We start from the raw sequence: 63,184 nt of genomic DNA on the forward strand, positions 1-63,184 counted from the left end.
TTTCAAAGGTCACATGAATGAATTTTTTCAGGACCTTTTAGACAAGTATATAGTTGTCTTCATTGATGATATCTTTGTATATAGTAAAATCTTTAAAGAGCATGAGCAACACCTATAAGAAAAGCTGTGAGAGCTACAAGATAATTACTTCTATTACAAGCAATCTAAATATGAACTTTGGAAGTCAAAAGTTACTTTTTTGGAGCATGTGGTGTCCTTTGAAGATGTGTATATAGAACAAAATAAGATGAAAGCATAGGAGGATTGGCCAACCTCCAAGGATGTTTCTAAAGTCCACTCATTTTTATGCCTTGCTAAATATTATTGCCATTTTGTTTAGCAATTTATACACATTTCTATCTCATTATCAAACCTATTGAAGAAGGATGCAACATTTGAATAGAAACTAGAGCAGTAAAGCACCTTTATTAGGTTGAAGAAGGAACTTATTATTGCTTCAATATTACAGCCATATGATTTCAACCTTCTTTGAATAATTGGTATTGATGCTTCTGACTTTGTTATTAGAAAGATCCTTTAACAAGACTTTGATAGGGACCTTCAACTTATGGTATATGAATTACGCAAGCTCAAAAAGGTAGAGCACAATTACTCTACACATAATTAAGAGCAATTAGCGATTATATATGCCATAAAGGTGTAGTGATACTATTTGTTTGAGAAAAAAGTGGTTGTTTGGACTAACCATTGACTCTTGCAATATGATTTTCATCTGGAAAATATAAAATCACAACATCATTGTTGAAAAAAATAGTTGTAATTTTTTGATATTCAACTTGAGTACAAGCAAGGGCAATAGCATACTATGTCAGATAACTTATTGCAAAGACTTGAATTAAAGGACAAATCGAGAGGCAAGACAGAAGTTGATAACATTAGTAGTATCATTTTAAATCTAATCAAAGTAGCAAAATAGATGGAAGCTACTCATGAAGATGCTTATTTTAAGATAGTTAGTGATCGATTGAAGGTGGACAATATATAGTATCAAGATTACAGTCTTAGTGATGACTTACTTTATTTGAAGAAGCAAATTTATATACATGATAATATTATACTTCAGATGTATATACTTCAAGATGGACATGACATCCCAATATTTGGACATCTAAGGCAAGAGAGGATTCTAAAATAGATTTCAAAGATATGATTTTGGATAAGTTTGGATTTTGATGTTTGATCTTTTGTGTGCTCCTATGAATCATATCAATATAATAAAGCATGCAACATAAGGTCTTCTAGACTATTGTAGCCAATTTTGAAACTTACGACACATTGGGAGTAAGTGACCATAAATCTCATTGTATGCTTATTGCAAACACCTCAAAATCATATCGTGATTGCTATCTTTGTGGATTGATTCTTGAAGCAACTTCACTTGGCTGTGATGCACTGAAATATTGATGCCTCAATGCTTGGACAAGTCTTCTTTAATGTTGTCTTTTGTCAAGATGGATTACCTCATGTCATTGCTTCAAATCTAGATCTACGCTTCATAAGAAGTTTTTGGCAAGCCTTATTTAAGCTATTAGGTATATGACTTACTATATCTACAACCTTCTATCTCCAAACAGATGGATAAATAGAGTGTGTAAATTGAACCTTTGAAGATATGATGTAGGTATTTATAGTGATTCATCATAATCATTGGAATGAATACTTGATGTCTTTGGAGTTTGCTTACAATGATAATATTCAAGCAAGTATTGATTTTTCACCATTTTTCTTTAATACTAATCAGCATCCAATTATCATAGCAACTCTCCATCATTCCATCAATATCAACAACTTGACAATAGAAGAATTTATACAATTGCTTACAATGGCCTTACAAGATGTACTACATTATTTTCTTACTATACAAAATTGATAGAAGTAGTATGCAAATAACCACTAGCAACACAAGACCTTGTGGGAGGATGATCAAGTATTACTTTTCAATGCCAACTTACCATTTGCTATATAAACTCAAATCTATAAACTATAATCTCAATGGTTTGGACCTTTTTACATTTCTATAGTGATTTCTAATGTTGTATATTGCCTCGAGCTTCTGCCACATATTTAGGTCTATCTAAACTTCTATGTTTCATAACTAAAGGAATTTCAAAATCAAACCAAAGTACTTTTTGGATTGATACCAACCACCACCACTACTAGTTGTAGTTGATGACTAAGAAGAATATGAAGTGGAAAACATTTTGGAGCATTGCTACCTTTTTCGTGGCAGTGTATGTCTACAACTTCAGTACAAAGTTCTTTAGAAAGATTATCCCATTCAGGATGCAATGTGAGAACTTGCACAAAACCTCATCTATTGCCAAGAGACAATTTGGACATACTATCGAGAGCAAAACAAGGATGTTTTACATTAGTGAAAGAGGATTAACTGTAATACGGTATAAATAAGATATTTTTATTATTGGCACAGAGATAGATAGTTAGAATCATTTTGAAAAGTTATAGAAGTTTTTAGAATTGGAATTAGAATAGTGTACCAAGTAGGATCTACCATGGAACATTCTAGAAAGAATTTAAGGTAGTTGTTTAGATAGGACCTACTATAGAATCTTCTAGAAGAAATTTAAGGTGGTTATCTAGATAGGGCCTACTATAGAACCTTTTAGAAGGAATTGAAGGTAGTTATCTAAGTAGGTCCATAATCTAGGAATATTTTAGAAAATTCAAGGTGGTAGAATAAAATATAAATAAGATTGACTAGGACCTTTTAGGGCATTTGGTTAGGTATGGCTTCAAACTCTTTTTCTTAATATAATTGGATTTTGCATCTTTATATTTTATTTTTTTTTGTTTTAATTCCGATTACTCAATTTTGTCATTGTATTCTATTGTATTTAATTTTGTTCAGTTTTGTTTTGGTCCAATTTGTTCTATCTCATGATGAGATTTTATATTGTTATAGATTAGAAGGATCTTTGACACTTGAGATAGACTAATCCTATTTTAGTAGCAATGACTAAGCTTATATCTATATGATAAGGATCACATTTAGCTACCACATATGTTGCTGAATTTTAAAATCTTGCTTGTAATGTGAATTGGAATGATAAAGTTCTTATCAATTAATTTTGATATGAGTTGCAAGATAATTCCAAATACTTATTGTTAACAATATCGAGAGTAAATTCATTAAAGCAATTTATTGCTTAAGCCAATGCATGTAAAAATTGACTCTTTAAAAGATGACAAGATCAAAGATTTGGTTGAAAAGGTATAAGTTAAGCTATGGCAGTACCTTCTAAGTTTTTGAATGCTTATTTTTCCAAGCCAAAGTTTATGCAAATTGACACAATATGTTCTAAATTTCTTATTAAGCAAAAAAAAGACTTGTCATCATTTAAAAGGTTTCTACATATATTGTAGAGAATCCAATTATATTACTTAACATTATTCAAAGAAGCAATGCAATTACAAAATTAAAAGTATGGTTGCCAAAGAAGGGAAGGTATCAAAAAATAAGTTTTTCTAATTATAATTAAGATTGTACGGCTAAAATCTTATATAATACTTGATAAAGGTCTCATTCTTTCTTCAAATCCCTCACCTTATTTTACAATAAAAGTTTTTTTAGGACCAAAAAATCACAAAGTCTTAGCCTTGTTAGATTCAAGAGCCTTAACTTATTTTATAAAGAAATATTTTGTCAAAAAACAAGAAATATCTTCAAATAAGAAAATCAATTAGGATTATTGCGGCTAAAAAAATGTAACCTTCAAATAGAATAAATTTCTTGTAACCTTAGTTTTTCATGTAGTTTAGCCTAAGATTTTGCTAAGCAAGTAAAAATCCATAAGCCTAATTCATCTAAACCATTATTGGTAGGTAGAAGAATTTTTATGCATGTTGTTAAAGAAGGATCAACTTTTGGTATATATTCCATACCTATTGTTGATAGAAAAAAGATTTTAAATAGAATTCTAAGCCAATATCAAGAATATTAAGATATTTTTGAAAAAAAAATTTAAATATTCTTCCAAAGTATTTTCTCTATAAATGTTCCATTGATTATTAAGAAGGAGCTCAACTACCATTCAAACTAATTTATAGCTTATGACAAAATGAGCTCGCTACACTCAAAGAATACATTGATGAAAATTTGGCTATAAATTTTATATGCCATCCTAAATTTCTGGTTAGGACTCTTATCTTATTTTTGAAAAAAAAGATGGAGCTTTGCAGATGTATATGAACTGTTTAGAACTCAACAAGATCACCATCAAAAATACATATCCTCTATCCTTGATTTTAACACTTTTTAATCAACTAAATCAAGCAAAGATCTATATAAAAATAGATCTATAAGAAAAATATAATGTGATATGCATTAAAAAAGAAAATAAATAAAAAAACTACTTTTTGAATTAGATATAGATATTTTAAATATAATTTCATGCCTTTTGGACTCACAAATATTTCAATTATTTTTTAATATATTATCAATGGTATCTTTTTTGATTTTCTTGATAATTTTTTTTTTCTATTATTTAGATGACAACTTAATTTATTCTAAGAATACAAAAGAGTATGAAGTTCATATTTATCATATGTTACAAAAATTAAGAGATGCAAGAATATACAGTTTTGTAATATAACATAGCTAATAAATGAAAGAGAAAAGAAAGAATTATAATATAAAAGATCTTAATTTAAAATATTATCATAAATTATCTTAAAAATATAGATAATAATAAATAAGATAGTAAAACAAAATAATATTAATGCTTCTTTTTTTACAAAATAGATTTCTATTTATTTTGTAGAACCATAAATAAGATAAAATAAAATAGATCGAAAAATTAAATAATATAGGCATATATAAAATGAAGTTAAGAATAGAATTTAACAAAATTTATCTCAAGAACTAAGAATTGATACTTGGAAAGGATCAGTTGTCAACTAGAATCAAAATTAGATCTTTAGGCACAAAATCATGCATCTACAATGACAATAGAATTTTTTTAGAGATTAAAGAGCGGAATTTGAGAAAAAAATTAAGAAGATATTTTTAAGCATTATTTTCATGTCATTTGAATTAATATTAAGATTTTGAAGAATTTTTAAGTTTGTAATATTTTTGGTAGGATTAGGATTTGAGAAATAAAAATATGTTTATAAATTTGAGGATTTTTTGAGTTTTTTGGTGTATGTATGGATGAAATTTGGGAAATGTATTGATATATTAGTTTTAATTATGTATGCAAGTTTTGAGGTCAATAGAATGGCTAATTTGAAGTATATAATTTTTTTTGTGGATTGAAGTCTTACAAATTAGAATTTGAAGATTAGTAAGTGTTTCTAAGATCTTTAGAAATCTATTAATTGGATTGAAGTGAAATTCTTTTTTAAAGATATTAGATTCAATTTCCAATGTTTGGATAAAATTTGAAAGCAATTCAATGGTTTAAGAAAGAGATATTAACACTAAAAATTTAACATTCAGGTTGGAGTAGGAGGTTGTCCAATACTTGATTGGATTATCTTACATTTTTCTAAATTGATAAGTACAATTTATTTTATCTTTCTTATTCTTATTTTTAATTAAAATAATAAAAAGCTTATAAATTTTGAGTTGATATTAATAGTTTGATCATTATTTATTTAGCTTCTATTTTGCTATAGGATTTGTTAAGAATTTGATTAAGATCTAAGATTTGATTAGGATTTGGTTTGAGATTTATCTATGGTTTGGTTAGGGCTTAGGATTTGGTCTAATATTTATCTAGAATTTAGGATTTTATTAGGATTTCATTCGGATTTGACCTAGGATTTGATTAAGATTTAATTAGGATTTAAATTAGGATTTGATTTAGAATTTGATTAAGATTTAATTAATATTATATTAAAATTTCTATTTTTAGTATTTATTTAGGATTCTTTATTATTTCTTTAAATTTTCTATTTTAAGTATTTTAAAAGATTATTTTTATTTCTTTAAAGGTTTATTTTTATACTTCTTTAAGATTTCTTATTATTTTATTTTAAGATTAAATCATGACTTCTTTGTGTTTCTTTTGTAACTTCATTTAAATTTATTTTGATGGATTAAAGTTTGATTGGATTTATTAAGAATTATTTTAAGTTTATTTAAGATTCTATTAGACTTAGTAGAATTATTGTTGCATTTTTATTTACCTTCCACAACTAAAAGCCTAGTGTATTTCTAAGCAAGAATACATGTAATACAAGATATTTGGTGAATTCAACGTAAAAAATTGGATATAGAAGGTTTTTGGAATTTTTTTTGGTTTATTTGAATTATAGAGAAAAAAGACAAGAGAATGGAAGGCTTTTAATAGTAATTGAAGTGGAGTTGGAAGTAAAGCTATAAATGGAGGATAAGATATATACTTTGATTCTAATTTCACAAACATGTTTCAAGCTTTTGTCCTATTCATGCAACAACATGTTTAAGATTACAAAGAGGATATGGCAAACAAAGCATTACAAGTGGTTGAGGATATGATTGATTAATTTTAAAAAAAGAAAATTACAAAATATTTAAGGTATTATGTATAAGAGATAGAATTGAAGCATGTTTCAGAGAAGGAGATGGTTCAATTATTTGAATTGGCTACTATACCAGAGATAAGAAATCAAGTAAAGTTTATTATATGACATTTTGGAGGTTCATAGGAAATTTTTTCACAAGCATTGAAGGATGATTTTTTTTAAAAGATAGTAATTGGATTACAAAGAAGATATTTTTTGAATGAATTGAAAGGCCTAAGAAGGATCTTCTAGCAATAAAATTATTAAGAAAGTTTGAAAAGAAATATTCTTGTTTATTAAAGAAAGAAAGGCAATTATTGGATCCTAGTAAAGTGGATCTTTTTCTTCAAGTGGCTGATAGAGAGTTGCAAGAAAAGGTAGAAATCTTACTTGAAAATAAAAAAGATGAAGAATTGAAAAAAAATTAGAAAGTAGTGGAAGAAGCAATAGGATTGCTTGTAAAAATATATATATATATATATATAAATAAAAAAGATGGATATTCAAAGACCATTGCAAGTATCTAAGGTAAAAATGACTATTATCTATCTTATATCTATAATTCAACCTTCAATAGTTACAGCAAAAAAAGAAGAAATGAACATTGATGAAATCATATAAGAAATGAAAGGTTTACAAATAAAATTTACAAAACTTGAGGAAAAGAATCAATCATCAAAAATATTAAGAAAATAAAAATCAAGACCAATAGAAGGTGTAGTGCATAGGTGCATGTAGTGTGGTAGCACAAATTATTCAAGAAGAGAGTATGAAGTTTTAAAGAGGGACTATTCAAAGGAGTTATTTTTTTAAAGATGGTATGATGTATTTTAAAGAAAGTAGAGAAAAATTGGAGACAAACTTTGATAAAGGGAGAATGAAGGTACTTACAAAGGAAGCATTTAAAATCTCAAGAAATAAAGCATCAATATATTAAATAGAAGAAAATCTAAGCAAATATTTAGGTATAAATCTAGAATTTTTTTAAAAATTTAGTTTTTTGTGATCAAGTACAATCATTTATATTGAAAAGAAGAATTTTATTAGAGATGATTTAAAATATATTGGCAATAGTATTTGACAAATTATTAGGTGGGATGATCCAATAAATAATTTATTGGTGCATATTCATATTACAAGGAATCAATATGAAGCATTAGTAGAAGAAAAACAAAGAAATGAAAATAATGAAAGGCCATTATAAAGAAAAGATTAAATTTACAATTAATAAGAATTATAAAGCAAGAATTTTATGAAGTTATTATTGATACAATAAAAAAAAATGACACTCTATAAGAGATTCTATAACATCAAATGCACAAAGGATAAGAACAATGGAAAGCGATGAAGATGAAGAAGATGAAATACAATTTTTTAGAAATTTTTTACAATTAAAATTTAGAAAAAAAGAAGATGTGATTCAATCTTTTTATTATTCTTGAAGTCATAGAACAAAGACTAGTATGGAAATTTTGATAAAATTAGGAGATTTTGAAGAACCAATTGTAACATTGATTGATCATGGTTATAAAATCAATTTGATATCAAAAGAATTATATAAAAGGAAGAAATGCCATATTGATATTGAACATGGATGGATAATAGGAGCAATAAATAATTCAAAGGAAGAATTCTTTGGAGCTTGAGTAAATATCAAGGTGACAATAGAAGATAGTATTCATGAATAAAATTGCTTTGTACAAGATATGTCTATATATCACATTGTATTAGGACAACCATATATTATTGCTACACATATGGAAACAAAGATAATAGATGATGGTTTAGTCTATGTAAGGATAAGAAGTTAAGATGGAAAGAAGGTGGTATAATTTTTAAGGGTTTGTGCAAATCATGAAAAAAATTAAAATAGTTTGGGGGAACATCTTTTATTAAGGATATACAAAGAATTTAAAGATTTTAATGACTCAAAAGATTTTTACTAGAAGCCATTATAAAGCGAGGTTGTAATAATAAAAAGAATGATGGCTTTTTGCCTAATAAAATAAATGAAGCTATTATAGAATTATCACAAGATAGATATATTTTATTTAAAAATATAAATAATTTAGAAAGGATAGAGAAAAAATGTTAAAAATATAGAATATGAATTGAAAAAATGTAGAGTGATTTATGAAGAGGAATGCATATCAAGGATGTTTCAAGAATCTTACTTTAGAAATACTATGAATAATTTGCAAATATTACTAGATTTAAACTTTGAAGGTGGTGATAAGATAATCAATGTGCATTCTAAAAAAAATTTATAATAGTGTGAAAGAATAGGTGTATAAGTATAAAATAAAGGTGAATACAAAATATAAGATTGTGGCAAAAAAGATTAAACTAATGGCATTGCTACTACCATTGGATTTTGAAGAAAGGATTGAGAAGGCTTTTATATAACCTAATTTAAAAGATCCAAGAAAAATAGGTCATAAATTCAAGAATGAATTGAAATTAGATGATTTAAAAGTTAGGTGTGTAAGTACAAAGTTTTATACTAATGCATTATTAAAGAGATAAGGTATATGTTTGAATACATCTTTAGGAATATTTTTAAGAAGTTTGTATAATGGAAAACAAAAAGATATTGGAAAGTATTTAAGGACATTAAAATGACAAGATGATTAGAAAAATTAGGAATTTAAGAAAATTTATAAGAAAGCATATAGATGTTTTTTATAAAATGGATATTTATAAAAGCATTCAAAAAAAATACTAAAATAAATTATATGTAGTTTCAAAGCTTAATAAAAGATTGTTAAGGAATTTCATGAAATTTTATAGATAAGGCATCAAGGTATTTGTATAATATTTATTAATTTGAAAGAAAAATATTAATAGATAGGTATGTAAAAAGATGTAGCAAATTTTGTAAGATCTTGTGAAACTTATCAACTGTATTAAAGCATTTAGTATCAAGATAGGTTACATCCAACATATCCTTTAGCTTTATATTATAAGTTGGTAGTGGATATAGTAGCAATGCTTATGAAACTTGAAAAAATGAAGTATTTGGTACTTATACAAGAAGATTTATTAAATATGATTGAAGGACGAATATTAAGAATAAAAAATACTAAAGATGTATGCCAATTTTTATAAGAAGATGTTATTAGTTGCTATAGTTGAATTAAAAAATTTACATTGGATAGAAGTGAATTGAATGTAAAAAAATATGAAAATTCTTTAATAGATTAGAAATTAAACATTTTTTTAACAACAACGTATAATCAAGAAGGTAATGATAAGAGTGAATATGAACATTTATCTATTGTTAAGGCATTAATAAAGGCATACAATGGCAAAGTACATAAATAGCCTAGACTACTACTATTTGCAGTATAGGCAAATCATACAATTTATAGTTTAATAATAAGTTATATGCATTTTAAATTAATATTTGGGCAAAAATCAATAATGCCAATAAAAATAGTGCTTGAATGGAGTATATTATCTTATAAGAATGATCTCAATAGAGAAGAACTTTTAGTATTATGGATTCAACGATTAGAAAGAAGATCTAATGATATTGAAGTAACAATATAGAGGTTTAAAGAAGTAAAGAAAAAAAAAATAAAGGTTTGATTAAAAAAACAACTACAACCTAAGGCAATTGAAGATGGCAATTGGATGTTATTTTTTAATAGTAGCTTGAACAATCAACAATAAAGAAGTCAGAGATGGTTTAGGCCTTATGTTGTCAAGCAAGTATAGAACAAAAGAACATATTTTTTACAAGAACTTGATGGTATAAAATTAAAGATACTTATAGCAAGCAAGAAAATCAAGGTATTTAAATAAAGAGGTGAAGATATTTGTTTTAATGAAGAATAAAAACTATTACAAGAAATTGAGATGAAAAGAGAAGAACAAATTGAAAATCAAGAATTTGACAAAGATGAAGAACATTCTACATTAATATGATGAAAAAACTTGGTGCATGTCAAAGGATACACAAGTTTAGAGAGGATGGATGTTGTAATATAATATAGCTAATAGATGAAAGAGTGAAGAAAATATTATATTTTAAAAGATCTTATTTCAAAATATTATAAAAAATTATTTTAAAAATATAGATAATATTTAAAAGATAATAAAATTATAAGTTTAAATACTAATTTTTTACAAAATGGACTTCTACTTATTTTATAAGGCCATAAATAAAGAAAAATAAAATAAAATAGAAAAATAAAGAATATGGACATATGTACAAAGAAATTAGGAGTTAATTTTAGAAAAATATACCTCATGAAAATAAAAATTGATACTTGAAAAGGATTGGAATTGAACTAGGATCAAAACCAAATCTTGAAACACAAAACTACATACCTATAATGACTTCAAGGCTCTTTTAGAAGTTAAAGAGTGGAATTTGAGAGAAGACTTCATATGGTTTTTTTGAGCATTATTTTTGGATAATTTTAGTTTGTAATGACTTTGTAAGAGCTTTAAAAAATTAGGATTGGTATTTATAAATTTGATTTTATAAAATTAATAAAGGATTTATATTTGAAAAAAAATTATAAGTTTTATAATAGATCTACAAATGAAACTTTATAAGTTTGTGCTTATAGATATTTTTATTGCATTCTTTAAATTTTAGCATGATCAAATAAGTAGATTGAAGATTATTGAAGTTAAAGTAGGTTGAAGTCTCAAAAATGGGGTTTTGAGTGTCAGTGAAGGTTTTTTAGATGTTTAGTAATCTACAAATTAGATTGAGGTGAAATTTATGTGTGTACTTAATAGAATTAATTTCCAACATATATGTAAATTTTTAGAGATATTTAATAGTAGAATTAAGAAATTTTGGCCCGAGGAGATCAGTATCAAGATTGGAAAAGGATGTCAACAACATTTGAATAGATTTTAAAGTTTATCTTCTATTTGATAAGTTCGACCTTCTTAAGAAAAATTATGCTTATTGCTAGCTTAATTATCGACGGAAATACAAAATTTAAGTTGAAATTAATGATTCAATTATTAGCAATAGAAGTTTTAATCTGCCTAGGATTTTATTAAGATTTTATTAAGATTTATCTAGGTTTTGATTGAAATTCGTCTAAGATTTGTTTTAGTATTAATTAAGATTTATATAACATTTTATTAGGATTTAATTAGAATTTTTTTAGATTTTATTAATATCTATTTAATTTTTAATTAAAATTTATTTAAGATTTGTCTAAAATTTGATTATGATTTATTTAAGATTTTTTTAGAATTTGATTAGGATTTTTTCAAGATTTGTTTAGGATTTTTCTAGAATTTTATAAGAATTTGTTTAGAGTTTGAGTAAGATTTATCTAGGATTTGTTTAGGATTTTTCTGAATTTTTTTTAAGATTTGATTAAGATTTGTCTCAAATATGATTAAGATTCAATTAAGATTTACTTAGAATTTCTTTGTATTTTTTTTTATAATTTATTAAAAAAATTAATTAAACTTGATCAATGTTTGATTATGTTTGTTAAGCTTTAATTTAAATTTAAATATGATTCTATTAGAGTTGTTAGAACTTTTTGTTGTAATTTTCTTTTACCTTTGATAGCTAAATGTCTATTATATTTTCAAATAAGACTTACATAATATAACAATGCTACGTATGAAAATTCAAGAAATCAGTCTGTGGTCTATGTCAAAGTCTAAACATGTGATATGAGAGATTAGATACTCATTTAAAGATTCAAAATATGACCAAAAGTACCAGTAATCAAAAATTCTTTTATATTAATATTGAGAATAAAAAAAATATATATTTGTAGCCTATGTTGATAACCACTTTTTAACCGAAGGAGATAACAAAAAAATACATTGATTAAAGCAACAACTAAACAAAGAATTTGATATGAGCAATTTAAGTCTCATCAATAAATACTTAAATATTAAATTAATAATCCTTTTAATTGAACTATTTTTATTTCCATCTCAATATACTAAAAAAATAATATAAGAATTTAGAATTCAAGATTTAAAAACAATTACTTACTTACATTTCTTAGTTTATTATTTTTTACAGACATAAAAATTCTTTTTGTCAATCTTCATGAGTATTGTTACATGGTTGAAAAGCTCGTCTTTTTCATAATTATATAACTAGATATCTCATTTGTAATTAGCAACATTTCAAGATATATATCAAAGCTACAAATTATATATTTATAAGCTATCAAACATATTTTTAGATATGCCAAAGTAATCTAAGACTTTGATCTTTTTTATAAATCAAATCTCAACAAAGAAGTCCAAGACTATAGAGATGTTGATTGGGCATCATGTCTTGAAATACATAAATCTATAAAATATTATTGTTTTATCTTTATTGGAGTAATGTTCATATGACAAAGTAAGCAATAATAAACTATAGCCAAGTTATTTATTGAATCTAAATATATGAGCTTATTAAGAGGAACTGCTTGAAATATTTGATTGAAGCATTTATTTATCAAAATTGGAGCCATACATTCATCATCCTCTATATTCTCTTTTAATAAAAATAAAAAAAATCTTATGTCAAAACTTCAATTCAATCTTAATTTATTCTATAACAACCAATTAATAATCAAATTGGCCAAGAATCATGTTTTTTATATATAAATAAAATATGTCAAAGTACATTATTACTTTATGAGAAAAATAATCAATTCAAGAAACATATCTTTATATTACATACACACAAGTAAATAACCTATAAATGTTTTTACAAAATTATTATTTTAAAATAAATTCGACCAACATCAAACAATTCTAATATTACTCAAGTTTCTTGATATCTCTCAAATCGTCTCTTCTATGAATTCTAATACATTCCTATAATTCTAAAAAATCCTTAATCTTTACTTTAAAATATCTTTTCACCACCTTCTCACAATTAAACTAATTATTATAAATTCCAAAGACAAATCCTCTTCTTTCTATATAATACTTCTTAATTAAATTTTTTGAAGCTATGTATTGATGACATAAACCAATACAAGACTTATAAGATTTTTTGCCTACAAGGCAAACTTTCTTCTCTTAAACAATATCATCCCCCAAACACAATCTTCTTATTGTTCACATTCAAATTATCTAACAAGAACAATAGTCATTATAACTTCTTCACACATTAGAATTTATAAAAAAAATTAAAGATTTATAAGATCTATTAGGATTTTAGCCTATTTTTAGGATTTTTTATATTTAGAATTTTTTTTACCTAGGATTTCAAAACTAGAATTTCAAACTAATTGAGATTCTTTTAATCTTTTGGTTTCTACATGGTTTTCTAAGCTTAGGATTCTTTCATGCTTAGAATTGACATATTTAGGTTTTGACAAAAAGAAAGGATTCAAAAATCTAATTCAAGCTTAGAATTCTCAAATTTATAATAGGATTTTAATTTTTCTTTAACTTATTGAAAATGGCTTAGCAACTCTATATATTGATGGATAAGTATTACCTTGATGGTACTTGTGAGGATTGCACAAATTTCATGCAAGAACTATTCTTGTCTTGTGGTTTGACTATCATGTGAAAATATTATGTTTATATGTTTAATATACAATATACCAAGTAATATGGTAAGAGCCATGTTAGTGGATTTTAATTAATTTTAGAATATAGTTAGATTACTATTTTAAAAGGAGGTTTTTTAAAAAAACTACTATAAAAATTTATATAACTCTATTTTTTTTTTTATTGTAGCTTTTAAGATTAATTTTGGTTGATTGTAACTTTTACATATTTAAAGTCATCTTTGTTAGATATTGGTGACCTTTGAAGTCTTATTTTGTTTCTTTTATTTGATGTTTAGGGCATATATTATGTAAATCTTATTAGAAAAAGGATTGAAGAGGGGTCTTGGTAGCAAAAAGAGAAGTTAGAGCATCTGTATGGATGAATGGAGTTGGATGATGAAAATCTTTATTCCTATTGGGCAAAAAATCATGCCCTATGGACTTCAAGAAGGCTGCCTAAAGCTTTATTAGGGATTAGGATTACTCTTTTGAGGGAATTCAAACTTTGGAGACTATGATCAGTAAGTTTAGGTTTTTGGCTATAGTTTTGGTGAAAATTTTGTGTGATTTGGAGTTTATATGAAAGAGATATGCATGTTCAAAGTTAAGGTATTAATTTTGCACCCATTGTCAAACTTTTGGACATAATGCACATGTGCAAAAAGCAATAAAAGATCGGAAACTGGGATTGGAGAGAGCTTTCTCTCAACTACATTTTTGGCATATTTTTTGATGGATTCTAAGTTGGAATGAAGGAGATATTGGAGGTTGAAGTCAGCACTTACAATCTAAGAGTAGTAAGTGACCTGATTTACTTGAAGTTGTGCTTTGAGCTATATCTTGAGCAATTTGATAAGATTTTGGCTCAAAATTTTTTAGAATATGTATAATCATGTTAGTAAACTTTATGCACAAATTTTGTGACATTTAAATTTTTTATTTTTGAGATATTAAGAAAATAGTACTCAGGTGCTTGGAAGTTAGGATTTAAAGCACTTGCTAGGGTTCTTAGATGCTAGAAGATTGGTAGCAATTTTACAATTTATTTTTTTTGTAGTAAAACTTAAAGATAATAGATATGTTATATAAAAATTTGAAAAAAAATGAATGGTTGAATTAAGAGATATGAATTTCTAAAATTTGAGAAGAAAAAAAAATTGTGGGAAAAATAAGTTTTGAAGGTTTTTACTACAGTTTGGGCATTTTATATAAAGTGAAGAGGTTTTGGAAACCAAGACTTTGTATATAAGTTAAAAGAGGAATAAATCACTTATTAGATCTTAGCCAATAAGTTAAAGCTAAACTCTCTATAGCTAGATATCCTATATATTCTCAGATTGCAAATCACACCATATGACACCATGTTCTACAACACCAATAATAGATTATCAATATACACAAAAAATCACAAAATAAAAAATAAGAAGAAAAATATAAAAACACTGGAATAACAATGTGCAAATTTGAAGCAACACCAACTAAAAGACATACTCACTAGAGAAGATTGTGCATACATAGTTCAACAAAGGCATTTTTCAAAACAACAAAATGAAAACAAAATAATGAAAACCTAAATTCCAACTTTTTAAGGATTTCCACCCCAAGTATTTTTCAAAGAGAGGTAATGAAATTCATCTCCTATCCTATTCCTTTCATCTTTCATCAATAATATATTAAAAATACTTGATTGACTTACTCAATTACATATCTATACTTGGACTACATACTATGTAAAAGTAGATTGGGCTCTTGATGTACTGCACTTCTCTTGATTCAATAAAGCTCATCCTCTTTGAAGCATGAAGCAAACATCTGATTGCAACAATTACATACTTGTATCTCATGTAAGAAATATGCTGTGTATTGGCAACCATCAGTCTTACACCTAAATGTTAGTTTTACTACATTCAAACAGCTTTAGATGTACAATCAAAAATGTCCATCCACTAAGTTTTTAACCAACATTTAATACCACGTGAATAATCAGTTTCTTGCACAGTGAATTCCTTTAAACACACGGTTTGTACAAGATTGCAATATTGTATCTGTATCGGAGAACATGGGAGCACGTCATAAAAAAACATTGAAGGAACGGGATCACTACCAACAATGAAGATTAGAACCTGGGAGCAGGTCCTCTAGATCTTGAGTACAAACTAAATCCAAATACCTTGTATAGCTTCTGGCGTGCTCTACCAAGGAATCAAAATCTAGGAAGGATCGCTGCGGTGCATCCACAACTAGGCAAAACAAAAGCTACTTTACAAAAGAATAGCAAAGAATTGTTCATGGTGATGACTTTGAATGTGCTCAATGAAGTAGAAGACTCATCCTTTGTGATAACATCAACGCCGCTCACTCGATTTTTATGAGTCACTCCATACGCTCTATCTGCAATCTTCACTAGCTCTAGCCGAAATGTGGTCGTGATGAATTGAGTGGTTCCTGCATCGGCCTGCCGCTTGATGATGTCTACATTGTATGTGAAGGAGAGCTATTGGAAGTAGACAAAAATGCAAAAAAAACAACACATACATAATTGCTGAAGACTACCCTCTCATGTGGAAGGGTTTTTGAGTTCATGCAACAAGAATCACAATATGCCAATTGAGAGTACTGAATAACTGGCACCAATGGTTTGAGTCCAAAAATGAACCCATTACCCCATCAATTGATTACTGATGAATTCAAAAAAAAAAAAAAAAAAAAAAAAATCCAACACTACTCACCTGCTCTTTGACACCTGCCATGACCCGCTCGATACCATCAACCTCTCTCTGAAGCCATTCATCTCTATCTTTTTTGCTCCAAATTGAGTTGTGTTTCCTTGCTTTTGATAAAGGATATTGAGTTGTATTTTACGATCTTCTATCCTGGATATGACAACTTGTACATTCATTGTAACAAGTATAAGTTAAAATTTTCTAATATTTACAAGTAAATAATCAATCAAAAAGTCTTTAAATACCCTTTTGAGATGGCCTCCTCTTGTGCCATGAGTTGATCATAAACAGGGCCAACTCCCTCAAAACCTTTCTGAGAATGTTTAACGTCTTTCTCTGTTGCTTTGAGCTCTTTTGGAATTCTACTTGATGACATTCCAGAAAAGCCCTTGCGACATATGATAAAATAAGGAATCCAAAAGTCGCAATTGTGCACAAGAATAAGAATCACATAAACCGTTCATACACTATCTTGAATTGTTCCAATGGTCTTTGGTTCCTTCAATACATCCATGCATAGCAGATGAAGTACATAAGGTGTTCTTGCTTGATGGTCAAGCGTGAAAAAATCGAGGTGCACTAATAAATCAACCTTTGTTTGTACATCTACTCTCATTTCTATTCAACATCCTTTACATCTAATTCCTTCTTTGCATATAGCTTCAAAGCATCATTTTTTTGGCGCTCTGTGGTATCTTTTTTCTTTCAACAAAGACTGCAGCTCTTTGTTCAAAGAGTTTAGCTCCTCCAGATTCTTGGACTTTTCATGAGCCTCAACTACTGTGTTGTACATTTAACTTGAATTTTCAAAAACTCGTGCTTGAGATTCTTCAATCTGCATGTAAGGAACTTAAAGTTATAATTTGGACACAAAGATTCAAAGATTTAATGCTTGATGTCTAATCATGAAATTTTTACTCGTCGGACAAAGATACAGATGATTGGCTCGTCAAGTTCTTTCAATCTCTCCTCAATGTACTGTCATTCCTCTATGATTTGCTTTCTTCTATCCTTGATGGATTTACAAAAAGAATATATCAGATTGTTAAACATAATCAAGCAACTTCAGCAATCTGTTTCAAGACAAAATAAACAAGATAAAAGTTCTACCTAGGCACACTAAAGTGCTCACATCAAGAACAAATATTGACAATTTAAGTTGCCGAGTTCACATGTCTTTGCTAAAGACCACTACTTTAGAAATATCCAACATTTTTCTATCTCCACCATGAACTTCGAGCTCTTTTTTCTACGATCTTCACACACATGAGTGCCTCCAATCTCCTTTAACAGATCAAGACATTCATGGTCCTTCATCAATGTCAAAGCAGCAATCTACAAACCCTAAATAGGATTTTAGTCAAACCACAGTAATAAAATTGGACTGAATAGCTCTAAACTTATCAATGGGTTATCCAACAGCTAATAACGTAATGCCTAATTTGCATCCTTGTGGCTTAAATACCAGAGATAATGGCTTAAGTGCTCTCGCTTTTATCCTACTCATCCAATACATTGTCGTTCATCCAGATCCACGCGTAATGACACTAAAGGATCTTTCTTTGTATATATTCCGGTACCTCTTTGCGTACTTTACTGAATACAATCGTGTTCTAGTCAGTCACGTAGTTCAACATGGTACCAAAGCAATGTTCATGTCGAAGACGTTGATCTTGAAGTTCTGGAATCCACAGCCAGGTCTGGCGATTGATCCCTTAGCGGACCCACCGCTCAAGTACGTCTTCCTCTTGAGCTTCTGAGCAACCTTAAGATTGGACTTCACAAGAGCGTCGACCCTTTGATTCAACAAGGCAGCCACCCTGTCAGAGTTGCTAGTTGGCTTGTGAGACAGTGCTTCGATAACAGGGACAACAGCTGGTGACTCAGTGAGAGTGGAGCTCTTCTAACACCCCCGACACAAAGTCCAGACGTTGCAACCACCCAAGCACGTGCTCATCTACACAATTCCAGAGCGGTAGAACACACTTGTGTGACTACTTGTGAGAAGCTACAATTTGTAGAGTGAAAGAGGTCATAGACAATAGGTGAGTAAGAGTAACATTGTTCGTCTTGTGGTGCAGTTACCACCTAGTATACTCATGTCAAGTGAGCACTGCTCCTTGAACAAAAGTCCTGTAGAACAGGCAAAGTTAAGACATCAGTCACCATGGCAGATCACGGAAACTATAGTAGCATGACAGTAGGAGAAGCGAGTAAGTTGGTAGGCAGCAAGAACTATTACATATGGCAACTTAAAATGAAAGCCATTCTCAGAAGGGAGAACGTCTGGGATATAACTGAACATCATGTTCAGCCGGCTACATTCCGTGCAATAGTACATGGGAATCACTACATTGAGCAACCAATGAGAAAATCAAAAAAATCTAGCATTATCAGGAATACAGTTGTCCGTAGGAGACAACTTACTTTGCTTTGTCTCCACATTTACAGATCCCGCATTAGCATGGAAAGCACTTAGACTCAAATTAGCTTCAAAGATATTCATCTCAAAATAGAGCACCATCAACTAGACTCAGAGATTATTTCTCGACACGTACGTTTGAAATAATAGAACCAACTAGTTTTAGTGAGGCAACAACTAATGAAAAATGGATGGATGATATGGCTCAGGAGATAGATTCAATTATACGGAACAACACATGGGAAATTGTGGATAGCCCTCAGGACAATGTATCCATCATGGCAAAGTGGATCTATAAAATAAAGAAAGAACCAGCATGAGTAATAAAAAAAACTCTAAGCCCAAATGGAAGCCAAAGGATTTTAGCAAATCATCATTTTCCATGTAGTCTATGCCTTTGGATGTTGAGCTTGAGCACTGCCTCTCTGGAATCTGGTTACATCAGAGAGGATATATTAGAAAACTCCTTAATTAGTATGGTTTGAACAATAGTATACCTACAAAACTACCCATGGTTCCTAGATTGCAAATCAAAAAGAAATGGGCACTCAAAAGGTTGACCCTAAATTCTACAGGCCACTTGTAGGGAGCTTAATCTACGTCATTAACACTCGACCAGACATATGCTGTGCTGTTAGCTGTGTGAGTCGTTATATGAGTGATCTAAAACCAGCTCATGCTTGAGCCGCTAAATAACTTCTATAATATCTACTGGGTATTATAGACTTTGGTTTGCACTTTTCAGAAAAAGCAGATGAAACATACTTCACCATTGCTGACGCAGCCTGGGGTAGAGACCTTAACACTCGCAGATCATCTCGTGTAGTTCACAAAATTGGTGACTCTACAGTCCATTGGTCCAGTAAATTACAGGAAGTAGTATCCCTATCTACTACTTAGGAGTATAGAGTCCTATCTGATGTAGCCGCTGGCATCCTACATCTGCAACGACTTCTTACAAAACTCAATATTCCATAGATCAAACCAACAATGTTATACATTGATAATCAAGCATTCATCAGACTCGTAGACAACTCCATCCTGCACAAAAAGACAAAACATATTGATGTACGAGCATATTTTATTAGAGAAAAGGTACAATCCAGGGATGTGAAGGTAGATTATGTATCAACAACTTCACAACAAGCAAAATTCCTAACCAAACCAGTAACTCATATACGCTTCACCTTCAATAGAGAAGAAATAGGTATAAAACCTCTACCCAACTCATGTACATCTACTTGATCCTGAATCTGCTCCTCTGCATAGAAACAACTCAGCCTCTTCACAAGATCTAAAACCCTTGTGTTCAGTCCCTTTGAATCCATTTACTTGGCGCTTACACTCTTCCCACGAAGTGTAAATACCAGGTCTAAATCCCTTTTGAACTGCATACTACCTACTTCTAAAATCTGGAAACTCAATGGATTGCCCTACCTCGTCATCTAAACTCTTACTCAGCAGCCTTGTTGCATCCTTCCCTTCTCCGATCCACGTCTGATATATCCTGTCGAACCCTAATTCATGTGATCCAGCAGCTTGGGTCCTCCGGTTGAAGATCCTACAACCTAATTAGAAGATTCATTATCAGCTCGAACAAGCCGCAAATACACCGTATCAAGCATACCTTTGCAAAAACGCCGACTAGCAGCCACCAACGATCATAACGCCAGCAATACGATATCCAGCTGTGGCCAATTTCAAAACCATTACGGCACTGAAGATAACTGCGAAAATACAATAGCATCCAATAAATTACAAATAGAAAACATAGATATTGTAATACACTCACGGTTGATAGAGACTCCACCTCTGAACGCAAAAGCTCTACAAGCTCAACTGAAAGAATTCCTACTTGCACCATCTCTGGTTGAAAATGAAAACAAGAGAGGGTATTGGCTTAAGTGCTCTCACTTTTATCCTACACTCATCCAATACATTGTTGTTCATCCAGATCCACGCCCAGTGACACTTGTGGATCTTTCTCTGTATATACTCCGGTACCTCTTTGCTTACTTTACTGAATACAATTGTGTTCTAGTCAGTCACGTAGTTCAACAAAAGACACAAGACAATCTCCAAGAGACCCAAAATAAATGACCAGTTCAGTACTATGCACGTCTATCAAGACTAAACAAAGAGTGACCCTGCAATTGAAGCAAATCCTTTCCTTGCTGCACAAAACCTCAAGAATCACCGAGACGCTCATATGCCACATTCAAGAGTGCTTATAGCTTAATAAAAGCATGACGGATTTCATGTAAAACTTAGCGTGCAGTTCAGAATCTGAAATAGAAAATAATAATAATCAATCGAACCTTAACTTTCATGTACACAACAAATTAGTACTGTGCAAATAGGATGGTTGTAGTAAAAACTGATCTGTTTTACACAGAAGCAGTGCAATTATTTCAGAAATCTTATCTAATTTTTCACATTGCACTGTGCAGATTGCTATACAACAAGCTTCTATGCTCTACCATGTTTCGTCCACAAGCCGGAAATGCAACACCCGGTCAGCAACGACGAGAAACAAATGCATGTGGATGCACGCCGAATGTGATCTCGAGAGATAGGAGCAGGAGAATGCCCATCTCCGACAGTGTGCTCACAAAGCACGAGTTGCTGATCAAGTGGGGCGGCGTCCCAACTCATATCTATGCTCATCACCTTCTGCATACGGCTTTTCCACCACTGTGGCTGTTCTTTGTAGCACCAACATGCCCGATCCAAAGTACTCACCTTGGTCTGCAACAATCAACCACTTGAACGTGTTTAGCACCGAGAGGTGCAAGTTGTATTGTGAAAACTCTTGCTCAGTAAATTGCCCGCCCCCAAACCCTTCTGCGGCGTCGTTGCCACCACCTGGCACCCGAAGTGCTTCCACCTGGACCTCCTGTCCGCGATCAGGTACCGAGTTTCGAAGTAAAACTTCACAACGAATTGACCCCGATCACACTGCAGCTCTGCCTCCAGGACTGGCCCCAGCTGTTGCCGCAGCGAGGCTTGCTCCCCCTTCACCCTCACCACAAGTCCCCTCGTCCCACTCGGCGTCAAGGAGAACTCCAGTTGAACCTCTTGTCTCAGAATCAGATCACCCCTGTACCTCACAGCCACAACTAATTCTCGAAATGTGGTGAAGCACCCTGCCACCGTGTTCGGACTCCAAGTCGAGAACGTCAAGTTGAAGTCACTGTTAACCAGTCACGGCGAGTCGGGGGCTTCCGCGGTGGTATTTTGGTAGACGGCCATGTGTCGAATGCTCGCAGTCACCAGCGACATACCTGGCGGTCGGTGGCAGTTTTTTAACATTGCGTTCATCAGTAAAACGGCCATTAACATGAATATCACCCAAAAGCAATATATGGAGCACCTTTTCCTTGAGAATCTTGTCATGCTCTCGTGACATCGTCTATGGAGCGGCACCGGGAAGACGATGTATACCTTACAAGATCGGTCCTCTTCACAAGTCTGCATTGTTGCAACTGTCTACGGAGACTGCATAGTGCGAAGAATGCTCAGAACTCTAGAAAGTGTGTGCGAAAATGGGTTCCAATCATCGTAGAACAGGCCTGCTCGTGTTACCCATTCACCATAGAAAGCAACTCGGAGGCAGAGTATACTTCAATATGTGCTCGACTCACAAACTTGTAAGGGAAACCAGCCATTACCTACGTGCACAGTCGGTGGCGACTGATGTTGACAAACGCGACGGAGAAGTATCGCAGTTCTCAATTGGAATCTAAGCAGCTTCTGAGCAAGTTTCCTGCTTCCAGAATTATGGAGTGAAGTGACTTTGCTTCATTCGGGATGCTCTTTTTGTTCTTTTGTTTTTTTATGCCCCCTTTTCCAGGCTGCACGAAAGTGGAGAAGTAAAGTTTAGTGCACTCAAGCTGTGGATAAGATCACCATTTCGGCAAATCCCAGTAATTTCTTACTAGTTGTGCGGACTGGGTAAGTCCGCTTCACATTGATAGAAAAAACTCAGCTACTTTGATGAAATATACCACACTACATCGGAAAGATATATCTGAGCTGCTGAAATTCAGATCTAAGTTAATCAATTTCCCAGATGTACACAATTGTCCAAAAACGATTTAATGTTGTCCAGAACCAACTTGGATCTTGGTCGATCCTAATTCAGAGATTCCGAATTGTACTGAGTCATTCAATTGTTTCCCAAGTTTCGTTTATTTTGGTGAATAATTGCAAATCTCAAGGGTTGTCACATCTATGATTTTCCATATAGTTTGAAAATATACATATGCAATATATATAGGAAGCTTTTGTATTAGGCTCCAATTCAAGTGTTTCTAAATGTAAGCACACTGGATCTAATCAATCGAACTCGAAGATGAACTATAGATTCGATGATAGGAAAGTATCTGAGAGCTTGAAGGAGATAACAGTTACAACATTTGCAACTTGATGCACGAGATTATGCTTAGCTTCAAGCTCCTCAAGACTCGGCGCCTTATCAAAACTCCTCCATACTATACATTCTCTATGTTGTGATAGAGATTATCCAATGGGACAGTGGGAAGTGGGAGAGGTTATGTAGAGTGAGGTTGTTATTCAGAATCCTCAGGGCTTGAATGTCGGTGCTTGCTTGTAACCTCCTACACTTTGCTCGGACAAGATTCGGGGAACGAATTTCCGATAAGGATCCTCTTGTCGCTTCCACTGCATCCCAATCAAAGCAACATGTGAGTCACAGTACAATTGTATCACTGCATTCTCTCAGCAGATGTTGCTTATGTACAATTTAGTTGATGGGAGATAGCTCGAATCAACACTGCAGACAGATGTCTCACGAGAGACTAAAACCTTCAATGGATCAGAGGTATGAAGGTAAGCAATGCAGTGAGTTACTACATCCCAATCATCGTGTACAACGTTCTAACTTTTTCGAGGAAGAAAGAGGTATGTACCAGTAAGTATTCAAGACCTCTTTCCACCTCACCCTGAACATGTTTGTAGATAGCTTTTGCCTGCTCCTTATCTTTCTGCAGCTCCCTTTCCCTTCCTGAGATTCATCATATTTCATAATATCATCAAATTTCAACAATTGCTAAAACATGAGAAAATATGAGCGTGCACGGTAACACTGACGTATACATATCCACCTACAGTGCTTGAAGCACCTACAGCACAGTTTTGATAGCAAATTCACCCACGCAAACCTTTGGCTTAAGCTTTATCTGCCATAACATTTAGACAAAATATGCTGTCCAGACGGAAACAGTACATTGGTCAGAACTAAGATTATACCTGCTGTGATGACAGGTTTGCCAAATTTTATGTACAGTCTCCCTGGGTTCAGCTTAGGAGCTGCAAATGGGAAATGAACAGGCTGATCTGCTACTTCCTCATTAAGATCTCCCCTGTAATAATAAAACGTGTGCAAGTTGTTGACAAAAGTAAGTCTTGAATCTATGCATACAAGCTTCAAAAACTTGATAACAAACGCCATTCCTACAAAGGTCACTTCTTGACGCCTGAAAACGCTGCCGTCTAAGGCAAAGAATGCGGGCTTTGGTTTGTAGACTTCCCTACACTCCAACACTCTCAACAAAGTGACTCAAATCTATCATGTTTATAAGTAAAAAAAGTCTAAATGTACCTGATATTAATAGTAGGAAGTGACACTTTTTCTTCGAGACCTGGTATTCTTCTCAGGTCATTCAGATCCAAAATTATCTGGCATTATGCACACAAATTATGTCAATTATTGACAACGTTCTTGAAGTCATTAAACTACGTATTTCTTGTCCAAAAATTCCCCATCAACTGCAAGTCTTTCTCTACTTCAAAATGTTTATAATCAGAGCATTGAGTGCATTCTACAAGCTCTTCTAAATCACTTATTAGGCGCGTGTTGCTCAAGTCTAATCGGGAAGTAAGATATTGATCCAAGGATAGCGTCAGGAAGACTGCATACATCAATTATATCATCCTCTCCAACAGTTGAGACAGGAACAATGGTGCACCCAAACCGCGCCGCCATCCTGACAAACTCCGATCGTTCAGGCCAGAAAAGCTTGTGAGCCTCGCCCTGTCACCAATCGTGTTGATGAGCGCAACAATCGACCGTTGACGAAACAGCCAACAAAATAGATAATTGTAGCGTACGACCTTCTGACTTTCAAAATGAGATGAGAATTACTGGACCTTGTTCTCAGTTTATTCCTATGCAAAAACAGTGGCTCATATGTGAAGCACCAAACTCTCGTACAGATCCTCTAGGAAACAAATGGTAGACGCCTTCCTTTTCTAAATTGAAAATGTATATAAACGTACCTTACGGTGAAGAGCCTCCCGCGCTCCTCCTGGATATAGCAATAAAGACTGTCCATTTTTAAGAATCTTAAACATCGCTTTACTTGACACGGGTACTGCTCCGAATGCACGATACAAGTCGCTCATTCCGGGTTCCTGAATTCATTAAAAAAATCCAAAGACAATGCATGTCACATATCAGATATGCACATGCAATTTGGTGACATTTTTCAGTAAGAGAATCTCTGTGCAGACCAGGTTTGGAACCAGACATGAAACCAGCGCATAAAACTAGGGATCTAAACAACTTGGCGCCCTTTACTTAAAATCAGAGCAAGAACCATTTGGTAGAAACTCGAATTCACTTTCAATTTGAATAAAAGACCCCAAGTGTTCTTTACACCCCTTCTGTATGAGTGTTGAATTCAAAAAAATTGAGGACATTCCATCATGCTGATCAGATCACAACCAACTTACAACACAATAGCATCACAATGCAGCACAAACAATCACATATTGATGTTCGATGTGTATGTATTCGACTACGAACCTGCAATTCTCCCTCGAATTGGGTATCAAACAATACTGGATGGCCCAATCCACGAACCATGAGACCCCTTTCCTTGAAAACTTTGTATATAATTAAAGTCATATCCAACCCAAAATACACGTGATTCCCTACAAAAAGAACTGGTCGATCGTTGGGTATATTCTGTAGACCGACTTCAACTTCACCGCTTATAGTTGTGGACAAAAACACAGGGCTAATCGCCTGCCAAACCAACCTACAAAAGTTCAAATCAAATATCGCATTAAAAATAAAAATAAATCACCTGCAACGATTGCCACCAACACACTCAGCAGCCTCTAACATCAAGACAATGTATGAATTCATTGAATTTTAGTAATAGACCTGCATAAAGTCTAAGGTACTACGATCTACTGAAAGACTTAGTATGACATATATACGACAAGTTGCAACACAAAGAGCTCAAAAAGATAATCAGGATTATATGTAATTTTATAGGAAAAAAAAAAAAAAAAAAAAAAAAAAAAAAAATTACTCAGAGTTTTTTTCGTAAGCATCGTCAAAATCATCCTGAGTTGGTACAACAAAATCTGTGACTATGTCCTGAGTTCGGCCTCGGCGGTAAAAACCAGCACCCTTTATCACTGTGGCTAGATTAAGCCCACCTTCCTGCACATGCCACACGGCCTTTCAGATGCCATAGGATAACAAGACCTTTAAACACACTAGGTTTGATGGTAAGAAAATCACAAGAGTTTTTGCTAAAGAAAGAGAAGCCTGACCAGTAATAGAGTGTGGCCACTATCTTTGAAGTATCGAGTTCGACACTGCGGCAAGATCTTCTTAAGCCTTCTAGCTTCATCTTCACTGGGCAACATTTGGTCGTTCCCACTGACAGACCACAGGCAAAACTTAGGCAAATCTTAGGCAAATATAATTGTCTGTGACTTCTCTTATGCTCTACCGAACCAATTCAAAGACTTCACAACCTATATTTCAGTTATGACTAATTACACAGAAATCCAGTGTTGCTATTGTATCTATTCTAGAAGATTTAACTTGAAAGTTTCCAGGATACTGCAGTAAAGAATACTTGCACTCCGGACACCTTCTGTGCAAATGTGAGACCTTAAATTCAACCTTTCTCACTGCGTCTTTCACGTTCTGAATCTAACACGATCAACTTGCATCATACATGAATTCTGCGTCAAAATTTTACAAACACATAATGAGCAGTAACGTACCTAACTAGCAACAACACCTCAGCCCGTACAGAGTGAAGCCGGGAATTGGTGTACAGCGCTGCTGAATGAAGCAATTTCAACTTCCATAGAAGGGCGTCTTTTGGAACTACCTCAGACAAAGTCTGCCAGAAAACATCAATCAATTACTGCTCATTCATGGCACACCCCTGGATATGACAGAGGAACTTCGCAGATACATCACCACATACTTCGAAACGCAATTCAACATTCCGTGATTTACAGAGGCTATTTATACACTCTGTAGAGCATTGTTCTCGATGAATTTGAAAATTACAAAAAGGCTGCCAAGTATTCAGGATATGATACCGGCAGGGTTGGCAATAACGTCAGAAGCGATTCACGTAACTGCAGCGCTCTCTCAACAGTAGAGGCATTCCGTTTCACTTTCGCTTCCGCCATCTTTATTGGATCACCTGAAAGCTCCACACATACGTATCAAATCACGTTCATCTTGAACAACTGCACACTGTTGAATAGGATAAACTTTTGTTTCTGGAAAGCTGTAATTGCTTACCCATAATGAAACTCAGTAAGTAAGGAACGACGCCAAACAACTGCGACGGCGCTACTTTCAACAGAGGGAACAGGGGCTGCAACTGGGATCGGTCAAACGATGTCGCTAAACATCGTGCAAATAACAACCATCGTCAACACTAAATTCAATTACGAAAAGATATGCATCGGTCTTTTCAAAACGTGCAAGTAGCAATTTCCATCATCGAACTGCAGCCAAAAGATTACAATTATCCCAAATCGAGAACATAATCACTTGCACAAATGAGTTTCTTATTAGAAACGGCAAGGCTGTATAATATGACTTACCTGGATTGGCCAGAACTAAAACCAGATCTATCTCTCGATTATGGGCTGCCAGTGCCAAGGATAAAGCACCACCAAGAGAATCACCCAAAAGATATAAAGGGGTATGTGGGCGACGAGCATGTTCTGCTAATACTGCTTCTTCTACAATCTTGAGAAGACCTGCAATTGCAATTTAACGTGTTAACTTTGCAGCTTTAAAATTCTCACACAGCACAAAATTCGCCACACAGATGTTCTATTGCTATGTGGTTTTTCATGTTTTCATTCAATACTTAAAACAGACCCACTGGAAAAGACAATTCTTAAACATTCAGACTGTACACCTGTAAATGGCGTTCGATCTCGAACCGGAATGTGAAGACATTGCAAGTTAAATAGCCTGCAACCACCAAAGTCAAAGATTAACTTAGAAAATAAGAACCATGGAAACATATCTAAACAAACTTTTTGTACGATATTGTTTCAAAACTATGAATATCTCTACTCAACTGTGTAGAGCACACATATTCCTCCAAAAAATACATATTATCATTGAAATATACCTGCCAAGTGATTCGTAATGCAAAATAAGACCCAGCCCTGTCCCATCCATTCCTACATTTGCCAAGGTAATAATGTCAGTAGGTCAAACTAGATCCCTGAATAGTCTCTTGCAGCCAAAAGAGCATTCAGTGCAAAACCGCAACGACTACTTAAAACATTATCAAGATAAGTTTCAGTTCAATATATTAAAGATGTTTGGGGTTCTACAACAAACGACCCACATTCACAATGGTGGTAGTTCAGGCTATGATGATATCGGATCTCGATCGCTACGACTTGAGGAAGGTTTAGAGTAAAACCATCAAAACCTTTCTCGTCAGAAAGCATGTGTGCACGAAAAGAATCCATCAAGGACAAAAATGAACATTGATTGTTTTCTAACTTCAATTAACGGACTGTAGCGAAAGAAACCAAATGCCCCAATAACATAAATACATCACGTTGACAAACATCATGATGTTTGTCGACAACTAAAACCATTGGAGATAGAAAGAGCAAATCCCACCTGGTACGAAGAAAAGGCTCGGCGCATCGGCTGTTGGGGCACTAATTAGGGGAGAGAACCAACGAGGTGGACCACCATCATCATTCAGAAAGTATTTCACCTGACGCCATGAACAAAGCCACATTTGTGAATTTATCGTTAGTCCTTAAATGAATGACTATGTCAGAGAAATTAGTGGTATGTTAATCTCTGAAACGATTTTAAGGCGGCATGAGACAATTATTGCAAACTTCACCTGCTCCATGTAGTTGTGAACACTTCGAGGGCCTGGAGTTTCGGAGTGATCATACACTGAAACGTTCGTAGACTTCTGAAGAATGGTGGTACGTATCTTCGATGCATTGTCAGCTCCTTTCTTCGCTACTCCATTTGCAGCTCCATTAGAAGCACCATTTGTAGATCCATTCTGCACCTTCTCATCAGATTCCCCTAGTTTTGTTCCCCTATCGGCAGATACAGCCGTTACTCGTAGTCGGCGTCCTCGTGCATCAGAGCACGATATTGACGAAAATTTGGCAAGCGCGTAACGAGTTTTAGCACAACCAGAGGATATGTCACTAAATTGACACCTGCCATTTGACGAAATCTGTGTTCCTAATAATCCCTTACAAAGCTCTGCTCCAGATGACGTCAACAGTGAAGTCATGTCTTTTCAGCTCGAGATGATTTTAAGCTGTGTTAAAGCATGCACATAAATCCACACTAACGTAGAAAAAGCAGTCAATGAACTGCAGTTCACTGAACTTGCAACTAACTTAATGGTCAGATGCACGATGTAGACAGTAACGCCGCACATTCACTGAAAAAAACATGCACCAACGCACAGTGTCAAATTCTTGTGTTCTGCAATTTCAGGACAAACGAAATTCTTTACTGTGCTGGCAAGACTGTGGAGACTCTAGCGAGCTGCTGAGCTTCCTAATTTCGAAAATTCATGCTTCCATGAGGTAAATATTAATGCTATTTTGCACCTAAAGATGTTATACAAGACAGTCAGGAATATAATGAGTAAACTAACCAACAGAATTCGAGTAAGGCCTTTCAACACATTCTCCATGAAATTCAGACTAATAACTCAAGAACTAGTGCAGATTTCAAACATAAAAAATAAAAAATAAAAACTTGATACAGAGACTCCGCCCCTAAGCACATCCGGCAAGTCTTCAGTTCGAAATTACGATGTTTACAATCGATCAGGGCTAAGTACCACAAGTACTACACAATTTGGGTTCATGATCAAGAATTTGCAGCACAGCAACTTGCAAAAGGTTGCGCATCGTGGAAGCTTTAAATTAAGTGAACTCAAACAGGAGTACTAGGAGGTGAAGCGGAGTCTGTAACAAATGAGGGTCATTTCTTTCGAGATACGACCGTATAACGATATCCTTTGAAGAATACTCAGTACTATCTTGAAAGTATCCAGATATACGTTCATTGTGATACGTATCTGAAAAAAATTGAGCATTCTACTGTACGACTCTCAAAAAGGGAAACTCTCGCAGCAAAGGCTCATAATTCCTTCAACAATTTCTAGCTTCAGCTCTTGATTCAACAATTGTTCAGAACACTCAACGACATTGCAAAGACAATTGAGAGCCTCCATTTCAACTAAATCATACTAACTCCCACAAAATTTGGTATCATCCGATAGCTCAACGAAATCATTCCGCCTTTCCAGCGACCAAAACCAAACCAATCACGACGACGAACCAGTTAAGTCATTACCAATCCAACACACCAGTCCCCGATATCTCTTCACCAACGGCCTACCTCAGAAAAACTGAAGCAGGAACGGCCACCTCTACCAGTCCACCTCCAACAAACGCGCAACGAACTCAAGACCAGCTTGAATTCCACTACTCCACCCTGAGTACTGTCCAATTTAGGACTCAGCTCAACGTCCAACACCACCACAGTGCAACATCGGGACGAAGCTGATATCCACACCGTACACACAACTTACATGATGGAAATTGATGAAAATGGCGAAGATATTTACAAAGTTCTTTACAAAAATACGAGGGACAAGTGCACGAAAAGCGTAGAGTGGCTGGCCGAGAGAAGAAACAAAAAAAAAAATGAGGTTGGAAATTGGAAATTAGCAGTTGAAGAAGAAGTTGAAGAGGAGGGGCACATGAAAGCACACGTCGATGCTGTGAGGTTATCAGGACATGTGGTGGATCGGCGGAGTGGGATCAGTCCGCCCTCGTGGCTCCACAATCTCGAGCTCGCTTGCTTGCTTGCTAGCTTAGCTCGACTTGCCCCCCCCCCCCCCCCCGCCCGCCGGCCTCAGTGACCGCAAAGGGGACGAACTAACGAACGAACGAAATATGTCGATGTTGTTGACGAACGCACCTCTTGAACGAAATATTTACCGGATGGCAAAATAAAACCCTATTCAATGATACCAACCTATGTTTTAAGTTTGCATTTTGGCATGTCATTCAAACTTTAACATGAACTATTGACTGCCAAAATTTGAATATTACAATGACTCCATAGTTTCTAAAAAATAATATTAAACTAGACATGTTGAATCTTGTTTCAAATGCCAGATTTCTGTAAATTATTCTTCAGATTATTAACAAATAAATAAGAAGAAAGAAAGTTTAATTTTTTTACAAAATTTGAGGATTGTATTAAAAGCCACAAGCTCCCATATTTTCCATACAATTCCATGTTATGTGGTCTAATCCTTTAGATTTAAAAAAAGAAAAAGAAAAAGGACATCAGTATGAATGGCCCCTCCTTAAAAATATGGTCCAGAGTTGGGGGTACAAGACATCAAAAGGGAAATTAAGTCCACCAAGACCACGAAACGGTCTTACGGTTCAGATCAACGACGCCAGGGACTACGGTCGTGGTTAAGAGACCCCATACCCGTGCTTCCCATGGTCCATCGTCGTCGGTCTCTCTCTCGATAGCGCCCCGCGCTTTCGTCGCTTCTTCCTTCTCTCGGCGTCGATGCTTCTTGCCCACGCTCATTCATTATTCATCATATTTATCATCTCGCGAGCCTCGCCCCAATTGTTGTCCCATTTGAGCCCATTCGCGGTCAAACTATTGCTTTAGTCGATTTGAGACTAGTTTGTTCCTCTGGTGGTGATTGGGTGTTGGGTAGGGTTTGTGCATGAATGTGAACCTTGGAGTCTGTGTTATTGTTCTGGAATTGGGTCATAGTTTCTTAAGGTTGGAAGTTAGTAACGTAGCGTCAACTTGATCAATTGGGTATGATTGATAGGTTTGTTGAAGTTTATGTGTTTATATTTTCATTTTGGGGTTGAATTGTGTTGGAAATGGTAGAGATAATCACAGGAGTAAGGTTTTTCTGTTGGGGTTTCATTGATTTGTTGACGCGTTTTGGGGGATCATTGATACAAGGGTTGAGTGTGTTTTCTTTTTAGGGGGGGGGTCAAGGGGTTTGAAATCGAGGCTTTGAATTGGTTGCTGATTGATATTGGAGAGTTCAAGGTTGGCCGAGTTTGTGTAGGCAAGGTTGGTAGCGGGTTGACGTGGTGGATGCGTGATGGATCATGTGGGATCCTCGTCGAGCGCGAACCAATATGCGCAGGGCGAGCCTTTCTTTGACTTGTTGCAAACAAACCCAAATTCCGGTTACTCTGGATCGCAGAAATCTCCGCCTGTGTATTTTGGCGATGATGACGTCCTTCCGAGCATGGACTTCCAGCCGATGATGGACACAGGCGTCAAGGGGAAGGTGGATGATAGCAAGCGTGGGTGGCCGTCTCAACATTCAAACACTTCAAATTCTGTACGTTTTTAGTCCTTCGTCGTTGTGTGAGTTTCAATTGTATTCGTTGTTTCATACTTCCAAGTAATTGTGGTGGAGTTGCTGGCATGACGACCCCTAATTCAGGTCATCTTCAAACATGAACTTACGAGGAAACCAGGATAGGTTTTGGAGTGCTGCCACTTTGTACCAATGTGAGTTATGTAGTAGTGAGGAGGTAATGGTTTCAATGATGTTTTCCATGTTTGGCCGCATGATCGTGACATTGTGAGATGATGCTGATGGAGCAGTGGAATCACGCCCCATCTCATGAATTGAATGTGCGCCCCGACAAGGATGCTGTTGAGACTGCTACAGTGGCAGCCGTGGAACGCACAATGAAGAAGTATGCGGACAATCTGTTGCGGGTTTTGGAGGGCATGAGTGGGCGACTGACTCAGTTAGAAACCAACAGTCTTCGCATGGAGCACTCAGTCGACAAAATTAAGGTTGATGCAGCTGACAACTTTGGTGCAACTGATGGAAAGTTGAGATCGTTGGAAAATATGATTCGAGAGGTAATTTTTTCTTTCTTCATCGACCTTTGATGATTGGTGAGTGGTATTTGGAGGTTTTATAAATTAGTTTATGCAATCAACAGCTATTGTTTGGTTTTTGGATTTCGATCCGTTTATTCGATTCGCTATCAACAGTCAATGACCAACTTGGTCAAGTTTAGGCCATTTTTCGGCGATTTTTTTAGATGATACCACCTCTGAACCATGAAATTTCAAATTTTCTTTCTATTCTCAGCGTTGTCGTCGTTGATTATCTTGTGGACAGAAGCTGTGATTGCACTTGACGTCATTCTATCATACAATTTATTATTTTTTGTTTTTTTGGAACACTAAATTTAATGAATTTTATCGTTTTTTGCAGGTTCAGCGAAGTGTGCAGGTGATTCGTGATAAGCAGGAAATTGCAGAAGAACAGATGAAGCTTGAAAAACTTCAGCAAAGTGCTCAACGCGAGAAATCTTCATCTGTTACTTCAACTCCCACTGTCGAGACCGTCGAATCACCCCTCGCTCTTCCACCTGCAACGTCGGCTGTGAAATCTGTCGAGGCTCCTCCTGCGCAACCAGCCCCAGTTCTACAGCAGCAGTCTCAGCAAGTGGGCCAGCTTCCCGCGCCAGCCCCTCAGATGCAGATGCCTGGTATGGCACCCCCTCAGCAGCAATCACAGGTTCAAATGCAAGGCCTACCGTCTCATCCTCAGCATCAGCAATTGCATCCGCAAGTCCAGGTTGCGACATCCCTGCATCAACAACCGCAAGGACAGAACCCTCCACTTCCTCAGCAGCAGATGCAAATGCAAGGCATGCACCCGCCTCCTCAGCATCAACAACTGCAGATTCAAGGTACTCCTCAGGCCCCACAGGTGCCGCCGCAAAATGCTCAGTCCCAGCCTCCTCCGCAACCCCATCTTCATCACCAACAATTACAGCTGCAGGCGCCAACTGTAAATCAGCCGGATTCTCAGTACCAAACTCAGCAAGCGCCACCGGTTGCTTCTTCACATTCCTCGCAAGTTCCATCTTATTATGCCCAGCAACAGCAACTGCAGCCTGGACAAACAGGCCCAACTCCAGCCATGGCGCAACATTATGGCAATCTCAACCAAGACGTTAATCCCTATGGAACAGCACAGGGTAGCTACAATCAAGAGGTCCCTCCTCCACAGGTGCCTGGAGGCTACGAGCTTCGTTTCTTGCCACTGCCTGCACCAGCTCCTGTAATGGGGCAAATGCCTCAGCAAGTGCCGACCAGCCAGCATCAGCAACATGGACAGAGCGGAGGTCAGATGTTTGAGCCTCCCCGTCATGCTGTTGGTCCACCTCCACAAGGACCTTATCATCCTCAAGCCCATCCTTCTCAAGGCCGGGATGGACTCCAAGTATATAACCAGTATGTCCCCCCCCCAATACCGGATGGCCCAGCCTGGTAGTCCCTCTCCTGGAGGTTATCCGCAGCTACCCACAGCCCGGCCGGTTCAACCGTCGATGGGGTCGCAAGGAGGACCAACTCCAGTGGCTGCCAACCGCGTCCCAGTTGACGAAGTGATTGATAAAGTTGCAAGCATGGGGTTTGGAAGAGATCAGGTTCGGGCCACTGTCAGGAAATTAACTGAAAATGGTACATCTGTGGACTTAAACGTTGTCCTTGACAAGTTGATGAATGGTGACTCTAGTGGCAGAAATGAGAGTCAGCAACCTGCGAAAGGCTGGTATGGCCGGTGATGAAGATTGCTTTCGTGATTCTTCTCTGGTCGTGCTTCAGGTACCTTAGGTCATGCTGTAATATTCAATAACATCTTAAGGTTATCAGCTTCTCTCATTAGGATAAGCTGATCAAGTGAATAGGGCCCCTCATGGGAGGTGAATTGTTCATTGTGAGCTCAGGAATATTAGTAGCTGAAATGCTATCTCCATGTACTTCAGCTTCTGGATGTAATCTGTTGCATGTACAGCCGCTATGTTTTCTTGTAATTTCTGTAAGTTAGAGGCTGAAGTGCTTCGACACATCGGCAGTGATTGCCTCAGTCGTTTTTGGGTACAGCTTGGAGGATGGCTTCACCCATGATGTGCTCTTAAATGGTTGATTCACCCAATGAATCTGCAGTCGTTTGTCAATCAAACTTAAAATCAGTTGCTAAAATTGAGTTGCTTGTGTGGAAAATTTATACGCTTTCTTACTTGGGATGTATTTACCTTGGTTGTGTTTTGAGAAACGCGCTGAAACTTCGTTAATAACGCAATGAAATCAGCATTAGAATTGATTCTGGGGTGTATGAAGCTTGTTGAGGTTGATTACTTGAGTACATATAATATAGTTGACAGGATGGTTGGGCTGTCAGGTATTCATGTTGGTCAATTCAAACTTGTGTGGTGTGATGTGTATAGAGCGTCTGGAAAGTTTAACTTTGGCATAATGCTCAAGATTTTCTTATATGATGTAAATGAAGGTTCAAACTGTCACTTTTCTTCAGATGAAGTTCTTAACTTTAGTATAGTATCCATGTCACAAACTTTCTCCAATGTACATTTTTTTACTATGGTACTCCTCAACATAGGTTTGTTCTTTACATGAATCTGTCCATGCCACAAAAACCATTTAAATTCCTTATTCCTATTATTTTTAGCATTTTGTAATTAACACACTATAATATTATGGACCTAGAGCATAATCAAATATGAGTGTTGTGTTCTCTAATGACTAGGAAATCAATTCTCATAAATGAATGATTTTTATCACTAGCTTTGTATACAATTACATTCATTGTACATTTTATATATGGAGTCAAATTTTCACAATATATACAAGTATAATGGATTTACAACTTTTGGATTATAATAAAATCATTATATATGTTGTCATGTTGTGGTTTAGCTACCATGTAAAAATAGTGTACATATATATATCTAATATATAATGCAAGCCATGTTATTAGATTTTAGTTGGTTACAAAATGTGATTAGATTATTACTTTGAAGTGGTTAGTTTAAAAAGCCTATTATTGAGGTTGATTTTATGTTGATAATAGATTTTATATATTTAGAGCCACCTTTAGACATTGGTGGCTTTTGGAATCTTCTTTTGTTTCTTTTATTTGGTCTTTAAGGCACATACTATGCAAAACTTATTAAAAAAAAAAATTAGAGAAGGGATTTATCATAAAAAGAGTAGTTATGTCAACCATATAGATAAATGGTGATGGATGATGAAAATCTCCATTCTTATAGGCCAAAATTCATGTCCAATGGACTTTCGAGAGACTGCTTGAGGTCTTCTGAGGAATTAGGGTTACTCTTTCGAGCCATTCAAATTTGGAAGACTAGGGTCAGGAAGTTTAGGTTTTTGGCTATCGTTTTGGTGCAAATTTTGTACGATTTGAAGTTTTTATAAAAGAGATATAAGAACTTACAGTTAAGGTGTTGGTTTTGTATCTATTGTCACTCTTTTGGACATAACGCATGTGTATGGAAAGCAATGAAGGTTTGGCGACTAAGGTTGGAAAGAACACTTTCTTGGCGACACTTTTTATATATTGTTTGATGAATTCTAAACTAAGATGAAGGAGATATAGGAAGTTGAAGTTATCTAAAGGTAGTAAGTGACCCAATTTACTAGTGGTTGTGTTTTAAGCTATATCTTGAGCAATTTTACAAGATTTTGGCTAAATTTTTTTAAGAATGTGTATTATCATGTTACTAAACTTTAAATATAAATTTGGTGGTATTTGGATTTTGGATTTCTGAGATATAGAGAAAATAGTGCTCATGTGCTTGTAAATTAGGGTTTAAAGCACTTGCTAAGGTTTCTAAGATGCCAACAATTTGTAGTAGATTTATGATTCATTTTTTTGTGGTAAAGCTTAACAATAAGATCTACATTCTCTAGAAATTTTTGAAAAAGTAATCAATTGGATCAAGAGATATGAATATCTAAAGTTCAAAGAGAAAAAATCCTTTGTAGGAGAAAAATGTTATGAAAGGGTTTTGCTACAATTTGGACATTTTATGCAAAGTAAAGGAGGTTTTGGGAGCCAAGACTTTGTATACATCTTAGAGATGGAGATTTGGAGCTAGAAAAAAATTATGGTATAAAGATGGAATTTTATCCAAAGATTATGGATTTTTTTTGAGCTTATTGAAAATTAAGCTTATTGACAAATGATTTAGTTATTGTTGAGATCATTAATTGTAGCCGGCACTCTCCATAATATTTACTGTAGACTACAATAAATACTGTAGCTACAATATTTAGAGTCTAGTGGAGAAGTACTTTTTATCCTCTCCCCTTTTTTCTTCTTCTATACGAGACACAACCAGATCAATAGAATTTTATGTATGAAGCTTTCTCTCCTTAGAAACCTTCTTGTGTGTAAGACTTACTACTACTCTTGTGTGTGTGTATTACTTATTATTACTCTTGTGTCTTTTCTAAACATTCTCAACAGTTATGACTAGGTATAGCAAAGGATGTTAGGACATTTCTAGATGCTTTAAAAAGCCTTATGAATAAAGCTTCTTAAATATAAAAAAGTTTTATCAATAGAATATCTTTTGATACTATTGTATTTATTTGATCTCTGTAATAAGAATACATCACTTATTAGACCTTGGCCAATAAGTTAAAGCTAAATTCTTTATAGCTAGGTACCCATTGTATTCCCAGATAGAAAATCATGTCATATGACAATGTAAGGTATTAAATATTTTCAAATTTTTATGAATCACAATTTCTTTTGTTTCCATCATATTTTATGTTTATGTTTATGGATATTTTAATTTTGGCAATAATCGGTATACCAAAATTACACCATTCATTTGAAAAAAATAACTATAGATATGTGAACTTGATTTATTCAACTAATTAATTTACATAAATTAAAATCAACCGAAATATAAATTGGTATTTTTTATTTTAAATATTTGAACCAAAATATAAATAAGAATTTTCGTCAAAAATATTTTTCTCTTGAGGTTTAGAGTATTTTATTAGTATGGAGAGCCATGATAAGGTTGATTTCTGAGACCATGCTGAAATAATATTTTTGCCGCATAAGATTATTTTATATATGTGTATATATATATATATACACATATATACATATTCCATTATTGGCCTGGCTTAAGATTCTGGACATAGATATAATTGCTTTAGATATACATTTATTAGTGGAATTTAAACACCATGTGTTTTTCAGCCTTCATTGAATCTTTGTTGATTATCACTATGTGATGATTTATATTCAATAGGGATTTATTTAGTATTCATTTGGTAGACTCATAAATATTTTTTATAATGTTTTCATAAATGACGAAGTAAAAGCTCTACAGATGTTACCAATGCCCCAAAACTGTTTTTACATCTTTTGAGATTCTACAAGGTATTATTTTGTTAATGATTTCATAAATCTCCATCTAAAATCGCAGGAGATGTAATTTTCCATCTGAGAAGCTTCATCAAACACCTTTCACTTATTTGTAACCAATTATAATATTCGTTTCATGCTTTAATGAAGCATTTACGTGAGATTGAATCAAGGAGATGTTTCATTCTGGAGTGGATCTGCTGCATAGAATGTGGCGCCGACAGGGGTGTTGAAGCCGGCATAAATAGCTTCGAAGTGCCTCTGATATTCTGAATCAGTGTTGTTGCCGGAGGGGTAGATTGAAGCGTGGATGTCTATATTGGAGCCATTGTGCATCGATGTGAAGTTGCGACGAGGAGAATATTGATGCGACAGTACTGTTAATACGGTGTATCTGTGAGTTCAAGTTCTAGGTCGCAGCGCTGTATTCCGGAGGTATCATTCATGTTGTGCAAATATAGCTCCTGGCATTATCGAATAGAGTGATCACAACTTGTTAGATTTTTCTTCTCTTGGACTGAATGCCGAAATTGGAAGCGCGTCGTATGTTCTGTATGGGGAAGGAGAACTCGGAAAGGTGAGCTTGTATCTGTTCCTCTTGGTTTTTCTTCTGTTTTTGTTTTTATTTTCACTCCTTGGATCTTGGTTGTTGTATTGGTTGCTGACAGTCGGGTGTGGAGTGTGTGGAGGGCAGTGGTTTATGAGGGCCGTAGCTTAGGTCATGGTTTCTCCTCGATGCCGTCGTTTCTTAGCGGCGGCGTCATGGTTCCTGTCTTGGTGAAGATATGCGGTCTGTCTTCGGCTTATCTTGAAACTATTTGTTGCAGCGACAATTGTATTTATTCAAGGAAGATAGTTGATTAGACGTAAAGTTGTATGTGTTTTGAGGTTCTTGGTGGTGGCTTGCAATTTCACTGAAAACTACAGGTAAGTTTGGAATTTCACTTCCTTATATAGTTTGAATATTTCTGGGGAGGCATGAGGTTTTTGAATATACTTTTCAAAGCGGATTTAGTCCGAGTATTGGCCCGTGATAGGTTGTTCATTCAAATTGTTGCTCCAGCCTTCATCTGCTATGAGTTATGGATTGCTTACTAATATTGAGATTTGCATTATTTTTCTGAAGTTTGGCTTTGAATCTCATTTCAGCGATCATGAATCGTTCAACTCTTCGTTGAGTGTTAGAAATTATTCTGAAAACAATAAATGGTAGTGCTTCTTCCAAAGAGAACCTTAAGAGGCCTTTGCTGCTTTTCTTGTTGTGTTTTGCCCCGATTTTGAGAGCAAAGCCGTTGTATTATTACAGATTCCAATAATCGATATACTGGATACGTGACACTCGTAGTTCATGTATTTGTTTGCAGTATTTCAGTTCTGACACTGAAGTTGGAGAAACAAGTAGGACAGAAACATTGACCATGATTCTTCATGGACTGGTTATGTATTGTTGAAAGTTATGTTCAAATGGATCATCCATCACTTATTCTCTTTGCGTGTCCATCAAATTTCTGTGACCATAATACGTTTCCAAGTTGAGTGCTGTCCACAGTTTAGAAGGAATAGCTGCTGCTTTCTAAGCATTGTGTTCTCAGCAATACTGTGCTGTAGCGCTGCATCTGGTTTGAGCTGGTGCATGAAGGGCTTATAATCTTTCTAGTTTAAAGTTTACTTTTGTCAGCATCTCTTTTTTGTGGCAGAATAATTTAATTTCTTAGTCAGTAACACGTTTATAGAGATAAAAAAATGTTCATACTTTAATTGCAGGCAGTCCACTCTGAATCCTTCAAATACTTTGCCGTGTCTTTATTGGGCATATTAAACTTCATGTCTCAAATTCCTCTATTGCTTATTGTACTTCGTTTGCTTGAGATAACCTTTTCAAGCGCTAAAATCTTTCTGTTCTACAGATACAGACAGAAGGTGCATGCATCTATGCTAGAAGTCTCATCACTTTCATTGCCAGTAGCCACGGTACTTTTGACGTTACAAGAGATTTTCATCACCATTTAGCTAGAATGAGTCGGCGTAGTTCATAGTCAACCGTTCATTAAATAAATACAATGCACTACAGGTTGCTAAAACGCTGTAATATGGAAAATAAGTGGCTTTTGTTAACTCTATTATGTTCTGTAGCAGAGTGGATTCTATTTCTTCAAAGGTATTATATATTATTTTCTTTCGACACACATTTTCCTGAGCCACATACTCAAAGGAGCACAAGGCTAGATATTTATAATGACCTAGAGTTTTACCAGGGGATTTCTAAAAGAGACAGAATTGCTGATGTTGAGGCAAAACATGTGGCTAAAAAGAAGGATAGCTTCTCTCTTATTGTACCGTTCAAGAATGAGAGCTGAGTTAAAGCTGAGGATGGAGCGAGAGAACTCGCGATTCTTCTAAAGCTAGCTATATTATTTCCAAGCAGTAAGTATGTCATTGACCCATCAACAACTTTGGGCGGTGAACAAGTTTATTTTTATCGAGGCTAATAATGTGCTACTTGGTATGTCTCGTATGTTTCACAAGTAGACGTATTGGGTACAAGCTGCTACTCATCTAAGGATTTGTGGACATGGAAACCCGAAGGAATAGTATTGCAGAGTGAGTGGGCAGACAAGACCAACGATTTATATTTCTGAAATGTGGTTGAACGACCAAAGGTTATATACAATGAGAGAACAAATAATCATGTGGATGTACATCGATAATGGAAATTATTTTAAAGCTGCTATTGGTGTAGCCATTAGTATCCAACCATTGGAGGGTCCCTTTGATTACATGGGCAGTATAAGACCTCATGGCTGTGAGAGTCGGGACATGGCAATTTCAAAGATGACAACGGAGATGCCTGTATCATCTACTCATCAATACGAAAGAATGAGTTGCACATAGGTATGGAAAGGTTTTAGGAGACTCTTTAAGAACATTCATGTGATACTGCATTTAAAAGTTGTGATGTGAATAGTATTTAGTGACTAATGTGAACACTGAACAATCTCAATCAGCTTATTTGTTTTGCTATATTCGTCAACGTTGTTTTTTGGGTCATGAACAAGATTCGTCACTTCATGAAATTATGGCACTCGTTAACGCTTTGTGAAATAGCACGGATTTTTAGTTCAGTTCTTAGTGCAGTTGTAGTATAATTAATTGTACTTTGGTTTTCTTTAGATTGAAAACTGTAGGAATGTTGACCGAAGACTACACTGATATTGTGGAAAGAGGAATGAAGACGGTGTTGGTGAACGTCGAGAACCACCAGCAGTCTTCAAGCACCGTAATATATACTACATGGTGACTTCATGCTGTTCAAGCCTGAACCCAAATGGTGCATTGGTCCATGTAGCTGAGTCAATGCTGGGGCCCTGGGCAACGCTGGGAGATCCTTGTACGGGAGGAGAAGATGAAGAATTTTGAGCACATACGTTTTTCTCACAAGGATCATTTATATTACCCTTACCTGGTTTAACTGATTCTTTTATATTTATGGCAGATAGGTTTGTTCCTTCATTCGGTATTTGTTCTTTCAATGTTTGGTCTCTGGTATTAGAGACATCGGCACTTGATATCCCGGAACGTTGTACATGTTCTGTAAAGTCCATTCTGTCTTTGCCGCTTTACATGTTTGTTTTTTTTGCGACATATTACCAAGCAAAACCTGCATTCAATTGCATGCAGTTGAAGTTGCAAGCGTTCTTGAGACTCTGGATTTTCTAAGGATGTCCACACAAAATTCATACATAAATCACGCTGTGTGCTCCTACTTAGTCATCGTTAGGCGACACATTATTCGCTTTTGTGATATTTTATGTTGAATGAAGTTATTAGTTGTGTGGTAGAATCCGACAAGTTGACATCAGGTATGTGTCATCCTTGAATTATATCTATTTTAATAGCTAGTTGTGTTTGTAAGATCCTTCAGATTTCCGCTACGTTTCGTTGCTTTTTAAAATGGGTGAATCAGCTGTACCAAAATTGAACTCGATCTCTAGCTCAACATTTCCGCAAGGCAACCAGGTCCATATCCCTAAGGCCAATAAGTAGAAACTTCCTGAAGGCTGGAACCTACTGCTATGCAGTAACTTCAATTCATATCGGATGTTTGGCAGATAATCAATCCCACTTTGTACGCCAGATTCAGGTTGATTTTTGTACTAATAAATTCGTTAGCAATTTTTGGCAATGGAACTTAGTTTCATAAATATAGCTCATTTTGAAGTTCTTTTGCCTACTTCAGCAATATCAAACATAGTTATCAGATTCAAAGTCTCGTAGGAATTGAGGGAGTCTTTTTTCTTAAAAAAAAACCTTTAATATTCCTAAAGCAATTTTATAAATCTAAGAAGGATAAGACAATGATCAAACTACAGCTGGTGTCCTGTATTTTGAAAGATGTGTCTTTGCTAACAATTTAAATGTAAGTAAGGCAATATTCAGGTCTTCAAGCATCACTTGCTGTAAATTGCAAAAGTTGTGATGTGATAATGTGCTAATAGGTCGTCTCCAATTAAGTAAACATACAGAGGCATGACCTTTGTGATAATGCAATGAGGGCTTTGCCTAGCCCAAATGCCACTTGACATCTAGTGTATAAGCCCTCATTGCACAAGCCTAGCCCAAATGCCACTTGACATCTAGTGTATATTGACTTTGGTTGTGCCTTTTTCTTTATGAATAACATAAGAATATCTAGTTTCCTAAATTGATAACATTTTACAATAAACATAATCATATTCTACCATGTTATTATAAGATCAATATAGATAGATAGATAGATAGTTTATTTTATTTTATGTGTACTTAAGAAGAATATATATAATAAAAAAAAAATGTTAAAAAATTGTATCCATTTAATGACTTTGATGCAATCAAGTGTTACTATTGAAGTAATTAGAAACAGCTTTATTTATTTATATTTTTTTTGTGGTTTTTGACTCTGATGGGTGTGGTGGTTACATGTAAATATTATTTGTTGTATTTGTAGTATTTGCGGCTTTTAAAATATGCCACCTATATTTTTTTTCTATAAATATTTTTATTCTTGTTATTATCACTATTATCACATTAATAATGCACCATAGAAAAAAAAACTAAATCTTTACTTATTTTTGTGTTTCTTGTAGTGTTTTAATTTAATATTAGAATCAGAGTTGCTTTTATTCTTAAGCTTGTGGTTGTTCTCTTCATGATGAAAATCTTATTTAATTTTTTTTTTAGTGTTGATATAAAAATTGTCATGGTAGCAGTATATTAATTATATCTTCTTGTTCTTTGTATTAACAACAACAAGTTTAGATCTTCCTACTCCTTCTATTGTTTGTTGCATTAGCAATGTGCTTTGTTGTAATAAAGTTTATTTAAAAAATTATATTTTTTCTAATTTTATAAATAGTTAAAATATGAAGAATAAAAAGACTAGGAGTCAAAAGAAGGTGAAGTATGAAAATATAAGATGCTAGATTAAAAATAATTCTAGATATATAACTATGAACTAAGTAACACTTAGATTTTTCTAAAAACTATATTGGCAAGACTAAGGCGCCCCTTGTCTTTTTTCTATTTTTATACTGTAGCAACTAGGTTTCATAGAAGTTTCTAAGAGAGGTCCAAAAATCTTTGTCATATCCTACATAAGTCTAAAGAATCTTCTATATATTATTCTAAAATACTATAGAAGATGTAAAGTGTTTCTAAAGGAGTGTAGAAGCTTCTAAAAGATTATAGAAGATACTTTAGAAATTCTAATCAATAACAAAATATTTCAATACATTATAGAGTATTTTAGATGGTTTTTAAGGTTTTAAAAGATTTATAAAAAAATATACTAATATTCTTAAGGATTTTAAAAGGTTTTAAAATAACATAGAATATTTGAATAGAAATTTAACATATGTCTATGAGATATTTATAATTCTTGTCATATTTTTTGTTCTTTTGGTTATTTTTATTTTTTTAGTAGCTTTTTTCAATAGTGTAGATTTAATAGTATAAGAAGCGACTAATGTCAACTTTATATTATATAGCATTATATTTTATAATTTCAAATATTTTATAAAGAATAAATATTACTATTATATATATATATATATATATAGATGAAATTTTGAAATATATATATATATATATATATATATATATATAGATGAAATTTTGAAATATATATATATATATATATATATATATATATATAGATGAAATTTTGAAATATATATATATATAATTTTAAATCAAAGACAAGTAGCACTTTTCAACAACAAAATTAAATCTATTTTACTATTTGATAGAATTTAATATTCTTCATCTTTATAAATATATATTCTTTTAAATTTTAGAATTTAAAAAGAGATTTATTTTTTTATTATTTAAATTAAAATTTATTATAAAAAATATATATTTTAAGGTTCTTATTTTGGTTTTTAAGGGCTAAAATTAAAGTAATAATAGAATTTTTTGGCTCTTATTATAATAGAAAATAAATTATAATTTATATGATATTTTATATTTTAGATTAAAAAAAATTTAATTAAAATTTTTCAAGAATTTAGATTTATAATAATAATTTTTAGAAAATATAATATAATATATAAAAATTAATTTATTGTTTCAATGAGATATGTAGCCAATTAGAGATGGTTTTTGTCTCCCTTGCTTTATCCCATTGGTTTATCTTCCCTAAGTTGTTTTATATAAGAGATATATACATTATACTACAATTAATGCATATTTATCTTTCTTTCTTATAAACAAGTATGATATATTGAAGATATATGTCTTTTCTATATGATATTAATTTTGTATATTATACTATTGAAAAATATATTGTGTATCTCTAGTATATTTGTACTAACCTTCCATAGCTAATAATCTATTTTTGAAATATACAACAAAATCTATTGTCCACTTCTATTTATTACATTAAATATAAAATTGTATTTTTAAGTCATTCTTATAAGTATTAAAAATTAAAATTTTAGGTACAAAGTACTTTTAAACATCAAATCAAATATATATTTATTTTCATGTATATGATGATTGTTTTCAATATTTCATTGGTGGCTACATATGTGATCATCATTCATGTAATATATAGTGTGAAATCTTTACATCATCTAACCTTGTTTGTACTAGGAAAACCCTATAATTTTGAAAGACTCTTCTTGTAAAAGTCTGTAATTTATATACTTTTCGTTAACACTCTTGTATAAGTTGAAAAGATTTCAACGATGGAAAAATATTTATGTTAAAATTCTCTCAAAGAAGTTCAAAATGACCTGTAACAATACTTGAATGGATACAGAGGACCAATAAGGAGTTGTTCAAAACAAAATCATCTGATTCAGTTTGCATGTTAAAATGAGTGATGACTTACCTATCCTCAAACCACCTAATGGCATACTAAGCATGAATAAAATGTTTTTTACTGACAATAACATTCTCAAACCAAAAGGAAGCTTAAAAAGTAATATAAATGCTCTCTTGAGTTTACGGTCTAGTATGCTTCGAATTTTTATTTTATTTCTTTAGCACAAGTCACCTCTTGTGAAAATAATTTGCCAAAAGTAACTAAATTAGAGGTGAGTTGAACACTCCAACATCCAAAACCTCCATTCTACGTTAAAACACTACCACTGAAATGTCCACTCACCATGCTGCTCATGATAAGATAGTATCGCAGAAGAAAAAATCAGACTATCCTTACAAAAAGGTCTCGTAGGACCCATAGGAAGTTCTTTGTCATTGGGACGAACCAAGACTCAAAAGCCCAAAAGGAAAAATGTGAACACTGGAGGTGGTAAAAAAAAAACAAAATCGTACAGATGACTTCCTGATGACTATGGTACACTCTCGAAAGGGAAAGCATGTAATAGACTATAAGCCCCTCCTCTAACAGGGGTTTCAAAGCCTTTAAAAACTGGGAAACTTAATGGAGCCGAAAGAGGTTAATGTAGGAAAACCCACAAAAGAGGCAGAATATTTTTGATTTTTTTGGTTTTACAATATTGTTTGTCTTTTGTCTTCAATGAAACGTCTTTCTCACGGAAGCATGGGTTCTGAATAAAAGCACAGAACCACTGGAAAGGGTCCGGCATACATCAAGTCCAATAGAGCTCGGCAGGGGCGCTGTCCATGTGCCACATGTTGCTGGTGAGGGGGCTGCCCATGTCTACCTGCACCAACAAAAGATGGTCGAAGCTGTTATATCAAGTGGGCACAACGAAACTACTTATGTAAACAGGAATTTGATCAGTCAAAACCCATGAGGGTTTTGCATTTCAAATAATACACATAGTACATGAATAATCAACAAGCCATACTTCAACTTAAGGTTTTACAAGTCGTAGTGAGAGCAGGCTCTCTTTCCTCCTCAAAATTCATGAGTAAAAGTGACTTTAATATATTGATATTCCTGGCATTCATCTTCTTTCAATGGAAGCCACCTCATACTAACACACAAGAAGTTCTACGCATTGTACTTTCTGGAAGGTATATATTTCTGAACTAGCAAAATCCCCTTCACATCCATCCAAAAGTAGGACAGAAATACCTGTACGTAACAAGGTCAGTTTCCGTTCCCTCGAGCCTTTTGGATTAAGGAATACCCAGTAAAGCTAGAGTAAGTAGTACCTGGAAAGTATCAACTTCTTTGGTTTTCGACCACACAGGCTGCTGAAGGACCGTGTCCTGGAAGGTCATCATGTTAGTGGGCATGTTGAAGAGCAGATCGGCTTCGGTTTCATCTGATCCTGGAGCTTGAAGATCTGGTAGATCAGTCGCTGACATCTGCTCTGTGGACAGCAGACTGTTACTTGGGTAGCAAGCTCCACCTCCTTCAAACCCATACGCTCTGTCACTCGAAGAATTTCCTATATCTGGTACGAAATTTACAGGCTCCGAAGTTTTTCCAGAGACCACACTGGCACTGATGAGGCATCCACTTTGTACATTTGCTCCAGACTGGCTCGGCAATCTACCTGGAGACTGTTTGGTGCTTGCAGGGGCACTCTTTGTATGTAATTCATATCCCTTTCCTTTCTCTTTGTTGAATTCCTTGCTCTGCAACCCAAGTAGCCAAAACATGGTTAAGGACCGTTGCATTACAATCAAGAAGTTAACATCGTTGTTAGAAAATGCTTAAAGCTTGGACCATGTGCTCGATAATAGGATCTTCCAAGCAGACACAATTATAATAATGAAACTCCCACCAATTAAAACTCAACACATCACTTCAAAAGCAACGAAGGTAGTTTTCTTTCATCCAAATTATTTCTTAGTTTACAAATAACTGATTCTTTAGTTATATTTGTTACCTTATTGAGATCAACTGATCCACCCCGACGCCTGCTACGATTTTGGAGTTGCAAGAATTGTTCCATCCAGCCAGAGCTTATGAGGTCCGTCTGAATGAGAAGTTGTTGGAAGTGCTGGGGGATGCGCAAATTTGCTCCCAACATGAACGACTCAAACATGCCCTCTTCCAGCAATTGTTGAAAGTTGTTCAAGGATCCTTCAAACTCGGCACTAGTAAACATTTCCTTCAAACTGCAAAGCCATAATTCGTGGTCACAAAATCTTCTTTTCATTTTGAAGTGCCTCCAGTTAACATGTGAAAATACTCAAACATGGAGATTATCTAACCCATTCCATGCCTGGGTCTATACCTTTCAGAAGCTTTGGCAATATCCTCAGAAGACAAGAACCTCATTAGCTCCCCCTGCTCTTGCTCAGTAAGAAGCCCCGTAAAGGTGTCAAAATTGAGTATGTCCTGCAAGGCGAAACTGCTTGAGATGAGAACTTACACCAGCCTAATCACCAAACAATGTGACCAATCAAAGCGAAGCTCGATTATTAGTCCACTTATAATTCAAAAAAGCTCAAAAACCTGGTCAGGAACCATGATGTTATTGTTCTTCACACAGTAACTCCAAGTTGGATGAGAAAACCTACCTTCAATTCGAGAAAAACCAGGGGAGACTGACAGCTTTTGAGAACATCTCGCTTTTTGTAGGGATAATTCTCTCTGCGCACAAGTTGATCATTTCAGATCAGGGAAATACTATCGAACTAAGGAACCAGAAATTTTAATTTAAACATTACTCAGTAACCTCTTTGCTCATAGATTTATACCTGCATATATAGAGATAATAAAGAAACCGAACGTGGTTGGAAGCAGCGCCACTTACAAAAGTGTATTGTTGGCTTTGAGGTTTCCACTTTCCACTTTCTTGTACTCCTTTGCCTTTTCCTTCCCACGCATAGACGGCAGACGTTCGGCACCATTAAGGAGCTGTTGAAGTGGACCGCCGTGCTTTTGTACACGAGTCTGAGAGAGTTCCTCTTCCATAGATGAGCGACTCTCACTTTTATCCACGGCAAAGGTGGGTTGCCGAATAAATACACTCCCCAAACCTATCTCATCAGCCATCGTGGAAGGCTTGCTATCCACCAATAGATCGTCTGAAAAACCATGCATTGCTGTAGAGCTAGGTGGCAGGATATCATACACAGCCTGCTGGAACTGCTGGCTCAGCTTGTCGACTGAAGTGCACATTCTGGGCGTGAGTGTGCGTCTCTTTGTGGGAATATGACCTTCCCAGAGTGGGCTTGAAGCTGCAGCCAACTACCATTTATGGATGAAAACGAGAAGAATAATCATGAAAATAAACACACACACACACACACACACACTCAAGAGCTCTTCACCTTCCAGCCCAAGCTGATTCACTATGTTACTGGAGACTTCTCCAAACTACGAATTTGCGGAATTACACAGAATGACATAGCTATCTTAAATGCCTAAGGATATATCACAGTTGAAAAGATGATGAGCTGCCATTGGCCGAAAAGTGTACATGCACAAGGGGAGGCAAGAGGTTTGGGAAAAGAGACAGTTACCAACCTGCAACATCAACGTAAGCGTTTAAGCTGGGGATGATGGTTGCATCGTCCAATCCTGAAACATTGGAACTTAAACTTGAAGTGGAGATGGAATCATCTCCAGCTGCTTTCAATGAGCGCGTCAGGGAGCGAAGCGGAGCCCTAGTCTCTTGGTGACTCTCAGATGGCTCTTTTCTCTTGCATGAACCGGAAAACATTTTCTTATTGTTCCTTCGCCCACGTTTTAATGCAGTACCTTCAGAACTCACAGCGCCTCCAAATCCACCCGAATGCATAGGCATGTAGTTTGAAAGAGTTCCCTTCGTACGCCATCTGGAGCCACAAGCATTGCATAGGACAGGCTTCTCCGGGGGTCCATTTCTCCACAAAGGGGTTGCTGAAAAGACAACCAAGGAATAAGTACGTACACTTGGGAAAACCTCCTCTATATTCGTAAGCATGAAGCGAAGTAGACATTACGTATCCAATACAGAGTGAGAGAAGAACATACTGGCAATGCCACAATGACCACATGGTCCTTGCTTTCCCATGGGCTTCGTTGAGGGTCAGCCTATATACAGAAGTCTGTGTTTTCAAACACCATGCAGACTCTCGTCATTCGCTGCTGCCAGTCTCAGGTTCCAATGTTGTGCCCAAACTGAACCAAGAAGAAATAGGGATCAGAAACACCAACATACATGTAAATGAATAACAGCATCTTACTATTAGTATAACAAAAGCTGTTATACTAAGCTTACCTCTTATTATCTGAATTGCAGAAGCTTCACTCAGTGGTCTATTGCTTAATTTTAACTTGAGAACAACGCTCAGCAAGAATTAAATTCCCGCTAAGTGTAGACCAAAAACCTCTCCAGCCACGTCCATCAAGTCCTGTCAGGATGAGGTCAGAAAATTACCGAGATGTCTACACCAAACAACCACATATACTGATGGATTGCAAGTCTTTATAGAAGTTCGTCCGCATTCGCTGCAGCTAAGAATTGATGTCTTCGTGAATCATCACCCCCTCAAATGGCATCTCCAGCTCGTCACATTCATGGCGAATTAGGTAAGGAGCAACGACCCCAACTGCCTGGCATCGGTATCCCTAGTTATAACAGGAAATTGTTGGCGTCTAGGAAAGACTGAAGAGATGAACAGAGCGGCTGCAATAGGCGAACTATGGAACAGTCCGTCTTGAGAGAAGTATGCACAGAATGCTTTAGAATGGTTTTCAACATAATGCATAACTCCAACTTAAATCAATGTTTAAAACATGGTAATTGTGACAACTCAAATACTGTTGAGCACAGACCTAGCCTATCCAGATTGTGATCAATCCCTTGCCAATCCCTAGTCAATCAGACCTACACCGGAGAAAGCTCTCCGGGCAGAAAAAAGGACGAATTAACAGACAGCATCAACGGTGATTCTGAACACGTGCAACGGTATCATTGATATGGAATAAGCCCTAACTTCTATTGTGTATTTTAAGCCCTAAAAGGTGTTCTTGGAGCGAACTGCAGAGCAATGAGCTGTGCAGTCACCTGGAAAGAAAATGCAACATCCCTCGAATAATTTTCGTCCACACTACATATGCATTCATTATTGAGGTCGATTTCAATCATCACCTACTTCCTCCGTAATCTTCAAGCAATTCATTGCTTAATATAATGAATCACAATATTTTGTAAGCTTAACAGACATACAGGCTCGATGAAATATTTCTGAGTCGTGTGTGCTCAATTGCAGTGCATTGAGAAAAATAAAAATATACTTATTTCACGATGTGCAAAACCATATAGACATGCTATAGTGAAGCTGGAGCTTAAGTCAATGCACGACTGGGATAAATGCCGACAGACAGGACCAGGTACACAAATGATGAATGGAGCAGAAGGATGCTTGAATGAAACAATTCATTTATCATACATAAGAACAACAAAACCAAAGCCAATAATCCAATGGACGAAATCATGTACCAACCTGCATTGTACGTGCAAGCAGGACATTATGAGAAACATGACAAGACTGATGTTCTTGTTGCAGAGGACCAAGTCAAGGAGCAGAGCATCGCTTTCCACAAACATTTGGACATTATACCATACACAACAAGAAAGAGGAACAAAAGGAACCACACACACAATAAAAAATTCAGGAATGGGAAGTGATGACCACAATATGAAGTTAAGAACTTACAGGAATAATTAGGCTCAAGAGTAGGCTAAAAACCTCCAGCCCTTCACCAAAAATCCTCAAATGCAGCTCCTGCAGGAACTCGTCCCTTAATTTGGAACCAACGCGAGCAAGGGGCACCCTGGAAAGAAGAATTATACCAGCTTCCGAAAACACAGCTCCGACACTTCCACAAAAGCTGTAGAAAAGCAATTACCCAAAAGCTATGGCGACCAAAAAATTCCTGGAGATCCTCCAACACCAAGCTTTCTCCCGTCCGCGGGTAAGAGAGCGAGAATTGCAAGAGTTTTTGGCTAACGTGTGAGGTGTCAGGGGTTCCAGGGAAGGCAAGCAAGGCACTTCCGTGTGCATAAGTGGCGTAAAAAAGAGCCACTAAAAACAAAACAAAACAGAACCAAAAAAAAACAAAAAAAAAAAAAAAAGTCCAAAAACTGGTCCTAAATTCAGGAAACTTGGGTCGCAAGGAAACAAATAACCACAAGTCTATGACGAAACGGAATGAGGAGAGAGCGAGAGAGAGAACGAGGCAAGCGAGTGTCCTGCTACGAAGTCTTCGACACTGAGGATGCTCACGGTGACTATGGAGACCCAGCAGCAGAGTCTGCCCTTCTCTTCGTCTTCCTCTTCGTCTTCCTCTTCGTCTACTTCCCCCTCCTCTTCTTCTTCTTCCTCTACTTCCTCTCTCTCCCTCGGAGGAATTTGCGAGAGAGCCCCTTTCTTTAGCTTCTAAACTACTGCTACTACACAACAATTCCTGATTTTCCCCGTGCAGCAGCAGAACATTACTGTGAATAATAACTAAAGCAGCTCCATCGATGAATATTCGGTACTCCTCCTGTTACCACTACTCCTACTACTAGTGCTACTACTACGACTACTACTACCACTAGTGCTGCTACGACTACTACTACTAGTTGTGCAAGTGCTACACTAGTGCTACTACTAGCGTCGTCACACCCCCCTTTCCTTCCTTCCTTTCAGTGCCTTCCTTCCTTTCAGTGCCTTCCTTCCTTTCAGTGCCTTCCTTCCATGGCATGGCCTCTCTCTCCCTTCTTCTCCTGTATGCATTCCTAGACTTCCTTGCCTTTCCTTTGCCCTTCCTTTCCTTCCCTCCCAGACGCCGATTTAACTACAAAACCCAGCTGATTTCTGTAGAAGTAGCTCCCCTGGTGACCTTAAAATCCATGGCTTGATAATGCTGGCAGTAAACAAACATATATATATATATATATATATATATACATACATACATATAGTATGTAATAATGTAACACAATTACTCACTCACTCACTCTCCATTCCATGACACCAAGACCCCCCCCCCTCCTCCTCCCCTGTCTATGTGCCAAGATCCAGCTTAAGCATTAAAAAAAAGGAAAAAAAAAAAAAAAAAAAAAAAAAAAAGGAGGAGGAGGAGGAAAAGGAAAAGCCCCACCCCCTCTCAGTCTGCATGGATATGAATGGTTCATGGATGGATGGATTTCTGTTGGGTATAGTGTACAGGGTTCTCCACTTGTTCTGAACAAGTCAAGCCTATCATGTTTATTTACATAGTTTGAAAACAAAGCAAGCAATGGGGCTCACTCACTCATGCATGCCCTGCTGATTGGACCAGTGTATGGGAACCACTCCAGAGATATGCTTACACTTGGGGAAGCTGGAACAAATGATCCATCTCCCTAGGAAGGAAGGGCCAATTTACCATGCACCCATTAGTGTGTAAAACGGGGACTTGGAGGTGGGATTCAAAACCCTAATGCTGTGGATGGACGCCTAATAAATTGGGTTATGCTTAGGGTAGGGTTCTGCTGTGGTAGGGTTGCAATTGTAAATGACTGACTAGATGAGCTGAGCTGAGGTGGTGGTGGGTGGTTGGTAAGGAGGCTAGAGGAGGCATGGCACAATGGAGAGGTTGGTCAGTTTCATAAATAACTGTCCCATCTGCTCAAATTGGAGGCTTTCTGTAGTTATTGTGGTCTGCAAGGGGGAACAATTATCCAACATATACCCTAACAGTTCACCAGGAGTTCACCCAATAGAAGATATATATACATATATACATACATATGCTCTGCATCTACTTTTTCTCTTTTATTATGTTCATGTGAGGGATCGTGTATGTGAATAGTCACAACTGTCACTGTAACCTATTCAACCTAATACTTCTCATTGAAATGTCTAAATTTGGAAAATGTTAGGGATAATCAGTCAGATTCCAGGTATGCTCTGTAGACTTTAGTTGCTTGTTCAATGGTAGTCAGCTGTAGAAAATGTTATGAAACCCAGGAGGAATCTGAGTTTGTGGTGGCAGTATGATTTACCTCATTACTCACTACAGTGTCAATATATATATATATATATATTTATAAAATTTTCTTTAATTTTGTGTATGTGTGTGTGGATCCCAAATTCTGGAGCAAGTTATAAGGATGCCATTACATCAACTTGATCTACATTCAACAGTCCTTTTTCCACCCAGCTCTGCAAAGGCTCTGATGCATGTCTCTGCATGTGGATGTAAAAGTGTGTCACTGGAAAAGAGTGGAGTAATAGAATTGCTGTAATGTGTGTAAGGGAAACATCAAATCTATGTAAACAGTGCAACACAACTGACTCACCAGCAATGCATCAATAAGTACTCACAGTACAATTTCTAATTTGGAATGTGAGCCAAGTTATTACTTACAAGGGTTAATAATCTTTAGGGTATGACGCTCAAACAAAAGCCATCTTTATAGAAAAGAAAGAGCTTCCTGTGAGGGGGGGGGACTGGACATGCAGACTAGCTAGGTTGGGCTTTCTAGGGTTTGAGGCATCACACTTGTTCTACAACTACTACTTGAGAGGGGCCCAGAAGGCATCTCATTGTCCAACATGTAAGAAAACTGGTGAGATGAAATGGACATGCATCGCCCTCTTGTTTACACTACTGATGATCCAGATATTTTCCTCCCCTCTTCCTGTTTGCCATGTCACCAACACCAATAAAATAAAACGAGTGCACCTTTGGATCCATTACAAAACTCCACTCGTCACACATAATGTGGATGATTGGATTCCCTAGCAATTATACATCTATTGTAAAATAATATTAACAACAACAACAACAACAACAACAACCCAAAATGAAACAATTCCATCTGGTTGTTGCTTTGATCCAACAAAAACCACAACTACGGCAACTATTTGTTTTTGTTATTATTATTTAATACATGTACACACACAAACCAAAGGTGAAGCATTTGTAGGATCAAAGCAATGACCAGTTGGAATTGTTTCACACTTTAGCCACACAACTAAATCAAAGAGAAGAGAAAAGAAAATCAATGGGACCCAAAAAGTAGAGGAAGATGAAATTGTTGTACAGTGCCTGGAAGATATGAAGGAAAACAAAGTGCCGCTCTTGGAAATGAAATTGCTGTGAATCAACTAAATATGCATATTCATATAAGATTTGCTTTCAAGGTGTGATGTAGTAGCATGGGTTGGGACCCAGGGAACTTGTGAAACAAATATCTCTCTGCAAATGAGGAATCCTGCACTGGCAGGGTTTAGGGCATCTTTATGGATTGTGGGTCACACGTGGACTACCAGATTTTTTGCTCTCTTTAAAAACCATAACTGAGGAAAGGATGGGTTTTATTGCCACCTGGGACCCTTGACCCCATTGAATTGGTAGTTCCTGAGTAGAATGTGCTGCTGGCTAACAAGAATATTGTGAGTAGAACCTTGAGGCATTGCTTGTTTATCTGTTAGGGGGAAAGAAGAACACACAGCAGAAAACAGTTCCATGTGTGTATAGGGCTTCTAAACTGAAGTGGGTCCTGTGCACAAGCAATTTTAATGAGTTTTTTTTTTTTTTTTTTTTTTTTTTTTTTGTTTGCTATTGATAATTATAGTGGACACCCTTCAATTTCGCACTCTGCATGGGTGAGTTGCTGGTTTCTATTCCGAAATAAATATGTTCATGATTGTTTGATAATTTTGTTTGAACACCACCCCCAGCACTGAATCCGCTGCTTTGACTTCATTAAAATAATCATTTACGGCACATAGCTGCATTGTTCTTAAATTATCCAGTTGCCTAACTATTTTTAAAGGGAACTCAACATCAAGTCCTCTGTACTATTCAAAATCTTCAACAATTTTAAGCATCTTATATGCTTGAATTCGAATCTTTTCTTTTTTAAAAAAACATATCTTTATATATATATATATATATATATATATATACATTTTACCTTCTTTCTAACTATACCAAAGCATTTAGTTATTTTTTAGTTTTTTCTGTTTAATTCAATGGGTCATGAGCCCACTTGAAATGGATACTTTCATTATTGCTTTTGCCAATGAAGATGCGGTATAATTTCTTCAAACACAAGGCTTGACACAACCAATCAAAAGGTTCATCATCTAAGAGTTGAATTTGATTTGAGAAAGTGTGCATTTTTATTAATTCATTTAATGTTCTATTCAAACCTCTAAACAGTAATGTTAGTTTATGTATCTCCTCTTTTTGATAGAACTTGATTGTTGCATTTGGGAATTCGTGCCACCTGAAAATAGTATGCACAAGAATCAAAATTATTAAGACAAGTTGGGTTGACATTATATACATTGAAGTGTTCAATTCAGCTTTATTTTTATCTATAAAATTATCTATTTTTATCTCTATTTTTATCGATATGTATATAGAAAATTCAAATTCTATACATAAATGCTAAATAATTCCAATAATTTGATGGATACACTCAAGAAAAAATGTTGCATTCAGGACTTGGACGTTACATGAGTTGTCTCAAAATTTGAGTTTGGTATGTTTATAATATTAGTCAATGAATGCATCTCAAAGTAGAAATCAATTAATTAACCTGACGGATTGAAATCTATGTTCAATCTTGGTTCTAAAATATAATAAAATGATTTTAGTGGTTGTTATTTTAACTCGCAATAAATGATATAATTAAAATTTACACAAAATCATATAATAAATTATTTATGTACATATTATTACACATATAAAATTTGTGCATAATTTAGAGAAAAAAATTAAATGAAAAACCTCTATAAATGTTTGAAAATAAGTTTGGAAAAGTGAATGGAACACACTTTTCCCTATTGTTAAATTTTGTACATGCTCTAAATCTTATAGGGGCCAATCTTGCACACGAGTAAAAAAAAATATTATTTCCATATCAATTTCACATTCATGGTTTAAGTGGAAAATCAAAAGCAACCCATTCTGCAAATGAAAGCTCAAGAGAAAGATATAATTATAGAGTTCATAGATAAGTGATCGTAACAATAACAAAAGTGGGTGCCATGCAGTTCAGTTCAAAAATGCAAATACACATGCACCGATAACCCATAATCAATGGAAGCAATTCATACCAGTCCCATCCATACACAAAATTTCAGTCTTTCTATTAGAATAAAACAGCAGTGAGACAAAAACAGGCCCCGTGTCCGTGGGTCCCATAACCGCAATGTGGGCCCATCACCAGAACTAGAGTGGACAAAAGAGTACATCTCGACTATTGTGTGATATCCATGTTGTCTGAGGTACGCATTACCTCTTTAGTCAAAGTCCCCTTTGATTCATTATTACTGTACCCCATACGGTATTAACTCATGCTTTGGTAGCATATCTGTAACTATTGTAATACCATACGGAGATACCATATACGAGATGAGCGTAGCTGCCTTGTGGACAAGGCACGTTCCCGGATCGTGGGAAGTATATTCCGTAGAATCTAGCTGCAGAATCCCACGGTAATAGCCCGGAGTTTCAGAGATAGGTTGAGGGGAATGTCTAAGGCACCCACCGCCGTGGGACACGTGGATGTAGGGGAACTGGGTACAGTTGTCACGAGATTTCTGTCTCCGCTGTCGATTGGGGTGACGTGGACTCGCCCTGTTGGATTGGTGGGTCTATTAACTTTTTACTTTTTTCGTCCTTTTTATGGTTCGAACTTCCTAGAGAGCCTTTATTGCCACCCCCCTTTCCCCCACATAGTAACGGTAAGTTTTGGTAATACGAGTTAATACGTTAGTTAACACAAACAATCTGATCAATTAGTGAATGTTTATTTTTTATAAATCGAGAATTAGACATTTTTTGATGATGAAATTAAGGCAATTTTCTTCGTAGAAATACCCTTATGAATTCAACTTGCCTTGGGAAGTATTAGGTGTGATGCTTTAAAGAAAATAACACCATTCTTGCAACAAAATCCTCTATAGAGAGATAACATTTACATTTTTTAATAAATAAATATGTCTTTATATATGTCTTTATATGCCTTAATAAAATAATATGTCTTTGTAAGAATATTTGAAACACATGGAACTTAATGTGGAGTGAAGCATAAGTGCATGATAATTGTTTTTGTTCGTTTTGGTGTAATTTTTTGAAGGGTGAAATTTGGAAACAATATTATCTATTGAAATGGTAAAAATTTATCTGAATTGAATTATGTATTTTTATAAATTTAAATTCATGTCAAAGGGCCTTGCATGTTGTACATTGATTCTGAAAGTGAACACTCCACAAACGCCTTGATTTTTTTAAAATTTAAAAATTAAAAATTTAAATTATTTTTTGTGACTTCACTAGAAAATTTCTATTAAAATCAAGATCACAACATATCTTTCAAAATTTGATTTAAGAATACCATTTTCATAATTTTGTAAATTTTTTACACAAACCAAATGAAATATTGAGGTTGAAATAAGGCATGTTCAGTGTGTAGTGTTGCATTAGTGATTGTAACCAAGATCATGTCTTATCATGAAATTTAGATAATATTTATATGATGACATGTACTACTACTACTATTATATTGGGAATTCTTTACTTCTTCGATTTTTGAATGTTGTGTCTTATTAAAAAAATATTAGAAATTTTAGTTAGTTATATCAAATACAATGCTAAATTTTTTTGATCATTTAACAATGCACTATGTATGTGTGTGAGTGTGTGTATGTGTATATATATATATATATATATATATAATCTTCAAGATTTTTTTAAATATTGAAGAAAATTGCTAAGATTTTTTTGAGTACATATTTAGCAAAATTGCATCGGAATTAATTTCTACTAACTTTGATAGTAAATTGTTTAAAGATTGGAAAGAAGAGTTTAGATTTTGAATTTGAATATATAGAAAAGTCAATATGTGCACTTTTTTGGTATTGCTGATTCTTCATTTTATTTTATTTTAATTTTTTATCATTAACTTTGCATTGTCTTTTTGTTATTTTGTTTCATTCTGTATTTTAGAATAGATTTTTTCAACATTGGTACAATCTAATACTAATTTGCATGTCTGGTTACTTTGTTGACTTTTCATAAATTTACCCATTCATATTTGAAATTTCAGCTTATATTTTTCAAATTTTATACGAGAATAATCAAATAAAGTACAATAGATTTGTCTTTTTGTATAAAAGATAATTTGAATGTTATATCGTATATTTTGCTATAGTATTTAAAGTTTTATAGAATACCCACCTTGAAATTGTTATTATACCCTTTATATATTTTATAAATATAAAATTATAAAAAATAATATATAAGATGAAATATCAATCTAAAAACAAATGAGAATGGTCTTTGGTGTATATATATATATATATATATATATATATATATATTGAAATAAACCCATATACATCTACACCTGTGTAAGATAAATAATATCTAATACAATTTTTTAACAACCAGTAGAATTTGTGTTAAATGGCAAAGCAATCGTTTGTGTGTAAAGAGCATTTATAAAAATTTGGCTATTAGTACTAAGCACATTAATGTTATACTTTAAGCTCACTTTTTATTAATTATCATATTTACTTAGAAGTGATATTTTAATATATATATATATATATATATATATATATATTTGGACAACAAAATATTATCTGTTGATAAATTATTGTTAAATATCACATTTACATCTTTTAATTTTTTTGATGAATTCTATTAATGTTAATGTTATTATATATTTAAGTGTACTTATTTTAAAATATCAACGTGCTTAATATTTAAAATTTTAAAATTATACTTTCATACAAACAATGTGCTTATTACTAATAGTATGTAATTCTTAATATTTAAAATTTGATTTTTATCAATAATATTTATAAAAAATAAAAATTATTTTGTATAATATATCAAATGGACTTAAATTAACTCACTTTTGCATATAACATCACATACCACATCTTTAATATCCTCCATCCATTTCCTCCGTTTATTCTACTTTAACGTTTCTTTCTCTCCAATCAGACTTAAAACACAATAAAAAATATTAATTGATCCAACCACTTATTGTACATGCACTAGATACATACAATACAATTCTAAAGGAGAAAAAACAAACATCTAGAGATACATAAATGAGTGATTAGTGATGTTAAATGACCTTTAGATTATTAAGAAGAGGAAGATATGACAAGATGGTAAAAACACAGGTGGGTTAATTTATTTTTTTTCTATATCAAATACTAAATTAAGTGTTTTAAAATTTTATTTACAAAAAATATTAAATTTACATAAAAACTCTAATTTTTATAAATAAAAATCTTAAAAATAATATATATATATATATATATATATAATTATTAATCTTAATCTTGAGTCTATGAAAAAAATATAGGTTTTAAAAAAATACACAGTAATATATTTTAATATTAAAAAATAAAAATCATATTTTATAAACTTATATAATATATATTATATATATATTTAAAAATATTTAAAAATATTTAATATATATTTAAAAATATTTAATATATATTTAAAAATATTTAAAAATATTTAATATATATTTAATATATATTTAAAAATATTTAAAAATATTTAATATATATTTAATATATATTTAAAATATATTTAAAAAAAAGATATAAGATATTTGTTGATATAGATATTATACAAAAAGATAAAATATATTAAATTACATAATCTAAAAATAATTATATATATATATATATATATATATATGTTTGCACATAGAAGAATGATATAGTGATCCACTCTATTTTAACCATAATTGCATTCTTACAACCTCCATCCTTGTTCTCAGCCATTCTCCATTCTCAAATATTATTAAAGATGGAGGCAAGGGACTAGAAACATTGAGAATGGTCGCAACAATTGGGAGCATGGTAATGTGTAGGAATGGGAGCAATGGTTTAGAACATGAAAACAATTGGGAATGAGAACGGGGTTGAAAGGATATAATATTGTTGAACATGTGGATTGATTTAATAAAAATTTGGATCTCTTTATCATTTTCTTGTATATATATATATATATATATATATATATATGTATTAGTCTTTGTTAAGCTATATTAAAGTAAAATTCTGCTAATAAAAGTGAAGAAAATAAACATATAGACATTTCATTTATATGTAGTATTTTTTATTTTTTAATTGTAAAGAATGGATCTTTGAGAGCTATAAATATAAGGTATCATCTTATAAGAGATTTGTTTAATAGAAAAATTTAAAATTTAATTTAAAAACTCTAACTGCATAGCTTAGTTTAATACAATAAATTTCTAATAGAAGATTAGATCTACCTCATGTCTATTAGGTAGATCTAGTCTTCTATTAGAAATTTAGATGTAGAAATTTAGATATAGACCTTTATGCTTTAGTAATAAAAATAGTTCTTTAAAGCTATCATGTAAAAAAATTAAATCTTTGAATCTTTTCAAGAAATAGAATCCATTTTTTAAAATTATAATGCAAGAAGATGATATTCAAAATAAATTTCATCAATTAAATAATAATTATTATTTTTATTATATTTTAGATCATAGAGGATAATATAATAAATATTAAAACTCTGTAGCAAAAGTGATGAATTGCATTTGTTTAGAAAAAATTAATTTTTTATAAATCATCAATAATTTAAAAAAATCATGTCACAAAACATAATAATAATATGCTTTAAAAAGTCGAATTGAATCAAATATATAATATTTAAAAAAGATATAAGAAATTTGTAAAAATAAGAAAACTAAAGAAAAAATTTAACTAAAGAATAAATAATTTTTAATAATATAACTAGGTTATAGACTAGATTCTTATAAAATTTTTAATTCTTAATACAAGAATAATAAATATTTTGCATTAGCTAATAGAAGAAAAGCTTTAAAGAATAAAACTATGTATAAATGTATATACTTTTATGAATGTTTAATTTATGAAATGGTACTAGAATTTGTAAGAAGCAAGAATGGAAAATTTCTTTTTTTATTTAACAATTAAACATAAAATTTTAAAAAAATCTTTAATTAGATTCTAAAACTTTTAATTTTTTTTTTTATATAAAAAAATTTACTTAAATTTTAAAGGTAATAAATAATAAAGATATGTCAATTTTATTTTGATCTAATTTATCCTATAAAATTAGATTATATAGATTTTTTGTTTATAAAATTATTTTATGTATAAACCTTAGTATCAAAAAAATAAGTTCATGCTTCATAAAAACTTATTTATTCTTATCCAAATTTTAATATAGATCATAGTACTAAAATTCTGATTTGACTTAGAATAAACACTTTAAAAAAAGTATGGATCAAAAACGTTATCTTTTTCACAATTTCTTGCATAACACTTGGGGTTTTGGTTTTAGTCTATGAACATAGAAATTATGCATTTTATTTAACATCAATGTCTAGTTTTTATATCAAAAAATTAAAAACATGATATAATACTGGTTTTGGAGATTTAACAAAAGCCCTCTAAACAATTTTATCTAATAATAGCCTCAAAATTGCCCTTAGGTAGCCTTGGACTTGAAATAAGTTATTATTGTGAGAAGTAAAAGATTGATAATTGTTGAATTAGCTTTTTGCTTCCAATTGGTTTTGGCTAGTATTTATATTGATCAAAGACAAAGAGGCAAATTGACAAACAAGAAAATTAATACAAACAGGAGCATTTGCTCATCATCTTAGTCTAACAAGATGAATTGAAAATTTAGAACCTTTTACTAACACCAATTGGTACTAACTGTGATATGTATATTCTTTGCTTTATATTACTAATACTTTGCCAAATTATTGATCTGCACTAGACTTAAAATCAATTGGAATAGTGTAATCAATAATAAATATAGATAACATAGTTAATTCCTATTAATTTTTTTTCTTGACATATATTTCTTATGCTAATAATGATTCCAAAGTAACTAAAAATAAAAATATATATAGTATAAAAATAAAATATTATTACAAAAATTTAAAATTATACCATATAAAATCTCAAAATAAATAATAATTATTAGTTATTTTAAAATGTATT

The 63,184-nt window shown here is 33.9% G+C and overlaps 3 protein-coding genes and 2 long non-coding RNA genes across 32 annotated transcripts; 2 read left to right on the top strand and 3 right to left on the bottom strand.

The window, feature by feature from the left end:
• Positions 1 to 20,241: 20,241 nt before the first annotated feature.
• On the bottom strand, positions 20,242 to 22,843 carry LOC149988479 (uncharacterized). Its single transcript, XR_016504538.1, has 2 exons — positions 21,093 to 22,843; positions 20,242 to 20,905 (listed from the first exon to the last, which is right to left on the bottom strand). It is a non-coding gene; the product is annotated as an uncharacterized LOC149988479 (long non-coding RNA).
• A 507-nt stretch (positions 22,844 to 23,350) lies between these two features.
• LOC112285809 (phytyl ester synthase 1, chloroplastic) lies at positions 23,351 to 31,365 on the bottom strand. Of its 2 annotated transcripts, none has more exons than XM_024527011.3 (18): positions 30,892 to 31,365; positions 29,357 to 29,920; positions 29,122 to 29,221; positions 28,616 to 28,667; positions 28,397 to 28,452; positions 28,074 to 28,232; positions 27,766 to 27,870; positions 27,558 to 27,664; positions 27,231 to 27,352; positions 26,769 to 26,877; positions 26,522 to 26,655; positions 26,008 to 26,242; positions 25,479 to 25,613; positions 25,120 to 25,233; positions 24,802 to 24,878; positions 24,450 to 24,562; positions 24,110 to 24,204; positions 23,351 to 23,861 (listed from the first exon to the last, which is right to left on the bottom strand). In XM_024527011.3, exons 2-18 carry the CDS (start codon positions 29,765 to 29,767, stop codon positions 23,763 to 23,765), a joined length of 2,223 nt encoding a protein of 740 aa, XP_024382779.1. In that variant the 5' UTR covers positions 29,768 to 29,920; positions 30,892 to 31,365; the 3' UTR covers positions 23,351 to 23,762. The 2 variants fall into 2 exon arrangements, with proteins under 2 accessions (XP_024382779.1, XP_090108761.1); XM_090252635.1 differs by having other exon boundaries at positions 30,847 to 31,341.
• Positions 31,366 to 32,152: 787 nt separating this feature from the next.
• Positions 32,153 to 35,452, top strand: LOC112285871 (uncharacterized). Its single transcript, XM_024527180.3, is given in 4 exon segments — positions 32,153 to 32,893; positions 33,163 to 33,429; positions 33,791 to 34,840; positions 34,842 to 35,452. Coding segments are annotated over 4 exon segments (1,872 nt in total). The 5' UTR covers positions 32,153 to 32,647; the 3' UTR covers positions 35,151 to 35,452.
• A 2,213-nt stretch (positions 35,453 to 37,665) lies between these two features.
• LOC149988480 (uncharacterized) lies at positions 37,666 to 42,565 on the top strand. Of its 24 annotated transcripts, none has more exons than XR_016504554.1 (5): positions 37,702 to 39,715; positions 40,696 to 40,759; positions 40,925 to 40,946; positions 41,044 to 41,680; positions 41,960 to 42,565. It is a non-coding gene; the product is annotated as an uncharacterized LOC149988480 (long non-coding RNA). The 24 variants fall into 24 exon arrangements; XR_016504558.1 differs by having other exon boundaries at positions 37,705 to 39,365; positions 39,616 to 39,715; positions 40,925 to 41,680; XR_016504557.1 differs by lacking the exon at positions 40,696 to 40,759 and adding an exon at positions 40,153 to 40,186 and having other exon boundaries at positions 37,711 to 39,365; positions 39,616 to 39,715; positions 40,925 to 41,680.
• A 3,718-nt stretch (positions 42,566 to 46,283) lies between these two features.
• Positions 46,284 to 52,723, bottom strand: LOC112285892 (GATA transcription factor 26). Of its 4 annotated transcripts, none has more exons than XM_090252636.1 (10): positions 51,863 to 52,723; positions 50,581 to 50,756; positions 50,175 to 50,321; positions 49,686 to 50,060; positions 48,970 to 49,396; positions 48,734 to 48,806; positions 48,448 to 48,551; positions 48,097 to 48,328; positions 47,414 to 47,842; positions 46,284 to 46,956 (listed from the first exon to the last, which is right to left on the bottom strand). In XM_090252636.1, the coding sequence occupies exons 3-10, from the start codon at positions 50,212 to 50,214 to the stop codon at positions 46,882 to 46,884; spliced, it is 1,755 nt and encodes a 584-aa protein (XP_090108762.1). In that variant the 5' UTR covers positions 50,215 to 50,321; positions 50,581 to 50,756; positions 51,863 to 52,723; the 3' UTR covers positions 46,284 to 46,881. The 4 variants fall into 4 exon arrangements, with proteins under 4 accessions (XP_090108762.1, XP_024382997.1, XP_090108763.1 ...); XM_024527229.3 differs by having other exon boundaries at positions 50,581 to 50,752; positions 51,863 to 52,603; XM_090252637.1 differs by having other exon boundaries at positions 50,581 to 50,859; positions 51,863 to 52,580.
• Between the last annotated feature and the right edge of the window lie 10,461 nt (positions 52,724 to 63,184).

Source organism: Physcomitrium patens, chromosome 8, assembly GCF_059467195.1.
Source record: "Physcomitrium patens ecotype Gransden chromosome 8, ASM5946719v1, whole genome shotgun sequence".
NCBI classification, from domain to species: domain Eukaryota; kingdom Viridiplantae; phylum Streptophyta; class Bryopsida; order Funariales; family Funariaceae; genus Physcomitrium; species Physcomitrium patens.

What these genes read in the sequence shown, in the direction of transcription:
- LOC112285809 (XM_024527011.3), bottom strand. Translation starts at nt 29,767, where the DNA reads ATGACTTCACTGTTGACGTCATCTGGAGCAGAGCTTTGTAAGGGATTA. An exon ending in GGGAGGCTCTTCACCGTAAG is followed by an intron (nt 25,234 to 25,478) that starts GTACGTTTATAT and finishes GATTGGTGACAG; the next exon opens with GGCGAGGCTCACAAGCTTTT. An exon ending in GAGAGGATGATATAATTGAT is followed by an intron (nt 24,879 to 25,119) that starts GTATGCAGTCTT and finishes GCATAATGCCAG; the next exon opens with ATAATTTTGGATCTGAATGA.
- LOC112285892 (XM_090252636.1), bottom strand. Translation starts at nt 50,214, where the DNA reads ATGGGAAAGCAAGGACCATGTGGTCATTGTGGCATTGCCA. An exon ending in CGCTTACGTTGATGTTGCAG is followed by an intron (nt 49,397 to 49,685) that starts GTTGGTAACTGT and finishes AGTTGGCTGCAG; the next exon opens with CTTCAAGCCCACTCTGGGAA. An exon ending in AAAGCCAACAATACACTTTT is followed by an intron (nt 48,807 to 48,969) that starts GTAAGTGGCGCT and finishes ACTTGTGCGCAG; the next exon opens with AGAGAATTATCCCTACAAAA.